We start from the raw sequence: 72,089 nt of genomic DNA on the forward strand, positions 1-72,089 counted from the left end.
TATTATTTCACTATAATTCCAATTAAGAGAATCTTCAACCCTTAATTTTTTTTTATCAAATTATAATTTGATAAAAATTTAAAAAGATGAAGCGTTGGAAATTATTGTTTTTTCATCAAAAATGATGAGAAGAAAAAAATTGGGATTAAAATGAAAGTTCTTTTAAAAATTGATAAAAATTTAATGAAAAAATTAAAGCAATTCATATCAAATCAAATTTTTTATTCAAATTTAAAATCAAATTAGATAAAAAAAGAAAATAAAAATAAAATGATGAAAGGTTGTAAATATTCTAAAACTTCCATATTCTTAAAGACTAAAAATCTGTGTGTGTATTATATTCATATTGCATTTTTAGTTATGAAATTAAAACTAAAAAAAATGTAACTTAAATTATTGGATTAATAACAGAAATATCGTATCCATTATTGTTAAATATCACTTTACTTGACATTTAATAATAAAATTATATAGTTGTTTCAATTATAACTTTTAAATTTGTATATTTTCATAACAAGAAAAGGTATATGTAACCTCATTTAATTAGGTTTAACTTTTTTTATTATAAATTATCAAAATTGCACTAAATAGATATATATATATATATATATATATATATTTTTAATTTCTTCAAACTAATAATTTTAAAAGTTATAAACATGAAAATTAACTTATAAATTTCATGTTTACTACAAGATAAAATATTAAATTATTTTAATATATTTATAATGATTTTTTAAAATTTGTGAAATTTCATGCATAGTACGAGTTACCAATAATATACATACTAAGGAAAAGAAGAAGTTTGAAACTGAAATGGGAGGGAAAATAACGGATTTGAATCCTTTGTGGAGATTTGCGTGGGGAGATCGCGTGGAAGTTTTCACTAGGAAGGGACATGGCTAATCTTGTGGCTACTAGGGGTGGGCAACGGTTTATCCCAACCGCTCAAACCACCCAACCGCATATAAATGGGCGGTTTTGCAAACATAATGCGGGCGGATGCGGTTTGAAATATGACAAATTTGCGGGTTGCGGGCGGGTCGCGGTTTAAACCAGTAACCCGCAAAAACCGTCCGCACTTTAATTATTATTATTATTATTTATATATCAACTTTGTAACTTTTACAGGAACACTATTATATTCTCTATGACACTAGGATCTTTATTTTTAAGTATTTCTCAACTTTCTTAATGTCGTTGAATTATCAAGTCCTAAACTTGGTTTCTTATATGATTTTCTTTGGTGATTCATCCATTTTTTCCTAATAAAATTTTCCGTCGGGTGGTTGATGGAGCTTCTAGTTTGATTATTGATTACTGAACTGAGAATTCTAATTGAGTACCACTTTTAATGCATTGATATACATTTTTTTCATGACAAAAATGCTAGTGTATGATCTCTTTGTTTTGGGTACTTTCATTTAATGCATTGGTATTCAATTTTTATTTGTAAACTCATTAGAAAATTGTTATCACAAATATATAAAATGAATCTGATGCCTAAATTCGATGGGAAAAAAAATTCAAAAATTAATTTTTAAAGAAAAAAGTGTAAACCGCAAACCGCCCGCAATCGCCCGCACATTTGAAAACCCTATCTGCACAAACTGCAAACCGCACTACGGGCGGTTGCGGGTTGACTTTTTCCCAAACTGCATAGATGCGGGCAGGTCAAAACCGAACCGCAAACCGCACAAAACCAATCCGCGAACACTCCTAGTGGCTACCATGGAGCCCCATTGACAAAGGAGGAATCAAGTGGAACGACGCGGTTTTGACTCAAATTTTGTATTTATTTTTTAAGAAAAAATTCCATATATATATATATATATATATTTTAAACTTGAACCTTATAACAAAACGAATATTAAATTTTTAATTTTATCATTTTAAACCCTGAACTTTAGATTTGTATTCAATTTAAACTAATTTTCTATTTTCATTAAGTATAATTGATAAAAAAAATAATATTTTAGTTATTAAATTTAATAAAAAATGGTATTTTATACATTTTATATACAACTATATTGATTTTAATGATTGAAATATTTTTTTTTAATTGATTTTACTTAATGAAATTTGGTTGATAATTTAGATTGAAATAAATCAAAAAAATTAATGTTTAAATTGATAGAAATAAAAAATTAATATTTATTTTGTTACCATAGTCAAAGTCTAAATAAAAAAAAAAAACTATCTTTTATTTTTTAATGATCAAATCAAACTCGGTGTTCTTTCACATTCTTTATGAATATTTAAACTTAGGGTTTGGTTTGTTTACTGTAATGGGTTGTATAGAATTATTAGTATATAAAATTGAATAAGAGATTACTTATTAATGTTGTAGTATTAACTTGGAAATATAAGGTAAAATATGTTTACTTGTGTAGTAGCATAATGGTATTAATTAGTTAGAATAAAATATATAAAAGTATATAAAATCCTCATTATGCAAAAAATAATTTTGTTATTTTTGTGAAATGATTCTTAAAAGATAAATAATGTTAATTTAATCAATAAGATAAAAAAGTCATATTTAAACTATAAGCATTTTATTTTTTTCTCACAATCATTAAATAAACTATAAAAAAAAGTTAAAAATTTCCCCTAAATAGATTTTTTTTGGCTAGCTGAAAGTATGAGATTATTAATCCGCTCACTATACTCATAATCCCATGGCCATTTGTTTGACATTTTTTTTTTTCATTTTGGCTTTTAAAGTTTTTATTTTAATTTTTTTTTAAAACTTTGATCTTTTTTGTTTCAAGTTTTATCTAATTCACTCCAAAAGGTAATTTATGTTTAAAATTAGACAAAAAATGATACATTGACAACCACATGATATAAAAATATTTTATTAAACATAATTAATATCTTTGATACAAACTCAAATATCAACATAATATATGTTTTTTATGTTATACTACTAGAGAGGTAAAAAAAATCAAAAAAATCGACTAAACTGATTGAATTGGAACGAACAAATCATATTTGGTCTGTTTTTTAACAAGAATCGGTCTATGAGATTTTCAATGTAATTTTTTTTTTGATTTGGTGTTGGTTCAAGCACTTTGTGCACCAAACTAAACCAAAACCAACCGCTTCAACATATTTATAATATATATAATTTAATAATATAATGATATTAATAAATATAGTAAATTATTAATCTCAATTAATTAATCTTATCATCTCTACAAACTAAAGTTAGTAAATCCTTATTATATATAATCCTAATTCTAACTCATTATTCTTAAACCTTAATATTTATTAATTTTTTTTTTATGTTTGTATTTTTATTAATTAAGAATTGGAAAGTATTTATTAATTAAATGGATTGGATATGTTTGAAATGGTGGATAAATAACTAATTCAATATTTTTACATAAATTAGTGACTATACTAAAAAGTGGCTCAAGTTTAAAAAGATCAAGACCGATTAAATCGTATTGAACCGAACTGAACCGTTTCAATTGGTATAATTTGATGGGAGAAGCAATCTCCATTACGACTTGAAATAATAAAATTGGCGTTATTGGTTGGGTGAAAAATTTTACCTATATACCGATCATTCCGAACTGATTATGTCCCTATATATTATAGTTAACATGATATTTTTTTTATCTAATTTTAAAAAGAAATTAATTTTGATAGTAAGCTGAAAAATTTTTACAATATGAATGATTGAAATGGGAAGGAAAAAATTTCAAAGACCAAAATAAAAAATAAAAAAAGAATAAAGTGTATTTTTTTTTTTTTTTAAAGTGAAGCATAGGTTTTGGTAAGAGGTGTGTTATGAGAGTAGAAAGAGAAGAGAAAAGAGAACTCTTATATTGAAGTGATAATCAATCTCAATATGCTTGGTGCAATCATAGAAGATATCATTATGTACAATCTGAATAGCACACTGATTGTCATAATAGAGGTTAATGGCAGCAAGATGGGGAATTCCCATATCAGTAAGAAGGCAACGAAGCCACACAAGCTCTTGAGTAGTATCCACAAGAGCACGATACTCAGCCTCAATACTAGAACGAGCAACAAGAGCTTGTTTCTTGCTACGCCAGGCAATGAAAGAATCACCCAAGAAGAAGCAAAATCCCGTAGTGGAGTGGCGGTCAATAGGATCCCTGCCCAATCTGCATCAAAAAATGCATGTAACTATAGAGAAGAATGTGCTGAGTAGTGAAGACCATGGAACATAGTGCCTTTTAGATAGCTCAAAATGTGAACTAGAGCATGATAGTACAAAAAGCGAGGAGTAGCCATGAACTGATTGACAATGTGAACAACATAGGCAATGTTTGGACGAGTAACTGTGAGATAGACAAGACTGCCAACTAGCTGACGATATACAGTAGCATCAGATAATAGGTGACCATCAAGAGGTGTGAGACGAGTCTGAGGATCAACTAGAGTAGTAGCAGTCTTGCATTCGGTGAGACCAGCACGAGTTAATAGATCAGAGATATACTTGGCCTGGGTTAAAAAGCAATCAGAATGATCATGAGAAATTTCTAAGCCAGGAAAAGTAGCCAAGCAAACTCAAATCTTTCATCTCAAATTGGTGACTGAGGACCTGTTTGAGACTAGAGATACCCACTCTGTCATCGCCAATGATGATCATATCATCCACATAGAAAAGAAGAAGAAGAAGAATACCATGCTCTGTCTGATGTATTAACAAGACAGAATCATAGGCACTGGAGGAGAAACCAAAGTCATGAATGATAGAACTGAACTTCGCAAATTAGGCACGAGGAGCTTGTTTCAAACCATATAAAGCACGACGAAGTTTGTAAACTTTAATGGATGAAACAGAGAAACCAGACAGAGGTTGCATATAAACTTCCTCAGTGAGATCACCATTGAGAAAGGCATTTTTGACATCCATCTAATAAAGACTCTAGTGGCGAGCAGCAACAACTGCTAATAAACTGCGAACTGAACTAAGACGAGCAACATGAGCAAATGTTTCCTCATAGTTAATCCCATACTCTTGAGTGAATCCCTGGGCAACAAGACGGGCTTTGTAACGTTTAATGGAACCATCATAATGGGTTTTGATCTTATTAACCCATTTACAACTAACAGCAGTCTTGCTAGGAGGAAGATCAACCACATCCCAAGTATGAGTTTTATCTAAAGCCTGCAGTTCATCAGTCATAGCTTGCTGCCAAAGAGGGTTAGAACAAGTCTTACAATAGGAAGTAGGTTCATGAGAGGAAAAAACAGTGGAACCAACAATATAATCACAAAGAAGAACAAAAGATTGTTTTACTCGAGTCGAATGATGATTTGTTGGAGGAGATGGTGGTAGGGATAAAGAAAGCTCCACAGGAGATGATAGAGGAGGCTACACAGGAGGTAATAGAGGAGGCATAGGACCATCGTCAGATACAGAAACCTCATGATTGACGGTAGGCATAGGCAGCTATGAAGGCGTTGGACCAGAATCTGCATCAAATTCAGGAGACAACTAGTCTATAGAAAGATCAATAAAAAATAGGAAATGGGTGGACTATGGTAGTGAAACTTAGACAAAGTAGTGAACATTTTGTGTTTCCAAAAAACCACATGACGAGAAACACGAAGACGCTTGGAGATTGGATCTTAACAGCGATACCCTTTATGTTTTATACCATATCCCAGAAAACAACAAAGACGAGAACGAGGTTCTAGTTTAGTGTGTTCATGAGGTTGAAGTAGAATAAAACAAGTAGAGCCAAAAACTTTAAGAGTGGGTATATAGGAGGAGAACCATACAGACATTCATAAGGAGAGAGATTGGTTATGAGAGGAGTAGGCACATGATTTATAGTGTAGATAGCAGTGAGAGCAGCTTTTTCCAAAACTTTTCAAGACATGAAGAGGAGATGAGAAAGGTTTGAGTAGTGTCTAGAATATGACGATGTTTTCTTTTAGCGCAACCATTTTGTTGGGATGTGCTTGCACAAGAATGATGAGATTGGGTACCATGTGCCCAGAGAAAGGAAAGAAAATCAGAATCCAAGTATTCCATAGCGTTATCAGAACAAAAGATTTTAATAATTTGAGAAAATTAAGTGTGGACCATGGCAGAGAATCATAATAAATCTGTTTAAGTTCAGACTGATTTTTGAAAAGAAATATCTAAGTATAACGAGAAAAATTATCAACAAAAATCACAAAATATCTAGACCCCCTCATGGTCGGGGTGGGGGAGGGTCCCTGAATATCTGAATGCATAAGAGCAAATAAGGCAATAGAAATAGAATTACTTTTATTAAAAGGTAATGCAGACTGTTTAGCAATTTGACGAGGTAAACAATCAACATTTTTAGAATTAACACAACCTAATTGACCACTATAAATCAAAGTTTTTAAACGACTAAAAGAGACATATCCTAAACGATAATGCCAAAGGTGAAAAAAAGACGTAGAAGTAGAAGCAGCGGAAAAGGCAACGAAGCTGTAGTGGATGATGTAGATGGAATGCGAAGATGAAGAAGCTCGAACAGACGTCCATGCCTATGGCCTATCCCAAGGATCTGTTTTGTCTGAGGGTTCTGCACCAAATAACCATTAGTAGAAAAGGTGGCGGTGAGACTAAGTTCACACAATTAACTAATAGAGATAAGGTTTAATTTAAGACCAGAAATGTAATAAACATTAAAAAGAGATACAGTGGAAGTAGAAATTTGACTGATGTGACTAATAGACATATGAGAACCATCAGCAGTATGTATAGGGGGAATAGAAGAGGAGGATAAGATAGAAGAAAATATTGTAGAATCAGAGGTCATATGATTACAGTAGATGGAATCAAAATACCATGAGGAATTGCATGATGTGACGGAAAGAGCAGGAGAAGGAAGATTATCGGATTTGGCAAGCACCTGCTGGATAATGGACTCAACATCATCCATAGAAAATGATGGAGCAATAGGATCAGTAGAGTGGCGAGTACAAGAACTGATACCCAAAACGTGAAGACCTTTTCTTGGATGAAGAAGCAAGAGGAGCGCGAGGACAATTGCTTTGGAGATGACCAGAAGCAGTCTTGTGGCAAGTCAAGCATTCACGAACTTGGCATTGAGGTAATGAATGATTAGCAAGTAGGCCACGGTTGCGACAATAAATGCATGAGCTAGGAGGCAGTGAATATGAAGAAACTCGTGATAATAGCGTAGCATGAACAGAATCCAAGGTTTGAGTTTCGAGCATCCCAAAAGGAGTTTCTTCTGACAAGAGTTCGGTAATGGCTTGCTCCAAAGTAGGTAAGGGAAGACGATGGAGCAAGGAGGCACACACAGGTTCAAAGGTGCTATAAAGAGCCATAAGAAACTGCAAAAGCCGCTGATGATTCCTATGAACAAGAAATAACTGTGCATCCTCCGAATTTGATGAAGTAGGTTCAGAAAGAGCCAACTAGTCCTAGACAGATGACATCTGGGATAAAAAATCATTGATGGACTGACCAGGCTCGTGGCGCATGTAATGAAGAATTTGTAGGAGTTGATATTGGTGAGCATGTCCAGTAGTCTGATAGCATTCCTTCAAGAAATCTCAAATTACCTTAGCAGGAGAGACAATAGAATCATCATCATGAAATTAAATATTAATGGAAGGAACAGAAGTAGCTCGGAACCATGTGATAATCTGGTAGTTCTTTCGTTCCCATTCATCAAGATTCTCATGGAAAGCAGATGCAATCTCTTTGTCTTCCTGAATGGGTTTAGAAAGAGCTCCAATGATAATACGCCAAAGCCGTTTCTCTTTGATGAATCCAGAGAGAGCCTGGGCCCAGAGAACATAGTTAGACCCATCAAGTGTAACAGAGACGGAATGGATGTTGTCAGAACAATCCATGATGCTCAAATAGGGCATAAAAAAAGAAGAAGGTGCTTTGTAGAGGCTAATGCTGCCAAAACAGAACACACTAGCAGATTTAAGAGGCCAAAAACAGTTAGCATATGGTCTGAATGGACTAAAAACACGACCAGAAAGGCCATGAATCGACTGGTCAAAGCAGTTTGACCGATATGGTCAACTAAGAAGTAAAACTGATGTCACAGAAAGGAGGATGATGATAGCATGCGCGGCGTACATTAGCAGAGACGCGCGCAGCAGACGATAGCAAGTAGAGTAGTAGCGGCACACAGAAGCAACTAGGGCTGACGTTAGCAAGTGCAACACATGTTAGCAGAGACACATGTAGTGCACGATAGCAAGTGGAGCAACAGCGGCGCATGGAAGCAACCAGGACTGCCGTCAGAAACATGTGGCTCACATTAGTAGATAAGGTCGTGGTGCACGCAGGAGGTGCGTAGGAAAGCGGTACAACGCGTGGCCAATATTCTAGTGGCACATGGCAGTGCGTGGAGAGTCGGATGAAGATGAATTTGGTGGCATTGGCTTCGTCTTGAAGATACCAAGGAGCTGGTGTAGTCCAATCATCGAAACAAGAAAGGACTAGATATGCAGAATCAACATGAGAAGGAAGCAGTTTGCCAGACCAAAAAAAAAAAAAAGTGATGAAGAAGAAGAGGAGGCTAGGAGAAAACCCTCTACTTTAATACTATGTTATGAGAATAGAAAGAGAAGAGAAAAGGGAACTCTTAAATTCAATTAATTAATGAATAGGTACATGCTCCTTTATATAGGAGAGAAGATAAGCATATACAGAGAATATACTATATAACAGATATATACAAAATATGCTATATTAACAAGGTGGATGGGTGACAGAGAGAGAGAGGAGTCTAGTAGTTTCTTGGCCAGCCATTGAAAATCCAGATGTCTCTCTTTGCTTAACAAATTGGTCTCTCACTCTCTCCTCCCCTTTCACCCACGTAACTCCACTTCACACAGTACTCTTTATACTTTGCGTTAACAAAAACACCACTACCAACAACAGAGTTCACAATCAAAAGAAATTGCCAAAGCAAATATACAGATCACTCACTCAGCAATCCATCAAGTTCCTAATCACGAAAAGGTTAGTATCAAAGAACTCTCTCTATTTGAATTTGAATCCTTTTGTTTTTGTGTTTTTTAATGGCTTGAGAACTGACATGGGTGAGAGTAATTTGCTATTTTTGATAGGTTTATTATTAATTTTGTTGGGTTTATGATTAAAAATACTTTTGAACTCTTGCTTTTTTTTAGTGGTTTTGATGATCTTTTAATTGATTCGAGTTTATGATTTTTGGTGCTGGTTTTGAATGCTGAGTTCAATCTTTTGTGTAGGCCATTTTTGTATTCTTGTTTTCTATAAAATGGTCTTTGTTCAAACTATTAGTAATTTGTGTGATGATTTTTCCAGATTTTTTTTGAATTAACAATCTCATAACCGGAAACTGAGTACATGATTTGTGGTAATGTAAAAATGATTGAAGTGAATAATTAAACTCACTGTTAGATTTAACTGTGCATGCAATAAAAGAAAAACTATTTTATAATTTTTTTCCTCTGATTTTTATCTCTTAAACAGAATGAATTTTTTTTTATTTCTTTTTTCTATGGGGGTTATACATATATTTTGGAATTTTCAGAATTAATTTCGGGAATATTGGTGAAAATTCAGTTTGGGCCTTGTTTTTTTTTATGTATGATTTTCTTGTTTGGTTCTCTGTTTTGTACATCTTTTCCCATTAACTGTTATATTGGAACTGAACTCGTTTGTCTATATTCTATGCTTTATACATGGATTGATAGTCATGTGAGCTTATAACTGAATTGGCAATGCCATGTGTGGTTACTAAATTCTGTTTTTATAACAATTGTTTTTGTTTTAGGTATAAATATCAGCCATGAATACTAACAAGTTCACCCACAAGACAAATGAGGTCATTGCTGCGGCTCACGAGCTGGCTAAGAATGGTGGACATTTGCAGTTCATGCCTTTTTATTTAGCTGTGGCTTTGATCTCAGATCATAATGGTATCTTTCGGCAAGCAATTGTGAATGCCATTGGCAGTGAAGAAGCTACAAACTCAGTTGAGAGGGTCTTAAATAAGTCATTGAAGAAACTCCCCTCCCCCAGATGAAATTCTAGCAAGCACTACACTAATTAAGGTCATTCAACATGCTAGAGTCTTGCAGAAGTCCTGAGGCGACAGCCATTTTGTAACGCCCTCAAAAAAAAAAAAAAAAAAAACATAAAACCCATCATTTTTGGCATGCAAGGATAAAAGAAAATAACCATCTTTCCATTAATCAGAGTAGTTCTTACAAAAGTATTACATGTTAACAACAAAAGCAAATGCCCTACGGGCTTATAGCTTTCCAAGTTAACACTTGGTTACAAAAAAGAAGAGTTCTAACTCAATACATATTAAGCCCTTGGCTTGAATTTACATGTAATACATCAAAAGAAAGCAAATAACAAAAGCAGTTTGTCTGCCTCTAGCCTGCCAAGCTATGTCCTTGGAGGTGGCATGCTACCTGTACCTGAAAATGATGTCCCATAAAGGGTGAGCCACAGCCCAGCAGAAATACACTAAACCAGCTATGAACAATGACTAAAAGACTAGCAATTGATAGATGGTCAACACCGGTACACTCACTCATATTACATTCCAGTTTCATGACATTTAAGCCCATGTTACATTTCATTTCTCATTTCTTTTTCAACCTTGAGTTTGAAAACAAGGCTCAAAACTTAGCCAAATAACTTAATGAGAATAAGACTCATCTTAAAAACACTTTCGAAATTCATGGTGGATACACATTTTGATACTGTATCAATAACACATAAACCACTCCCATACTATACGAACGATATACATTGTGGTGCTGTATCAACATAACATAGAAACACTTCTATACTTCACAATTGATAACGATATACATTTTAGTGCTATATCAAATCAATTTAAACACTTCCATAATCAATACTTGATACACATGGTAGTGCTGTATCAATGTCATACACAATCCGGCTTAGAGGTCCATCCCCTATCTTCCCCTAAACCGTGGAGTACATCCCCTATCTCCTCCCACACACACAATATATATAAGCATAGATCATATACATAAACAATCAATATATAAAGTCGATGTATTATTCCAACCGCTATATTCGATAGCATACTCAATCGATTAGTTTTAGTTTGCCTAATCATCATGCATTGTCTACAACAATCAAGACTATCCTCTAGCGATAGCCCAAAGCAGTTATTTCTAAACAGAAAATAAATGCCCAAATGGATATATATTATCAACATTCAACCTGGGTGAGTGATTAAATGAATCCAACTACACCCGTTAATCCCAAAATCTTTTCAATTTGAATACTCTCAATTCAATTCCTCATTTCTCAAAAATAATTATACAAATCAATTTATCCAACTAATTAGGACATTTTCCCATAATTAACATAACAACCCCAAGGTTCCACTTTCATCCATAGTTCATCATCTATATCATTTTTCTATGCCAAGCATACATATAGGTTTAGTTATAAATAAAACCCCATCTTTTGTAAAATTACATAAAGACCCAAACTTTCTGAAAATTACCCAACAATCCCCAACATATCAAAATGCTAAAATTCAAAGACAAAGCTCATAAAGAGGAGTAGGATATCCCTACCTCGAAGTTAGAGCTCAAACGGGGAAGGAGAAGATAACGAAAATGCTCCAAACACCAAGATTCTCGGATCAAAATGAAGCCCTCGACGATCAACACACTTTTTACAAAGGTCGAAGGATAGGGAGACACTCTAACTAGATCAAATCCTAGAGAGAAGGGAGATCCTAGAGAGAGAAGCTCTCAAAAAGTGTTTTTAGAAAGTAAGAGAGAGAGAGAGAGAGAATGTAAGAAATGATTTTAAAACGCCCAACTGCCAACTGACATACGACATTCCCGCTTGAGCGGATAACAGGACACTCGAGCGTCAAGAACAGAAAACTGGGTCCGCTCGAGCGCAAGAATGCCTGCTCGAGCGCCAAGACACAAAGACAAAGCACACCCGCTCAAGCGTGAAAGACCAGTCCGCTCGAGCGTAGATTTTCATCTCCCAGAACTTACACCAACGAGGTACTACTCGCTTGAGCACCAGAAAGCCCGCTCGAGCGTAACCCGCTCGAGCGCAAGAAACCCGCTCGAGCGTAGAAAACACACCTGCAGAAGTTTTGCAGGGACACGAAATGCTGGAAGGGTGTAAACCCCGCTCGAGCGCAAGATGACCCGCTCGAGCGGACCACTCAAAAACTGGACAACAACAATGGAAGCCAAAGCTCTACCAACCTGTATCAACCAAGCCCAACACATCCTAAAACTCAAACAAAAGGATTTAAAGGACGACAACAAGATAGATACAACTACCAATTCCACGGAACCGAGTTCGGAATACAACTGAACAGTAAAGGGACAACCGGGATCGCTATAACCTCCCCCCCTTAAAGAATTTCGTCCCCGAAATTAAATACAAATTTTCAAAACAAGTTTTCCTCAATTCCCAACAATGTTATAACACAACATTAAATAACCCGACTCATCACCGGTCGATCTCATCTCCTTTCAAGAGGCAAAACACACATACATATATATATATATATATATATATATCAACCTGCATTATCAACATGCATTCCCTTGAAATTTACCAATTTCAACACATTTTCCACAATTCTACCTCATCTGCAACATTAATGTCATGTTTGCATTTCCACAATATATTTAACACACACGATGTTAAAACAAACTTCCATTTTTAAGGCAAGTTCTACAACATTTCCATAAACTAAAACATCACTATGTTTTACAACTTAAGACATATACAATGCTCTTAAGGCTCAATAATATTACAAAATCTCAATACATAATTATACATCAACAAACAAGTCCGGATAATTCTCACGGACATCCGCCTCACGTTCCCAAGTGGCTTCCTCCACTCCGTGATGTTTCCACAAAACCTTTACCAAGGAGATGGTCTTGCCTCGCAAGACTTGATCCCTCCTATCCAAGACCCGAACTGGTCTCTCCTCATATGAGGCATCCTCATCAACCTCTAAGTCGGTCCAATCCAATACATGGAACGAATCCGACTCGTACTTCCGAAGCATACTCACATGAAACACGTCATGAACTCTGGACAACTGCGGCGGCAAAGTTAAACGATAGGCAACCTCGCCAATCCTCTCAAGGATCTCAAAAGGGCCAATAAACCGAGGGGACAACTTCCCACTCTTCCCAAACCTCATCAATCCCTGCCTTGGTGATATCTTTAGAAAGACGTGATCACCCACCTCAAATACCAAAGGTCGCCTCCTACGGTCGGCATCAGATTTCTGACAACTCTGGGCTGTAACAAGCCTCCTACGGATAAGTTCAACTTTTTCTGTCGTTTCCCTCACCAACTCCGAACCCAACAAAGGTGCATCACCCACCTCGGCCCAACAAACTGGAGACCTACACGGTCGGCCATACAAGGCCTCAAACGGTGCCATACCGATACTCGACTGAAAGCTGTTATTGTAGGCAAACTCCACCAAGGGCAAGTGCCTCTCTCACGTCCCACTAAAGTCAAGGACACAACCTCGAAGCATATCCTCAAGGATCTGAATAGTATGCTCGGACTGCCCGTTAGTCTGAGGATGATAAGCCGTATTAAAGGTCAACTTAGTGCCCAAGGCACTCTGCAAACTCTGCCATAACCTAGCAGTAAAACGAGGGTCTCTATCTGAGACGATCGTCACTGGGACCCCGTGCAACCTCACTATGTCCCGAATATATAAGTTGGCAAGATGATCTACCGAATCTCTCACGCGCATAGGAATGAAGTGCGCTGACTTAGTCAACCGGTCTACAACCACCCAAATGACATCACTACCCCGCTGAGTCCTCGGAAGACCTACAACGAAATCCATAGTGACATGCTCCCACTTCCACTCAGCAATAGGCAAGGGTTGTAACAAACCCGCGGGCCTCTGATGCTCGGCCTTCACTTGTTGACAAGTAAGGCACTTAGACACGAAAACCGCCACATCCTTCTTCATACCCCACCACCAAAACTGGCGACCCAAATCCCGATACATCTTAGTGCCTCCCGGATGCACCGCAAGGCGTGAATGGTGGAACTCTCGGAGTACCTCCTCTCGGCAAGACTCCGGTACAAACAGACGGTCTCGGTATCTCACACTCTGGTCGGGATACATCGTCAAACCCTTCTCACCCTTCCCACTGGAGATCTTCTCTCGGAGGGATTCTACCTCAAGATCACCTCCCTGTGCCTCTAACACTCGACTCATCAGTGTAGGCTGCGCGACAACAAAAAATAAGGTCGCAGCCTCAACAGATTCGCCCAGAAGCAAATCAAACTCGGCAAGTGCACCCAACATCTTCCACTCCCGAATGGTTATACAAGCTACATCACTAACGGGTTTCTTGCTAAGGGCATCGGCCACTACATTGGCCTTTCCCGGGTGATAATGCAACTCGAAGTCATAATCCTTAATGAACTCCATCCACCTCCTCTGCCTCAAGTTCAAGTCTTTCTGTGTAAACAGATATTTCAAACTCTTATGATCCGAGAACACCTCGAATCTCTCACCAAAAAGGTAGTGCCTCCAGATTTTCAAGGCAAAGATCACTGCTGCTATCTCTAGATCATGTGTAGGGTAATTCTTCTCGTGTATTTTCAACTGATGTGAGCCATAGGCAACTACTTTCCCCTCTTGCATCAACACACAACCCAAACCCTCTCGTGAGGCATCACAATAAACTGCATAACCCAACCCTTTCTCCGGAATAATCAAGACCGGAGTGGTGTTCAATCTAACTTTCAACTCTTGAAACGACTTTTCATAAGTCTCACTCCATACAAATTTGACTCCCTTCCGAGTCAGTCTAGTCAATGGCGAAGCTAACCTGGAGAAATCCTTCACAAACCGGCGGTAATACCCAACTAATCCCAGAAAACTGCGGATCTCAAAAATGCTTTTAGGCTGTGCCCAATCCTGCACTGCCTCAATCTTAGATGTATCAACAGACATCCCTTCCCCGGATACCACATGGCCTAAGAACTTGACTTCCTCTAGCCAGAACTCACATTTCCCAAACTTGGCATACAACCTATGGGCTCTAAGCAATTCAAGCACCACTCTCAAGTGTTCCTCATGCTCCTCCTCTGAAGGCGAATAAATCAGAATGTCGTCCACAAAAACGACTACAAAACGGTCTAAGAATTCTAGGAAGTTCCGGTTCATCAAATCCATAAAGACTGCCGGTGCATTGGTGAGCCCAAACGGCATCACCAGAAACTCATAGTGGCCATACCACGTACGAAATGCCGTCTTCGGAATATCCTCCTCCTGACCCTCAACTGGTGGTAACCCGATCTCAAGTCTATCTTAGAGAAACAATGGGAACCCTTCAACTGGTCAAACAGATCATCTATACGGGGCATAGGGTACTTATTCTTGACAGTAGCCCGATTCAACTTTCGGTAGTCTATACACAGTCTCAAGGCACCATCTTTCTTTTTAGCAAAGAGGGTCAGTGCTCCCCACGGCGAAACACTAGGGTGAATAAAGCCCTTATCCAGCAACTCTTGGAGTTGAACCTTCAACTCAACTAACTCGGCTGGGGCAAAATGATAAAGTGTCATAGAAATCGACGCCGTGCCGGGCACTAGATCAATAGAGAACTCAATCTCTTGATGAGGTGGCAAACTAACGAGATCCTCGGGAAAGACGTCTGAGTACTCACAAACCACTCTCGGCAACACAGTCTGGGTCTCATCGCACTTACTACTTAAAAAGCTAGCAAGTAGATCACTAAGCTCACTCCGCCTTCGTGGATCATACACCGGTGGTAATACACTACCAACCCGATCCCCCAAGAAATGGAAACACTCCCCGCTCAAGGTACAGACTGTGACCCTCTGGCGGTAGCAATCAATAACAGCCCGGTATGACGATAGCCAGTCCATACCCAAAATAACATCAAATCCCGACATGGGCATCATTACAAAAGGAAACGGAAGCCGGCGATCGGCAGCCTCTATATCACAACCTCTAACACCTTGTTTCAAGATTAACTCACCACCAACAGGCGATACTACACATATAGGAGAGGCTAACTGTGCCAACTCCAATTCCAAAATAGATGCAAATGCAGCAGATACAAAAGAATGAGATGCACCCGTATCAATCAATACACTAGCAACCGAGTTGCAAAACAAGAAGGTACCTCTCACAACAGACGGAGCAGGTAAAAGATCCTGCGCGGTAACAACATACACGCGCCCTGTAGGCCCCTGATCCAACTGCTCACCCCTCGGAGCAAACGACTGCTGCACTGATTGGGACGACGAAGCTCTCGGATTGGCCCTTGAGGCCTGCACAGACTGAGCTAGCTGAAAACCCTGCGTCTGTCTAGAACCAGACGCGCCCGAAGTGGCACTCAACTGTAGGCAAAACCTCTTCAGGTGCCCAGGCTGCCCACACTGATAACAAGATAAGGGCTGGCCCCTGCCCTGACTCTGGCTTTGCGGTCTAGCTGTAGATGAAGCAGCTCTCTGATCTTCTCCCCTCTGTGGGCAAACTGAAGCCTTGTGGCCCAACTGACCACACTTGTAACAGGTGAAATCTCCCTGATTACCTCTCCCCGAGCCTGCACTCGGCACCAGAAAGGTCGATCTAGCAACACCCCCCTGAGACTGCTGAGGGTTATCACTCCTCTGTCTCCTGCCATCACCCTGACCATCCTGGCTCCTCTTGGAGCCTCTCTGCCCCTTCTCTTCCTGCATTATGATCTCCATATGGGCTGCAGCATCAACCAAGCGCCCATAGTCTCGGATCATCGAACCTCCAACCCTTATCTTGAGGCCGCGCCTCAACCTCTTCTCGAACTCGATACAGCGGCGTTCCTCGGACGCCACAAGTTTAGGTGCAAACCTGGACAAGCTAGTAAAAGCAACCTCATACTCGGCTACTGAAGAACTCAACTGCAAAAGCTGACAAAACTGGTCTCTCAGCTTCTCCCTGACTACTGGAGATAAATACTTCTCCTCAAAAGTCTCCACAAATGCCTCCCACGTCCCAGCAATACGGCCCCTCATGTATTTCCACCACTGACCCGCACTCCCTTTTAGCTGGAAGGATGCCAAGGTCACTTTCAACGCTCCGTCCTCGATGCCAAGCATCTTGAACGTCTTACTCATTTGCTCTAACCACTCATCAGCCTTCAGTGGCTCCTTCGGATCCCCAATAAACTCGTTCGGGTTAGACCGGAAGAACTCCCTTTTCAAGAAAGAAGGCCCTGCCTCAACAATCTAGGCCTGCACTGGAGCCTGAACTGGATTCTCAGCTCTGAGAATTCCCATAGACTCCCTCAAAGCATCGGCTATCCCTCGGGCTAAAGCGCCCATAGCCTCCTGACCTGCTGGCTCGGCCACATTGGCCTGGCCAACCCCCTCCTGCTGTGCCGGAACATCATCCGGTAAGGGCATCTCCTGCCTACCACGTCTGCCACACCTACCACCTCTTCCTCATCCTGACATCCTAATAAAGGTAACGAAGGACGTTAGCACATTCATAAATATGCCAAAACTAAACACTCGCGTCCTAATACATGGACAACTGTAATTCATTCCACGTAAGCACATAAACACATAAGCACTTACGAATCTCATTTCTGGATAATGATAGTCCCGAGGCGTTACTAGAGTTCCAGTTAGAAACAACATTGATCAAGTGCTTTTCCAACAAGACTCACAGAAACCCAAGGATCCAATCAACATCCTAGAAACTAAATCCCATACCCAAGTAGTCACATAAACATGTTATCAAATAAACACATAATGTCACACATAAGTCTCTAACAAGCGAGACAAACCCATTGTGATACTAATCACTTTCCACGTACCCAAAGTATTCGAACCCGGTAAGCTCTGATACCAAGTTGTAACACCCTAAAAAAAAATACATAAAACCCATCATTTTTGACATGCAAGGATAAAAGAAAATAACCATCTTTCCATTAATCAGAGTAGATCTTACAGAAGTATTACATGTTAACAACAAAAGCAAATGCCCTACGGGCTTACAGCTTTCCAAGTTAACACTTGGTTACAAAAAAGAAGAGTTCTAACTCAATACATATTAAGCCATTGGCTTGAATTTACATGTAATACATCAAAAGAAAGCAAATAACAAAAGCAGTTTGTCTGCCTCTAGCCTGCCAAGCTATGTCCTTGGAGGTGGCATGCTACCTGTACCTGAAAATGATGTCCCATAAAGGGTAAGCCACAACCCAGCAGAAATACACTAAACCAGCTATGAACAATGACTAAAAGATTAGCAGTTGATAGATGGTCAACACCAGTACACTCACTCATATTACATTCCAATTTCATGACATTTAAGCCCATGTTACATTTCATTTCTCATTTCTTTTGTAACCTTGAGTTTGAAAACAAGGCTTAAAACTTAGCCAAATAACTTAATGAGAATAAGACTCATCTTAAAAACACTTTCGAAATTCATGGTAGATACACATTTTGGTGCTGTATGAATAACACATAAACCACTCCCATACTATACGAATGATACACATTGTGGTGCTGTATCAACATAACATAGAAACACTTCCATATTTCACAATTGATAACGATATACATTTTAGTGCTATATCAAATCAATTTAAACACTTCCATAATCAACACTTGATACACATGGTAGTGCTGTATCAATGTCATACACAATCCGGCTTAGAGGTCCATCCCCTATCTTCCCCTAAACCGTGGAGTACATCCCCTATCTCCTCTCACACACACAATATATATAAGCATAGATCATATACATAAACAATCAATACATAAAGTCGATGTATTATTCCAACCGCTATATTTGATAGCATACTCAATCGATTAGTTTTAGTTTACCTAATCATCATGCATTGTCTACAACAATTAAGACTATCCTCCAGCAATAGCCCAAAGCAGTTATTTCTAAATAGAAAATAAATGCCCAAATGGATATATATTATCAACATTCAACCTGGGTGAGTGATTAAATGAATCCAACTACACCCGTTAATCCCAAAATCTTTTCAATTTGAATACTCTCAATTCAATTCCTCATTTCTCAAAATTAATTATACAAATCAATTTATCCAACTAATTAGGACATTTTCCCATAATTAACATAACAACCCCAAGGTTCCACTTTCATCCATAGTTCATCATCTATATCATTTCTCTATGCCAAGCATGCATATAGGTTTAGTTATAAATAAAATCCCATCTTTTGTAAAATTACATAAAGACCCAAACTTTTTCAAAATTACCCAACAACCCCCAACATATCAAAATGCTAAAATTCAAAGACAAAGCTCATAAAGAGGAGTACGATATCCCTACCTCGAAGTTAGAGCTCAAACGGGGAAGGAGAAGAAAACCAAAATGCTGCAAACACCAAGATTCTCGAATCAAAACAAAGCCCTCGACGATCAACACACTTTTTACAAAGGCCGAAGGATAGGGAGACACTCTAACTAGATCAAACCCTAGAGAGAAGGGAGATCCTAGAGAGAGAAGCTCTCAAAAAGTGTTTTTAGAAAGTAAGAGAGAGAGAGAGAGAGAATGTAAGAAATGATTTTAAAACGCCCAGCTCCCAACTGATATACGACATTCCCGCTCAAGCGTCAAGAACAGAAAACTGGGTCCGCTCGAGCGCAAGAATGCCCGCTCGAGCGCCAAGACACAAAGACAAAGCACACCCGTTCGAGCGCGAAAGACCAGTCCGCTCGAGCGTAGATTTTCATCTCCCAGAACTTACAGCAACGAGGTACTACTCGCTCGAGCGCCAGAAAGCCTGCTCGAGCGCAACCCGCTCAAGCGCAAGAAACCCGCTCGAGCGTAGAAAACACACTTGCAGAAATTTTGCAGGGACACGAAATGCTGGAAGGGTGTAAACCCCGCTCGAGCGCAAGATGACCCGCTCGAGCGGACCACTCAAAAACTGGACAACAACAATGGGAGCCAAAGCTTTACCAACCTGTAACAACCAAGCCTAACACTTCCTCAAAATCAAACAAAAGGATTTAAAGGATGACAACCAGATAGATACAACTACCAATTCCACGGAATCGAGTTCGGAATACAACTGAACAGTAAAGGGACAACCGGGATCGCTATACATTTGGCGGTTGATCACTTGATCCTTGGTCTCTTTGAAGATTCCCAAATAGGAGACCTTCTTAAAGAAGCCGGGGTTAGTGTCTCGAGAGTGAAAACAAAGGTTGAGAAGCTTTGTGGTAAGGAAGGAAGAAAGGTGGAAAGTGCTTTTGGAGACACTACATTTCAAGCTCTAAAGACTTATGGGTGTGACCTAGTAGAATAGGCGGGAAAGCTTGATCCTATCATTGGTAGGGACGAAGAGATTCGGAGGGTTATTAGGATTCTATCGAGCAGAACCAAGAACAATCCCATTCTTATTGGAGAGCCTGGTGTTGGCAAAACAGCAATGGTTGAAGGTTTAGCTCAGAGAATTTTAGAGGGGATGTTCCTAGTAATCTTGTTGATGTTAGGCTTATTGCATTGGATATAGGGGCTTTGGTTGCTAGACCGAAGTATAGGGGAGAGGTTGACGAATGGTTTAAAGCGGTTCTTGTCACGAAGCAAACCCGTCCCTATGGGTTTAGCATCGTAACCGGCCAGTAATCCGTGGATTACCAAAGGCCTCTGAACAGATTAACAAATAATAAGGGGCTGCAGAAGCAATAATACAAAATAAACAAGGTCCAATGAGCTGTGATAACGTACATGAGACAGAACATTTCAAAACTTATTTATATATATAAGTATGCCAGTCCAGGTACATAATATTTACAGAGTATTACATCCCAAGACCTGTCTTTACAAAACACATACAGAGACTAGCATGAATACAAAAAAAACAGCCATGGCTTTAGGCTTCGTTCGGAACCTCGTCAAGAAGCACAATAGTTAACTGACAAAACAAAACAAAAAGCCGTCAACTCTGGCCCTAGTCATGTGCCGACTCACCTACATACATAATATAAACTGTGCGTGAAAGCCCAGTAAATAATAATAGAGTAAAGGGTTTCAATGAATGAGTTCGTATAGATTCAGAAATCATAATTCAGTTCATATCAAAATCATAGTTTATCTAGATCATATATAGATAGAAATCATAAATCATGATTAAGTTTACGTGATACATCCATTAGCATTAACAGAACAGAACAGAACAGAACGTATACACGTGGGGTTACGAATAACCAGTTCCATAAAGGAACCTCTGGATCCGGGTAACAGAACAGAACAGAAGCTGAGCCCCCATGACAGGGCCTCCGGTACGGGTAACAGAGTGCAGACAGAAATAAGTTCCATAAAGGAACCTCTGATACCGGGTAACAGCTAACAGATATCACATGATGCTAAGGATGTCACGAATACATATAAGGAATTGAACAATCATTCATTGTATAGAACATATCATTTCGGAAAACAGATCTTGTTTTATCACACAGAAAATAGATACAGTTGAACATAATTTTACTAAATTATTACTCACAGTTGGCCTTGAAACAGACAGACGAAGCGGATTGATCACACGACACGCGGCACGTGACCTACATAACACATAACGGACACACATTTGAAACACACATTCTAAAAGCACAAACTTACGTCGTTGGTTCTTAGTGTGTTTCTAACCTTAAATCCTCACTATAGAGTCTTAAACATGGCCTAGGAATGCCTAGGATGGAATGAGGATGCAAAGATGCCTTGGAAAACATTTTTCAAAACTTGCTAAAAACAGGGGTCTTGCTCGAGCGTAGCTTCCTTCGCTCAAGCGAGCTTGTCAAAACAGAGGGGTCGCTCGAGCATAGACTCCTTCGCTCGAGCAGTCTGTAAAAATGCAAAAGTACTGGTTGTTGAAATTTTACACTCGATACCCGCTCGATGCTCGCTCGAGCGTGAGACACAACCCTTCGCTCGAGCGTAGGTCTCGTCGCTCGAGCATGCGTCTGCGTCCACCAAAAACCTGAGAGCTTACAATTTACGCTCAAGCCACCATTCCTTCGTTCGAGCGGAGCTCTAAACAAACGATGGTCGCTCGAGCGTGGAATCTTTCGCTCGAGCGAGGAAGCCAAATTCTGGAATTCCAGATTTGCCTCCCAAGCTCAAACCAAGCATTCAACACCTCAAAACTCGACCTCCTGGGCCCATTTTCTGGAAAACACTTGCAAACTCATAGTATAAGATGTTTCAAAGATCAATTTGTAAAATGAAAGCCCAAGGGTGAGTCAATTGAACACAATTTCAAATAAAACTTCAAGAATAAAACAAGAGCTTAACATGCAAGTGTTCATTTTAAATCCAAAGCTCTAAAACATGACCAAATGTAAGATTGAGCTCAAAATCATGATGAATTCATGGACTAAGGCTAGAATATGGGCTTGCATGCAAGAACTACCATGAAAACATTTCAAAATGCTAAGATATGAACATGCATGCATAATTTAAGCCTCAATTCAACATTTTCAACCAATTCATGACTTTAATCTCTAATCTTCCATGAACCATGCAAGAATTAAACTTAAATGCACAACTGAAAGGGAAATCTCCTACCTTAAACCTTGAATTCCAAGTCTAGGAGCTCAAATATGCAAAGCCTCTTCAATTCTCCTAAGTTCCAAGTTAAAACTCTAGATGAATTCAACCTTCTACCTCTCCCTCTCTCTCTAGTCGGTTATAGCTTAGGAAGATAAATGAAAATGAGGCAACAAATGTATGAATCAAGTCTCTAAAGGTTTCATGAGGTGGCCCACTAGTGGCGATTTCGTAATAAACTTAACTAATGTAATTTCACATTATTTAATCTAATTTAATCATACCAAATCAAATTTCAGCTAAATTTACCATAAAATCACATTAATTCTAATTAGTCTAAAACACCAGTCAATTTCGGATTCAGCCGCCGATAAGGCCTTCAATTTGCAGTTTAAAACATAAAACATGAACAGATCGTTTTATGGCAAACAGATAAAAACACAAAGATGATGCAATACATATGCAATTTAATTTTGGATTCCTTCAAAATTACTGTTAGGCATAATTAATCATGGTTTAGCTTTAATTGAAGGTCGGGGTTATTACAGTCTTCCTCCCTTAAAAGAGTTTGGTCCTCTAAACTTGAATTACCTTCATTCGAAGTCAACATTGGGTCAAATGGGAACAAATCCGGATATCTCTTCATCATGTCTTCCTCAGTTTCCCAAGTTGCATAGGTTCCTCCGTGGTTTTGCCAATCAACTTTTACCAACGGTATTTCTTTATTTCACAATTTTTTGATCCGGCGATTCACGGTCTGGATAGGTCTGTCCTCATAGGTGTAGTCATCTTTCAAAAGCACATGTGTCGGTTCAATGACGTGGAGTGGATCTCTCAAATATTCCCGAAGCATCGATACATGAAAGACGCTGTGCATATGTTTCATTACTGTAGGTAAGGCTACCCGATATGATACCGGATTGATCTTTTCGAGGACTTCATAAGGTCTAACATACCTTGGCACCAACTTGCTCTTAACACCAAACCGAGTTTGACCCTTCATTGGGGTCACCTTTATGAACACATGGTCCCCAACTTCATATTCTCTATCTCTTCTTCGGACATCAGCATAGCTTTTCTGCCGACTCTGTACAGTTTTCAGGCGCTGCTGTATCAGTTTCACTTTCTCGGTTGTTTCTTGCACAAGTTCCGGTCCCAACAAAGGTCTATCACCTACTTTAGCTCAACATATCGGAGAACGACATTTTCTTCCATACAAAGCTTCGTAAGGAGCCATTCCAATGCTTGAATGGTAACTGTTGTTATACACAAATTTAGCTAATGGCAAGTAGGTCTCCCAATTCCCTTGGAAGTCTAACACACACATTCTGAGCATATCCTCCAGAGTTTGGTTCGTTCGTTCAGTTTGGCCATCTGTCTGTGGGTGATAGGCACTGCTCAGTCTTAATTCAGTCCCCAAAGCCTGTTGCAAACTCTGCCAAAATCTCGATACAAACTTTGAGTCCCTGTCAAACACAATAGACACTGGCACTCCATGCAATCTCATAATTTCAGTCATATAGATATTGGCCAATTTATCAGCGTTATAAATAGTTTTGACAGGCAGGAAATGGGCAGACTTAGTTAAACGGTCAACTATAACCCAGATAGAATCCATACCTCGAGAAGAACGAGGCAATCCCACAATGAAGTCCATAGTAATGTGCTCCCATTTCTATTCCGGTATTGGGAGTGGTTGTAGCAAACCAGCGGGTCGCTGATGTTTAGCTTTAACCTGTTGGCAATGTAGACATCTAGCCACGAAATCAGCAATACTCTTTTTCATTCCAAGCCACCAAAAATTATGTTTCAAATTATGATACATCTTCGTGTTCCCCGAATGCATAGCAAATTTACTACTGTGAGCTTCGGTCATAACACGTTTCCTCAAATCATAACAATCGGGCACACAAAGACTGTTATGAAATTTCAGTACATCATTCTCAAACACAAATGCTGGCCTTGGATTTGAATCAAATTCCTCTCTAATCTTTTCCAAGTATTTATCTTCACATTGTTTTTGTTTGATCTCATCAAGAATTGTAGGTTGAGCGACAATAGCAGTTAATAGCCCATCTTGTTCTAGGTCAGTCAACAATTCTTTTCGGTTGGATAGCAAACATGACAAATTCGCACTGGATTTTCGGCTCAAGGCATCTGCTACGGTATTAGCCTTTCATGGAGGATACAAGATTTGCAAGTCATAATCCTTGATTAACTCTAACCATCGCCTCTATCTCATGTTCAATCCCTTTTGGGTGAAGAAATATTTCAGGCTTTTATGATCGGTATATACCTCACAAGTTACCCCATACAAATAGTGACGCCATATTTTCAAAGCAAACACCACAGCTACTAATTCAAGATCGTGTGTTGGATAATTCTTTTCATGAGGTCGAAGTTGTCTAGAAGCATAAGCAATCACTCTTCCGTTTTGCATTAGTACACACCCCAAGCATTTATAGGAAGCATTACTGTACACTTGAAACCCATCAGTACCATTAGGCAAGGTTAAGATTGGTGCAGTCACTAACCAGGTTTTCAACTCTTGGAAAGTTGCCTCTCTTTGTTCATTCCAGTCAAATGACACATTTTTCTGAGTTAACTGAGTCAATGGCATGGCAAGCTTGGAAAAGTCTTTCACAAACCTCCTGTAGTAACCTGCAAGTCCCAGAAAACTTCGGACTTTTGTCACATTCGTCGGTCTAGGCCAATCCACAACAGCTTCAATTTTCTGAGGGTCAACAGAAACTCCATCCTTGTTGATTACATGTCCCAAAAATGTCACACTGTCAAGCCAGAATTCACACTTGGACAATTTAGCATATAATTTATTTTCTCTCAAAATCTGCAAGGTGGTTCTCAGCTGGTTCTCATGTTCTTCCCTGTCTTTAGAATAAATCAAAATGTCATCAATAAATACAACAATGAAGTCATCCAGATATGATTTAAACACCCCATTCATAAGATCCATGAAAGCTGCAGGTGCATTGGTCATCCCAAATGGCATTACTAAAAATTCATAATGTCCATATCTAGTTCAGAATGCGGTTTTCTCTATGTCCTCAGCTCTAACCTTTAATTGATGATACCCGAACCTAAGGTCAATTTTGGAAAACACTTGGGCACCCCAAAGTTGATCAAACAAGTCATTTATTCGGGGCAGAGGGTATTTATTCTTTATAGTCACTTTGTTCAGTTCTCGGTAGTCTATACACAATCTCAAAGATCCATCCTTCTTTTTGACAAACAAAACTGAAGCACCCTAAGGTGAAGTATTCGGACGGATAAATTTCTTATCTAACAGTTCTTAAAGTTGGGTTTTCAATTCTTTCAATTCAGAGGTAGACATTCTATAGGGAGTCTTGGAAATAGGTTGTGTCTCCGGAAACACCTCAACAGCGAATTCAATTTCTCTATCTACTAAGTCCCCAGGTAAGTCAGTCGGAAACACATCGGAAAATTCACAAGCAACAGGGATTGTTTCTACAGTAATACTGTCAGATGGTGCAGTCAGTAGACAACACAGATAACCCCTACATCCCTTCCTAAGGAGTTTTACAGCTTTCATAGCCGAAATCAAATATGGGGGAGGAACTACCCCATTCCCAATGAAAGTAAATTCAGGCATACCCGGTGGTCTAAACACAACAGTTTTGTTTGCACAGTCAATGGTAACACAGTATTTAGTCAACTAGTCCATCCCCAAAATACAATCAAAATGATTAATGTCCAAGGGTAATAAGTCCACATATAACATCATATCGCCAATCATAACATCACATGCTGGATAAATATGAGCACACATCATAGAATCCCCAGACGGCGTAGATACAGATAACAAATATGTCATAAGTTCTAATGGCCTAGTCAATTTTCGAGAGAAAGCATGCGATACAAAGGAATGTGTAGAACCAGAATCTATCAGTACACATGCATTTTGAGAACATATAGAGAGTGTACCTGACACCACAATATAGGTGTTCGGTACGTCACCGGGCACTAAGGCAAACACTCGGCCTTGTCTTAGAGGTTCTTTCCCAGTATTGGCTTTGGCATTGGTTTTGGCCACAGAAGCGGATCCCGCTGAACTTGTTGCAGGACGGCTAGTAGTCTCAGACCTGAGCGGACAATCTTTCACTACGTGACCTGGCTGGCCACACTGAAAACAAGCATCGGACACTCGGTAGCACACACCCCTGTGTCTTTTTCCACAATCAGAACAGACCGGAATAAACCCACTACTTTGACTTGAGCTGTTCGAAGTCCCTGTGTTTTGCTTCTTACTAACAAAGGACCGGCCTCTTTTAAAAACCAAACCCGGATCTTTTTCCTCTCCACTCAGTTGTTGTAGTTATAGTTGCTGGGGCTTTACCTTGTTTCATGGCGGCTATGATAGCTTCCGCCATTAAGGATCTATCCAAGACTTCCACATAAATAGGCAATTTCAACACGCCCACCCAATCGAACACCTCTAAATCCAATCCACCTTCAAATTTCCGTGCTTTCTTGTAATCAGTGTCCACCATATGTGGAACAAACCGTGCTAATTCGATGAATTTAGCTTCATATTCTGCCACAGACATTCTTTCCTGTTTGAGTTCCTGAAATTCAGACACTTTCCAATCCCTAAAACATTGGGGAAAGTACTTGTCGTAGAAGATAGCATTAAACTGTGCCCATGTCATATTTCCATTGCCACTTCGGATTAGTAACCACCACCTGCGGGCTTCATCTTTCAGAGTGTAGGTGGCTAGGAGGAATTTCTGAGTTTCAGAACAAGGAAATACTTCATACAACTTTTCCATCTTAAGCAACCACGTCTCAGCTTTCAAAGGTTCAATTCCACCATAGAACGTTGGCGATTTCATTTTCATAAATTTCTGTGTCAGATTGATGATGTCAGTATTATCTACCTCGGCTTGTGCTGGTGGAGGCGGAGGGGGCAAAGGTTATTGTCTCTGTTGTTGTGTCCAGGCTTCAGTCAACCCTGCTAAATCTGTTCCATTCGGCCCATGCGAGCCTCTGAGGATTCACTTTCATCACTTCCCCTTGCATTGTCCATCTTACTATACAGACATCAAATGATAATAAACACAGGCATACTCTTATTCGTTTCCTTCAATTCATTTGATTCAGTGTACATTCAGTTGAATTACCACACACTCACACATGCAGATGGAATGCCCCTAACTCTTACTAGGACATCCTAAGCTCATACGGACCTGTGTGTGCGGTAGAACACATGCTCTGATACCACTCTATCACGACCCAAACCCACCCCTATGGGTTTAGCACCGTAACCGGCCAGTAATCCGTGGATTACCAAAGGCCTTTGAACAGATTAACAAATAATAAGGGGCTACGAAAGCAATAATACAAAATAGAAAAGGTCCAATAAGCTGTGATAACGTACATGGGACAGAACATTTCAAAACTTATTTATATATATAAACATGCCAGTCCAGGTACACAATATTTACAGAGTATTACATCCAAAGACCTGTCTTTACAAAACACATACAGAGACTAGCATGAATACAAAAAAAAAAACAGCCATGGCTTTAGGCTTCGTTCGGAACCTTGTCGGGAGGCACACCAGTTGGCTGACAAAACAAAACAAAAGGCCATCAACTCTAGCCCTGGTCATGTGTCGGCTCACTTACATACATAATATAAACTGTGAGCGAAAGCCTAGTGAATAATAATAGAGTAAAGGGTTTCGATGAATAAGTTCGTATAGATTCAGAAATCATAATTCAGTTCATATCAAAATCATAGTTTATCTAGATCACATACAGACATAAATCATAAATCATGATTAAGTTTACGTGATACATCCATTAGCATTAGCATTAACAGAACAGAACAGAACAGAACGTATACACGTGGGGTTACGAATAACCAGTTCCATAAAGGAACCTCCAGATCTGGGTAATAGAACAGAACAGAAGCTGAGCCCTCGTGATAGGGCCTCTGGTACGGGTAACAGAGTGCAGACAGAAATAAGTTCCATAAAGGAACCTCCGATACCGGGTAACAGCTAACAGATATCACATGATGCTAAGGATGTCACGAATACATATCAGAAATTGAACAATCATTCATTGTATAGAACATATCATTTCGGAAAACAGATCTTGTTTTATCACACAGAAAATAGATACAGTTGAACATAACTTTACTAAATTGTTACTCACAGTTGGCCTTAAAACAGACAGACGGAGTGGATTGATCACATGACACGCGGCACGTGACCTACATAACACATAACGGATACACACTTGAAACACACATTCTAAAAGCACAAACTTACGTCGTTGGTTCTTAGTGTGTTTCTAACCTTAAATCCTCACTATAGAGTCTTAAACATGGCCTAGGAATGCCTACGATGGAATGAGGATGCAAAGATGTCTTGGAAAACATTTTTCAAAACTTGTTGAAAACAGGGGTCTCGCTCGAGCGTAGCTTCCTTCGCTCGAGCGAGCTTGTCAAAACAAAGGGGTCGCTCGAGCATAGACTCCTTCGCTCGAGCGGTCTATAAAAATGCAAAAGTACTGGTTGTTGAAATTTTACGCTCGATACCCGCTTGATGCTCGCTCGAGCGTGAGACACAGCCCTTCGCTCGAGCGTAGGTCTCGTGGCTCGAGCGTGCGTCTGCGTCTGCTAAAAACCTAAGAGCTTGCAATTTACGCTCGAGCCACCTTCGCTCGAGCGGAGCTCTGAACAAACGATGGTCGCTCGAGCGTGGAATCCTTCGCTCGAGCGAGGAAGCCAAATTCTGGAATTTCCAGATTTGCCTCCCAAGCTCAAACCAAGCATTCAACACCTCAAAACTCGACCTCTTGGGCCCATTCTCTGGAAAACACTTGTAAACTCATAGTATAAGATGTTTCAAAGATCAATTTGTAAAATGAAAGCCCAAGGGTGAGTCAATTGAACACAATTTCAAATAAAACTTCAAGAACAAAACAAGAGCTTAACATGCAAGTGTTCATTTTAAATCCAAAGCTCTAAAACATGACCAAATGTAAGATTGAGCTCAAAATCATGATGAATTCATGGACTAAGGCTAGAATATGGGCTTGCATGAAAGGACTACCATGAAAACACTTCAAAATTCTAAGATATGAACATGCATGCATAATTTAAGCCTCAATTCAACATTTTCAACCAATTCTTGACTTTAATCTCTAATCTTCCATGAACCATGCAAGAATTAAACTTAAATGCACAACTGAAAGGGAAATCTCCTACCTTAAACCTTGAATTTCAAGTCTAGGAGCTCAAATATGCAAAGCCTCTTCAATTCTCCTAAGTTCCAAGCCAAAACTCTAGATGAATTCAACCTCCTACCTCTCTCTCTCTCTCTAGTCGGTTATAGCTTAGGAAGATGAATGAAAATGATGCAATAAATATATGAATCAAGTCTCTAAAGGTTTCATGAAGTGGCCCACTAGTGGCGATTTCGTAATAAACTTAACTAATGTAATTTCACGTTATTTAATCTAATTTAATCATACCAAATCAAATTTAAGTTAAATTTACCATAAAATCACATTAATTCTAATTAGTCTAAAACACCAGTCAATTTCGGATTCGGTCGTCGATAAGGCCTTCAATTTGCAGTTTAAAACATAAAACATGAACAGATTGTTTTATGGTAAACAGATAAAAACACAAAGATGATGCAATACATATGCAATTTAATTCCAGATTCCTTCTAAATTACTGTTAGGCATAATTAATCATGGTTTAGCATTAATCGGAGGTCGGGGTTATTACAGTTCTCAAGGAAGTAGAAGATGCCGAAGGAAAAGTAATTCTTTTCATTGATGAAATATACCTTGTACTTGGTGCTGGTCGAAACTGAAGGTTCTATGGATGCTGCCAATCTTTTCAAACCAATGCTTGCTAGGGGCCAACTTAGATGCATTGGCGCGACAACCCTTGATGAGTATGGGAAATATGTTGAGAAGGATGTTACTTTCGAGAGGCAATTCCAGCAAGTTTACGTGGCTGAGCCAAGTAGTGCAGACACGATTAGTATTCTTCGAAGGCTCAAAGAAATGTATGAAGGACATCATGGTGTTCAAATTCAGGATCGGGCTCTTGTGGTTGTTGCATAACTATATGATCGATATATCACTAGTATGTAGAAATTATTGTTTTCAGATTAATATGTTTATGTTCTCATTTATTTTGGGTCATGAATTTATTGTTATAATGCGAGATATTGACCATGCATTTTTTTTCCCTCTTCTATTCAGGGCATCATCTGCCAGACAAGGCAATTGACCTAGTTGATGAAGTTTGTGCAAATGTAAGGGTCCAACTTGATAGTCAACCCAAAGAGATTGATAAACTAGAAAGGAAAAGAATTCAGGTAGAAGTTTTACTTCATGCTCTTGAGAAGGAGAAAGACACAGCTAGTAAGGCTTGACTTGTTGAAGTGAATATCTTGTCATTTTAGTTTGTTTACGACTTGATGATTATGATGATTTCTATTTGACAGTAATTTTTGCATTTTTATTTTTGACTGAAACTTAAACCATTATTTTAGGTTAAAAAAGAGCTTGATGATTTGAGGGACAAGCTTTAATCTTTGATGATGAAGTACAAAAAGGAGAAAGAAAGGATTGATGAGCTTTGTTGGCTCAAACGGAAGCGAGAGGAGCTTCTATTTGCCTTACAGGAAGCTGAAAGGAGAGATGATATAGCTAGAGTTACAGACTTAAAATATGGTGCAATTTAAGAAATCGAGGCTGCTATAACAAAGCTTGAAGCAAGCGCAGAAGAAGGTGCAATGTTGACAGAAACTATTAGACCAGAATAAATAGCAGAAGTTGGCATACCCATGACAAGGCTTGGCCAGAATGAGAAAGAGAGGTTGATTGGGCTTGCTGACAGGTTGCATCAAAGAGTGGTGGGACAAGATCAAGCAGTCAGTGTCGTTGCTGAAGCTGTTTTAAGGTCAAGGGCTGGGCTAGGAAGGCCACAACAAGCAACTAGTTCATTCCTCTTTTTGGGTCCAACAGGTGTTGGAAAGATTGAACTTGCTAAGGCTCTTATTGAACAACTGTTTGACAACGCAAATTTGTTGATTTAGATTGACGTGTTTGAGCATATGGAGCAAAACTCAATTGCACGTTTAATTGGTGCTCCACCTGGGTAAGTAAATTGTGTTGAATTTTCTATTTTTATTCTTCATCAAATATGAGATTAAGAAATGATTACTTACTGCTAAATGTTGATGATTTTAGCTAGGTTGGGCACGAGGACATCGGGCAACTCACAGAATCGGTGAGAAGGCGACCATATTTTGTTGTATTATTTGATGAAGTCGAAAAAGTGTTAGCTCCAACCACACATGTATGCATGCAAAGTGTCATGCAAAGATAACATGAGAGGACTTCCACCTCAAGAGAAGGAGGTCCGAGTTGGGCGTCTCTCCCTTCTCTTCATGTTGTTGCCTTTGTTGATTCTCACCATTCACCATTAAGATGGTAGAAAATTTTGGTGGCTTTGTCACATCTCTCTCTCTCTCACACATCTTTGTGTATAAATAGAGACGAGAGGGAGAGGGTGAATGTATCATCAGAAAAAGAGAGAGTTGTGAGAAGTGTATGAGTGCTCTGAGTTGAGTAGAGAGAGTAAGATACTCATTCTCCTCCGTTTTGTATTATTGCTCTATTTTAGTGAAATTCTCATTTCTGCTCCGTAGACGTAGGCATTAGGCCGAACCATGTAAAATTTGTGTTCTTTGTGTGTGTGTAATTTATATTCTAGGTGTTCATGATCCTAACAAAGTGGTATCAGAGCTGGTTGTACGTCTTTCGTAAAAATAAAGTGTGTTTTTCAAAATTTGCCTAGAATTCAAAGTGGTCGAAACCCACTTCTGATCACACCACCTGAAAGACCTCGACGAGACGAGCACAGAGGTAAAAACCACATCGAAAAAGGACCCTGGAGGAGGCGTCACGCGCCGTCATGTGCTATTTGATGCCGTGACCACGCGTCGTCACATTTTACACAAGCAGCACCCATCATCCCCAGTTCGCTAGGCGCTGACGTCATCTAATTGCCGTTAGCTGACGTCACATCGACGGCCGCTGACGTTGTCTGAGCCGCCAAGCCGAGCCGGAGCCGTTGACTAAGCTGTTATTGACCGAGCCGTTGACCAAGCAACTGACGTCATCCTGACGCCAGCCGAACTGGAGAAATTATTCGATGCTTCTTAACCGCATCAGATTTCACCAATCTGAACCATTCAACCTATTTTGGCTTGGTCTGAGCCATTTTGAGTCTGTTTTTGACGATCCAATAGTTCTTTTTAACTATTTGGAATATTGCGAACACATCCGTATGGTCATATTTTACAAATCAGATTTCAAAATTTTGCAGTCTTTATTTTGGTAATTTGAAGTGCTTTTCCAGCTAATTTGACCAATCCAGACTCAACAGCGAAGCCTGATTTTTAGACAAAGATCATTTTCTGTGGAGACAAGTGTTGATGGAGGAATCAACGTCGACTTTGGAATCTATGATAAAATTGACTGCTTCTAACTATGCAATTTGGAAGCCCAGAATGGAAAATATTCTATATTGCTGAGATTTGTTTGACCCCATTGAGCTTAATGGAGTTAAACCATCAACGGAAACTGACGAAGACTGGAAGTGGAAGAATCGAAAAACCATTGGCCAGATCGGACAATGGATCGATCATAATGTCTTCCACCATGTCGCCCAGGAGACTGATGCCTATACTCTCTGGACGAAGTTAGAAGGCATGTATCAGTCAAAGAGTACTCGGAACAAAGCCCTCCTAATGAGAAGACTAGTAAATTTAAAGATGAAAGGCGGTATCTCTGGTGCTGAACATACCAGTGAGTTTCAAAATCTAGTGAACCAACTGGCAACTGTCAAAATGGAGTTAGATGATGAGATGCAGGCCCTTTTGTTGCTTAGTTTTTTGCCAGATAGTTGGGAGACGTTGGTGGTGTCCCTTAGCAACTCTACACTTGAAGGAAGACTAACCATGGGCATGGTTACAGATGGTTTATTCAGCGAAGAGGCAAGGAAGAAAGACATGGGTGGAGATCAGTCCCATTCCCTCGTCACAGAAAATAAAGGTAGAGGTAGAGGCAGAGGCAGGGGAAAAAGAAAAAGTAGAGGACGCAGCAGAGGAAGATCTCAAGACAAAGGGAAATCTAGAGAAGGTACGAGCCAGCAAAGGTTCAAGTGTTACCATTATGGCCAGGGGGGTCACATAAAGAAATATTGTTGTGCCTTGAAGAGAGAACAAAAACAATGCAATAGATAGCCAAAGACCGAAGATGGAAACACTGTAGTTATTGTCTCAGAGGAAATTGCATTATTCTCTGTTAAAGAAGAAGAATGCCTCTATATGTCAGACAACGATACTGAGTAGGTGGTAGATAAAGCAGCTTCTTACTATGTTACATCCCGGAAGGAGTTTTTCAGTACGTACCAAGCTGGAGATTTGGGTACAGTGATGATGGGTAACTCCAGTTTTTCGAAGATTATGGGAATCGGTGATGTTCAGATCCAAACCAAAGTTGGGTGCACGATGGTGTTGAAAGATGTTAGGCATGTTCCCGATTTACGCCTGAATCTTATCTCAGGGATAGCCTTAGATCGACAAGGCTATGAGAACTACTTCGACAAAGGCATATGGAAGTTGAAAAAGGGATCTCTGGTGGTAGCCAAAGGATAGGCAATTGGCACACTGTACAAGACTCATGTGGAGGTGAATTCAGATAGCCTCAACGCAGAAGAAGATAAGGCATCACCAAATTTGTGGCACAAAAGGCTGGGTCATATGAGTGAAAAAGGATTGCAGATTTTGGCAAAGAAGTCTCATATTTCCTTTGCCAAAGATGAGAAATTGAATCCTTGTGACAACTGCGTATTTGGGAAGCATCATAGAGTCCCTTTCCACTCATCATCCAGAAAACAATCAGAGTTATTGAGTAGAGTATACTCTGATGTATGCGGTCCTATAGAAGTGGAATCTTTGGGTGGCAGACAATACTTCATGACGTTTATTGATGATGCATCACAGAAGGTATGGGTTTATGTCCTAAAGATCAAAGCTGAGGTGTTCTAGCATTTTCAGACATTCCATGCTATGGTGGAAAGGGAGACCGGAAAGAGGCTGAAGTGTCTTCGAACAGATAATGGAGATGAGTACACGTTAAAGGAGTTTAAAGCCTACTGTGCTACTCGTGGCATCCAGCATGAGAAGACTGTTCCTAGAACCCCACAACACAATGGTGTAGCCGAGAGAATGAACTGGACCATTATGGAGAAGGTCAGATGTATGCTCAAAATGGCAAAGCTGCCAAAGCCATTTTGGGGAGAAGCTGTTTGTGGTGCCTGCTATTTGATCAATAGATCGCCATCTGTTTCACTAAATTTTCGGATTCCAGAAGAAGTATGGTCTAGCAAGGAGATATCTTACTCTCATTTGAGAGTGTTTAGGTGCAAAACATTTGCACATGTATCCAAGGAGCGCAGACAGAAGTTGGATGATAAAGTTACTCCATGCATCTTTATTGGCTATGAAAATGAAGAATTTGGATACAGATTATGGGATTCGAAAAACAAGGTCATTCGAAGCCGAGATGTGCTATTTCACGAAAGCCAGACCTTAAAAGACTTTGGGCAACCAGCCAAACCCGAAGTTGATGTTGTTTCAGAAATTATTCCCAAATCCTGCACCATCACAACATGCCACTGATGAAGAAGAGCTATTGTAGCAGACAGCCAATGATGTAGAGTTATAGGATGGATTTCTAGAAGAAGAAAATCCAGAAGCAGAGGGTGTTGAGCAGGAAGAGCCACAACCCCCTCCACCAGAGACTGTTGGTCCACAATTACGAAGAGCAACAAGAGAGTCTAAGCCGTCGTCAAAATATCCTGCTTCTGAGTATATTTTGCTTATTGATGAGGAGGAGCCAGGAAGTTTTCGAGAAGGTCAGAATCATAAGGAGAAGAGTAGTTGGCAGCAAGCTATGCAAGAAGAGATGCAGTCCTTTGTAGACGCGCCCGTGGGCCTCATTACAGTTCGGACTCAATTCGTGCCACGGTTCTTAATCTGAACCAAAGAGTCTAAATCTGGCAAATCATTTTGAGAAAACAGATTTTTTGAAAGAAGTGCCAAACATGGACTGCTTTGCCAGATATAGAGTTGCCACCTAAATATTTTATTTTGGGGGAATTTAGGAAACCCTAACTCGGTGCCAAAGGCCACGTATACGTCATCACCAAAGTTGCCTCGGCTCGGGAACTTGGGTACGATTGGGGAAGGTCAGCTATGAGCACCCCCTCTCGCCCGATCCGAAGATCGGCCTCTACTAACCGTGATATCTTGTTTTGAAAGCATTATGTGTTCTTATTCCGGTTATTAGCCTAGAATTACTATGTTGTGCGTACAGCAAACAAGTATAGACCAAGTCACCTAAATTGGAACAAAACATTGCATGTTTGTTTTGAAAATGGTTTGCTACTCGCAAGTAGGCTTCAAATGCAAGTTTTGCCACCCTCAAGTGGGCTTTAGAAAAGATGGTTTTGCCACTATCTAGTGGGCTTAAAACTCACAGTTTTAATGCATTATTCCAATTTAGGTACTTCAACCTCCATCCACAGGCATTCAAGCAGTTATATCACATAAGCAGCTAGCCTCATGGTAATCATGCAATTATGGCAACACTCACACACATGCGGTATGCTAAAGCATAAATGCTTACCGAGTACTCCGAGCCAAAACAAAAACTAGTTAGTAATCATATGCATGATCCTAGTTCATGTTAAAATGGCTAATGCAACACATGAAAAATGCAACTAAAATTGGCTCGGATAATCTACAATGGCATGTGAATGCTACAACTAACACGTATTCAATTTGGAATTGAAATACAAATGCAGTTAGAATGATGCGCCGAGCCCGGTACATGCAAGACAAATGTATGAATGCACGCATGCATAGCATAAGGTATGCTAATTTAAATATGCCCTAGTCTACCATCATAAGCGGGTAAATAAAAGGGAAGAAAGACGTGGGGTTGGAAGACATACACACACTGACCCACACTTATTACAAATTCGCCCTCGCTCGGAGGGACCGAAAGAATAATACAAATTAACTAACTCGCAAGCTAATTAATTATTACAAATCACCTAATTAATTAACAAATTAACTAAGCTAAGGAAAGCAGTAAAGGCCTCGGGAAGAGGATCCAATGCGCGCGTGCTCGGGTTTGCTCGGAAATCCAACGCCATGCACAAGTTTGCCTCTGTTTTCCCTGCTCTGCTCCTCTGAGGACTGCTAAAGTCCAAGGGTATGCTCTTTGGATGCTGGGGGGTACCACCGACCAAGTATAAACGCCACCGGCCGGAGGGGAGGATCACCGGCCACTGAATAAGCTATCAGCCAAACATATTTTGCCGGTCGGCAGTATATATGGCCGGCCGGCCAAAACTTCCTGCAGAAACCTCTTTAGAGGGCAGACAAGGCATGTCAATGCATTTTCAAAGCAATGTGTGCACTACCACATCCCTTATCATGTTTGTGACTCAAAGGGGTATGGTGCTCGATTCTCGGACCACCAATCGCGCATTTCAATGCGCGATGGCCCAAAAGCCAAGTGTGCAACTTCAATATGGAATGAAATGCACAAAACAAACAATGGGCCCCAACCTCCATCATAATCAATTCAAGAGGCAAGAGATGCATGCTAATGTAATGCAACCTAGGCATGTGAGCTAAGTGTGCAACATGATCATGCAAACAACAAAACCATGTGCAATAGGCACATGAACTAAACAAGTAAGCGTGCAAGGCATATAACATCAATGTTAATGACACACATGCAACAACATGAAAGGCATAACACATGTAAATATGCAAAGCGACTTAACACAAGAAGCATGCCAAATGCAATGACACTTAAACATGCAACATGTTAATAGGCTAAGTACCTAAAAATACAAACATGTATAGCATGCAACAACATGCCAAAGGGATGGTCTTAAACTAATTTGGACAGCTCTCTACTAGGTCCAAAACAGTGGCCATGAAAATGAGACAATCGAAATGCGTGCATACATGCACGCAAACCGAGGACCGATCCTAAGGCACAAATGCCACTCTAACACGGCATGGAAAGGCATGAAATATGGCATACAAACATGCAAGTTTCAGCACTTAAATGTGATGCAAAATGATCCCGAAACATAGAAACATGGCACCCGATGCATGAGATGAGCCCCGAAACTCAAAACTAGGCACATATGATGGCTTACAGCTATACAAAGCATGCATTATTTGATCATGAAGCATGAAGACAGAGTCAAGGCAGTCCCAAAACATGCATATTTCCAGTTCAAAGCATGGCCAAAGGATGTTAGCAAGATGGACTAAAATAGCATGCAACTTTGACTAGCAAACATGGGTTGTATGGCAAGTATATGATGCACATGGAATCTCACCAAACCATCAAAAATCAGTGAATAAAACATATGAAAATAGGCCCAAACAACCACTGATATGCAACCATGGCATGCAAAAATGACGAGTTACTTTAGAGGGCCATGCAAGGAGTTATTAAGCACATGCAAGATAGACATTTAGCAATACCAAATCAACTCTAAAAATGAGTTTTGAGGGTCCTAAAACCCACTGAAAAATGCCTGAACCGAGCTCAAGATGTGTGCAAACATAGGCCCCTTTGTAAGGCCAAAAATACAAGTAATGATGACAATAAGGAGAGGGGATGGCCCTCTCCTTCTTAGGACCTTAAGACACCCTCCCCACCACTGAAATCCCTTAAGATTTCAGTGGTGAGGAGGCCTAAACAAGGTGGTCCCGGAGCTCACAAACAATGCATAAAAATGAGGCCAAATAAGGCCTAAGAGGGGGTAGACAACCCCAAACACAAAAGTGTTCTCAAACAAACTTGAAAAGGAGGTAAAAACAAGACTTTTTTCAGTTATACACTAAGCTCAAAACAGAAAGAAAGATAGGCTAAAAGTGTGTGCAAAAATGGGGGATAAAAGAGGGTTAAAGGCTCACCCTTGTAGACCAACGAAACCGGCAGCTTCTTGGACAAAACGCCAGTCCCTTAGCCTCTGAAAATGGCCTCCAAGCTCCTTAGGTTGATGATGGAGGTGTTAGGCTAGGGGTTGGTGTGCAAAGGAGCCAAGAACCAAGCAATTTGGAGCCAAAATGAAGGAGATATGGAGAGAGATATATGTATGGAGCCTTAGACCAATTCTTGGAACCCCTTGAATGGAAGGATAGGCTCTATATTTATAGAGCAAGACAAGGTGCCAAGGTTCTTAGAGAAGCTAACAAAAAAGGGGTTAAGGGGGTCAAGCTTCTCTTAGAAGCTTGGAGCAAAAGGGCCAAGAAGGCCAAGCTTTTTGGAGAAGCTAGACAAAGGGGCCAAGCTTCTTGGAGAAGCTAGGCAAATGGGTCAAACTTCTTGGAGAAGCTAGACAAGGGTTCAAGCTTCTCTTAGAAGCTTGGAGCAAAGAGTTCAAGCTTCTTGGAGAAGCTAGAATAAGGGTGCAAAAGGTTCAAGCTTCTTCAAGAAGCTAAAAAAAGGATCAAGCTTCTTGGAGAAGCTAAAAAAGGGTAAAGCTTCTTGGAGAAGCTAAAAAGGGTCAAAAGGTTCAAGCTTCTTGGAGAAGTTAAAAAGGGTCAAGCTCCCTCAAGAAAAGGTCTCGGCTAGGAAAAGTAGCCGATTGATAAAAAACAGGGGCCGGCCGACCAAACACAATGCCGAACGACCATCAATAGTCCAACCGGCCATCACCAATGGCCGGTGGCAAGGAAACAAGGCCGGTGGCCTCAAGCCATGGCCGGTGAGGTGTGGGGATAGCCAACAAGCTATTTCCCACCCTCAGAAGCAAAACAATAAGTGTTTGGTGCAAAACCAGACACAAAACAGTCGAGTCGAGAGATCCTGAGGCAGGGCGCGTAGCCGAGACCTCCAGGAACTCAAGATGAACACGAACAGGGATAATCATCGAGTATTCAAACGATGACGTCCAAGTCTTGAGGACGGTAAAAAATGGGGTGTCTACAGTTGCCCCTCTTTGACAGAACTCGAGAGTCATAAAAATGACGGGAGTGAGTGTCAAAGCCTAGAGACGACCCATTTTTGACAAGGCCGAAGACTTAGACAAAAGCATACAAGCTACAAATAAAGGTATGCACCCGAGGGCAGGGGGAAAATGCAAGACTATGCACAAAGCCGAGCATAACATATGATCATGCAAGAAACATAGGGATGTATCCCGGTGTTGCGGAAATGTATAAACATTGGAACGTATTCCAAATGCTCTTAACCAAAGAGGGAGAAACATAGGGACATATCCCGGTGTTTCGAAGAGAAGGAGAAACATAGGGACGTATCCCGGTGTTTCGGAAGGAAGGAGAAACATAGGGACGTATTCCGGAGTTTTGTAAGGAACGAGAAACATAGGGACGTATCCCGGTGTTTCAGAAGGAGAGAGAAACATAGGGACGTATCCCGGTGTTTCGGAAAAAGAGAAAGAAACATAGGGACGTATCCCGGAGTTTCAGAAGGAGAGAGAAACATAGGGACGTATCCCGGTGTTTCGAAAAAAGAGAAAGAAACATAGGGACGTATCCCAGAGTTTCGGAAGGAGAGAGAAACATAGGGACGTATCCCGGTGTTTCGAAAAAAGAGAAAGAAAAATAGGGACATATCCCGGAGTTTCAGAAGGAGAGAGAAACATAGGGACGTATCCCGGTGTTTCGGAAAAAGAGAAAGAAACATAGGGACGTATCCCTGTGTTTCGAAATGGTGTGAGCATTGGAACGTATTCCGAACGCTTTTAACTGAAGAGGGAGAAACAAAGGGACGTATCCCAAAGGTTAAGGACGTATCCCAAAGGTTAGGGACCTATCCCAAGGGTTAGGGACGTATCCCAAGGATTAGGGACGTATCCCAAAGATTAGGGACGTATCCCAAGGATTAGGGACGTATCCCAAAGATTAGGGACGTATCCCAGTGTTACGAACAAGGAGGAGAAACATAGGGACGTATCCCGGTGTTTCGACAAAGGAGAAGAAACATAGGGATGTATCCCGGTGTTTCGGAGAGGAGGAGAAACATAGGGACATATCCCATTGTTTCGGAATGGAAAGAGAAACATAAGGACGTATCCCGTTGTTTCGGAAATGTATAAGAAACATAGGGACGTATTCCGGTGTTTCGGAAAAGAAGGAGAAAGGGAAACGTAGGGACGTATCCCGGTGTTTCGAAAGAAGAGAGAAACATAGGGACGTATCCCGGTGTTTCGGAAAGAGAGAGAAATGGAAACATAGGGACGTATCCCGGTGTTTCAGAAAGGCATAAGAAACAAAAGGACGTATCCCAGTGTTTCCAAACAAAGGAGCGTGCAAAACAATGCAATGCAGGTGCACAAGACGGTGCGATAAAATGCATTTTCTATGCAAGTATGGGGGCATTTTCTATGCAACACTGAAAGCATATTCTATGTAGAAACATAACGATGCACGGCACGCATTCAACCGAAGTGTATATGAAAGTTCACATTCTATGCAATGGAAGGGCATCAAACACGTACTCTGGTGCCTCCGATTTACCTTTCGGAGGACTTGGCAACACAACTCTGCTCGAAAAAGGGACACCCTGTTTACATTGGCGAGAGATAACATTTGCTGCTGCTTTAATTGCCATTCTGACTTGAAGCAGGCTTAAGCTTGGAGTAGAGGCACACTCATTCTTCGGAGCACTGACAAGGCCTGAAGAGGTACATCCGGAGTACAATCACGGAATTTGCTGAAGGTGAAACACACTCAGATGCTTCGATCTTCCCTCTTTGCTTTTGCTTTGTAGTCTGGAACCCATATAACTTCAAATAGGTCATTGTTTTACTGTTCTTGCATGACCTGGGTTGAACCCTGCGGTTTTAAGAAAGAACAAATTCTTGTTTTGCACAAATGTGGAGAATGACACAGCACTCCGAGCACAAAACGATTTGATTGAAATTGAGAAATGAGTTCTCGATCGGCTATTGAGCCTAAGACTGAACACAGCGCACTATGACTCAACAATGGAAAACAAAAGGTAAACAACCAAAACACATCGAGTCATGCTCGGGACGACTCAAAGCAAGAATCGAGACAAACAAAACAAAAGACACGACATACAGACGTGCACAGGGAGCCTCTTTCTTCGGGTATTGTTTCCCACCCTTTCTCATTTGTGATTCTCACATCACTCGGCCCTCAAGCTCTGTTTTTCTGAAAAAGCCCTTTTCCTCACTTTTTCTCTCAGCACACATCTCTCTATTCTTTAATCTCTCATTTTTCATCCCTCCCCAGGGTGGTTGATGAATAAACAGGAAGTTACGGGTTGTTGCCCCTAGCATTATGCTAGATTCTCTTCTTCTTCTCACAACAGTGAACTTTCTCCCATAAAGGGGTTGTGCTACAATCAGGTATGTAGCGAATCTGCAGCTGACATCGGTTGATGATGCTCTGCTGGGGAGTTTGGATGTGATCAGATCTGTCCAGATAAGGGAGTGGAATATCTTGTCCCATTCCGGTTCGTGCTTCGCACCTGGCTTGATACCTCGTTGCTTGGAGGATGTGAGAGCTTTCTGCCCTTTTGCGGTCAGCTTCAGTGGTGCCCTTTTCTAGCGAATACGGTGCCCTTTCGGCAAGTAGAGTGCCCTTTCTGGCAAGTATGTTGACAACGGGAGAAAGACAGAACACCTGACTCAACTGTGCCCCTATTTCATCATTTTGACCATTTTTTGTTATTGTTTTCTACTAAAACAATCTTGACCAATATGAGAGTTAGATTAACATACTTGTTCGATTTTTGATTTGAAAATCATGCAAGTTAGGTTATGAGCACTGAAAATTTTCCCTTTTTGGGTCCAAGAAATGGTCCAGTTTTGGAAAAGATGGAATAATTTTTGAGAGATCAGTCAACCTCAGTAAAAATTCTCAAAAATTGTTTTTGCAAACGGCTAATGCTTAACAAGCACGTAACCTACTCTTGAGACGCACAACCTCGAATTTGGAGGAAAATTGCCCCCTTTGCTCGAAGAGAGCTGCATGGCAACGGAAAGTTGCCTCTTGTTTGAACGGCACCGCATCGCATTGAATGGTAACGGAAAGTTGCCCCTTGTTTGAATGACACCGCGGTGCATTGAATGGCAACTGAAAGTTGCCCCTTGTCTGAATGGCACCGTAGTGTATTGTAATCAGTCCTCAGAGTGATGATTGCAACCGAACTCCCGGATACAGAAAAGACAAAGATGACTAGAACCATCACATGGACACAGTTGAATTTGAAGTATTTTACGGCTGGACTTCAGGATGAAGTTGCCTACGTATCCCAAAGATGGGAATCAAGCCTCACGTAGTTTGGGGTAAGGTACACTCAGGTATTATCCTCTCCTTTTTAGGCTCTAACTTTTGCCAAGGCGCCCGTTGCGGGTTTTCGACCTTGCGAGCTTTGTTTTCCTTTTCTTTTCAATTTTTTTTCATTTCTTTTTCTCTTCTTTTTTTGCATTTTTTTTTTCTTTCTTTTTTTTTTCTTTTCTTTTGCATTTTTTTTTTTTGTATTTTTCTCTTGCTCTAACTTTTGCCTGGGTCGCCCTTCCGGGTTTTCGGCCCAGCGAGCCTCTCAAAGGGTAAAAGTGTAACAAGTCCATGCCAAATGGTTTTAGGGTTTTGAAGCCATCCGTATCCAGGAGAGTGGCTGTTGTATTGATTTACTGAAGGATCCATCTTCGGCTCTTCGAGCATATCTGACATTTTTGCCCCTAGTTTGAGGGGGGGCTTTTGATCTAGCTTTACAAGCTTCCTTTGATCTGATCTTCTTGATCTGACTTTGGTGCCTCTTGTTCGAGGGCTGCTTCAAAATGGCCACACAAGCCTCACGTTGTGGTTGACCGTTGAACGTTCTGAACTCAGGTTCAAGGTTTGAAAGTGAGGGGTCGAATCTCGAGGCTGAGAGCGATCCTAAGCTGCACAATCTCAAGAGCGATTCCACACAAGTCTTCGTAGGACCGCGCAAAAAAATATTTTTTGAAATTTTTTAAGAAAGCGACAAATCGCTCGCGCCAAAGACAGTGTAGAACCAATCTGAATCAAGCTAGGGTCCTTCTCAGTACTCACATTAACAAGCATGATCTCAATCATTAAGGGCTTAGCATGCCTCTCTTTCTCTCAATTGATCAAGTTTTGCAAAACCTGAGGAATTCCTTCCTCTTCGTTTTTATCACAATGTTTCGAAAAAAGTTTTGAAAAACTTAGGTCATTACAATGACTTCAAAGGCACAGAAAAGGCAGGCGAAGAGCACTGTCATTTCATTCAAACTTCTGGCACAACTGGCACACGGCAGAAGCAAACACAAGAGTGTGAAAATCACTGCTGTTCCATTCAAATTTGTTGGCATAACTGGCTCCAAGGCAGAAACAGACTCAAAGGAAAGCAAAAGGACAAATGCAAAACAAGCAAGTGATATCCAAGGTAACACCCCCGAAATCACCTAACTCTAACAAAACAAGACTGACTCGATACAATAAGACAGACCTGACTGACTCAGTATGAAAGGACTGACTCAAAATAAAGAGACAGACTCAAAACAACACAACAAGACTGACCCAATACCCAAGTCAGAATATACAAAACTAGCATTCACAAATGCTCAAAACAGTGCGTGCCATACGCCACATCTGGAGTAAACTGAGTGCCGCCCGCAGGTGGTTCATCCCCCGATCACAAATTCACATTATCCCCCACAAGTTCACTAATCAAGTGCCGATAGAGTTTGCAGGACCCGATGCGGGGATGACCCTGTTGTCAATCAAATTTTGTATCTCGTGACAAAGACGTACGCAACTGTCGGTGTCATGACCGGTTTGTTGATGAAAAGCACAGTACTTAGTCGGGTCATGCTTTGCAGGGAGAGGATCAGGTAGAGGCCGTTGTTCTAACGGTTTCAGATGCCCTTTCCTGAATAGGACCCCTAGAGCTTTAGACAAAGGCATAAAGAGCGGGGTGAAAACCCTCTTGCCTTAGGGTAGATAGTCCGAAGTTCGGGTGTTTGAAGTGGATGCACCAACAAAGGGGGTGGCTGCTCTCGGTGTGGTGGTGGCGACCATGCCCACGTCTGAAGTCCTAGCAGCTGCATCACCGCTGGTGGTCGCATTCGAACTGCGGGTGAACGCCCTCCTGGGCTGCTCCTTCTCCTGGTCAATGAGGCCCTGCTTCATGGCATCCTCGATCTGTACTCCCATCTCATGCAAATCTAAAAAGGTAGGGAAGGGGAGCATGATCATTTTTTGCATTAGCTTAGGCTGGAGATTGCGCACAATCATCCGGATTTGATCCTTATCAGTAGGCCTTAGAGTCATCATCGAGGCCTTCGCCCTCTACCGGGCCACGAATTCTGAGAAGCTCTCCGTAGGCTCCTGCCTTGTCGTCTCAAGATCACGGGTCGTAATCTCGATTTGAGTGTTATAGGAGTACTGTGCAATGAATGCCTCAGCCATCTCATCCCAGTTTCTCTTGACATCATCTTCCAGTTTTGCATACCAGATGGCCGCTACACCTGACAGGGTTCGGCCAAACAGTGAAAGCTTCTGTAGTCTGGTGAGGCCCATCGGCCTTAGAATATCTGAAAACAGTCGCAGGTGCACCATGGGATCCCCGGATCCGTCAAAACGATCAATTTGTGGCATCTTAAAGCGATCTGGCAGCGTCACGGCTGCGTCGGTATACCCGTCCTCAATGTCTGGAATGGACTTCACACCTTGAGATTTCTTGAATAGCTTTTCAAGCTTGCTTACTTTCAATGCTGTGGGGTCTGTCTCAATATCAAAGGGGGGGGTCTGGTAGGTCGGTGGGTGTTTTAGATAGCTGGGGTAGAACCGGGGGCGGAGCTGGCCCTGTCGGAATGTCCGTATCTTCCTGGACATTAGCTGTCTCCCTGAGTGTTGGAACTCTTGGTGGGGGAGGAGCCTGGTGTGAAGTAGATACTCCAGTTTGCTGCTCTAACCTGGCAATTGTCTCTGCTTGTTGGGCTATGACCACAGCCTGTTGCTTGGCGAATTCTGCTTGACGGACAGTGTCTTGCTGCATGGCTTTCATACTATCCTGGAGTTGGCGCACCATCTCTTCCAGACTCGACATATTGTGCTGGTCTAACCGAGCGACCGGTATATCTCCCTGAGGTAAAAACAAATATCTCAACCCAACTGTGCACAGGTGAGATGGATAATGACTGCTGATCCGAAGACTGGTGATCTGTGCCTGACTAGCCTTTTTACCCTGTCTCTGGCAAAGGAGCACTGATTGCCCTTGAACTGAATCTCTGACCTGACAAAGTCTATCAGCACAAGTCCGATGAACCTCGGGAGATATCGGAGCCTTCTGAAGCTATGGTTCCAGGACTACCCTAGCAAAAGGGAAAACAGAGAGCATCTCAGCCTGATTTCACTATAACCCATATGAGCACTAGGATAACTGTGCCCTCTACTGAATTCTACCCCAAAATTTTGCCTGTAAACTGATACCCTCAGGTAAAACTGATTCCGCAAATACTGATTGTGATGCCCACAGGCCTGATACTCAAACTTGCAAACTGATACATGTAATCCTGTAGAGGCCAACTCTAAAGCACATAGCAGATAAGTGAGAGCCAAAACACCCCTATGTTGGGGTAGGGTTTCCTTGTCCTATTTTGTCAGGAGCTAGGGTTTCACTACGGACGCAGCGGTTTTCAAACAACCTAACATCGGGTAAGCAACCTGTCCTAGTTTGGAATAGTCACTATGGATTTCGATATGCACTAGGTCGAATGGTCGAAAAGGGTGCCCCAGTAAAACCGGGGTTTGTGTTCCCATACTGTCAGAGCCCACAACCGGTCAGCCTTATGGCATGCTTTGACAAAGTCAAGCCTCCGGCAAACCGTTCAGGAATGGCAGATGGCAAACACGGTGCCCTAGGCGCACCAATGCACATGCAATGCAAAGAGACACATAAATGAAATCAAAACAGGATATCATGAGTTCGAGTCAAGCTCTCTAAAGTCCCCAGCAGAGTCGCCAGAAACTGTAGACGCGCCCGTGGGCCTCACTACAGTTCGGACTCAATTCGTGTCACGGTTCTTAATCTGAACCAAAGAGTCCAAATTTGGCAAATCATTTTGAGAAAACAGATTTTTTGAAAGAAGTGTCAAACATGGACTGCTTTGCCAGATACAAAGTCGCCACCTAAATATTTTATTTTGGGGGAATTTAGGAAACCCTGACTCGGTGCCAAAGGCCACGTGTCTGTCATCACCAAAGTTGCCTCGGCTCGGGAACTTGGGTACGATTGGAGAAGGTCAACTATGAGCACCCCCTCTCGCCCGATCCGAAGATCGGCCTCTACTAACCGTGATATCTTGTTTTGAAAGCATTATGTATTCTTATTCCGGTTATTAGCCTAGAATTACTATGTTGTGCGTACAGCAAACAAGTATAGACCAAGTCGCCTAAATTGGAACAAAACATTGCATGTTTGTTTTGAAAATGGTTTGCTACTCGCAAGTAGGCTTAAAATGCAGGTTTTGCCACCCTCAAGTGGGCTTTAGAAAAGATGATTTTGCCACTATCTAGTGGGCCTAAAACTCACAAATTTAATGCATTATTCCAATTTAGGTAATTCAACCTCCATCCACAGGCATTCAAGCAGTTATATTACATAAGCAGCTAGCCTCATGGTAATCATGCAATTATGGCAACACTCACACACATGCGGTATGCTAAAGCATAAATGCTTACCGAGTACTCCGAGCCAAAACAAAAACTAGTTAGTAATCATATGCATGATCCTAGTTCATGTTAAAATGGCTAATGCAACACATGAAAAATGCAACTAAAATTGGCTCGGATAATCTACAATGGCATGTGAATGCTACAACTAACACGTATTCAATTTGGAATTGAAATACAAATGCAGTTAGAATGATGCGCCGAGCCTGGTACATGCAAGACAAATGTATGAATGCACGCATGCATAGCATAAGGTATGCTAATTTAAATATGCCCTAGTCTACCATCATAAGCGGGTAAATAAAAGGGAAGAAAGACGTGGGGTTGGAAGACATACACACACTGACCCACACTTATTACAAATTCGCCCTCGCTCGGAGGGACCGAAAGAATAATACAAATTAACTAACTCGCAAGCTAATTAATTATTACAAATCACCTAATTAATTAACAAATTAACTAAGCTAAGGAAAGCAGTAAAGGCCTCGGGAAGAGGATCCAATGCGCGCGTGCTCGGGTTTGCTCGGAAATCCAACGCCATGCACAAGTTTGCCTCTGTTTTCCCTGCTCTGCTCCTCTAAGGACTGCCAAAGTCCAAGGGTATGCTCTTTGGATGCTGGGGGGTACCACCGACCAAGTATAAACGCCACCGGCCAGAGGGGATGATCACCGGCCACTGAATAAGCTATCGGCCAAACATATTTTGCCGGTCGGCAGTATATATGGCCGGCCGGCCAAAACTTCCTGCAGAAACCTGTTTAGAGGGCAGACAAGGCATGGCAATGCATTTTCAAAGCAATGTGTGCACCACCACATCCCTTATCATGTTTGTGACTCAAAGGGGTATGGTGCTCGATTCTCGGACCACCAATCGCTCATTTCAATGCGCGATGGCCCAAAAGCCAAGTGTGCAACTTCAATATGGAATAAAATGCACAAAACAAACAATGGGCCCCAACCTCCATCATAATCAATTCAAGAGGCAAGAGATGCATGCTAATGTAATGCAACCTAGGCATGTGAGCTAAGTGTGCAACATGATCATGCAAACAACAAAACCATGTGCAATAGGCACATGAACTAAACAAGTAAGCGTGCAAGGCATATAACATCAATGTTAATGACACACATGCAACAACATGAAAGGCATAACACATGTAAATATGCAAAGCGACTTAACACAAGAAGCATGCCAAATGCAATGACACTTAAACATGCAACATGTTAATAGGCTAAGTACCTAAAAATACAAACATGTATAGCATGCAACAACATGCCAAAGGGATGGTCTTAAACTAATTTGGACAGCTCTCTACTAGGTCCAAAACAGTGGCCATGAAAATGAGACAATCGAAATGCGTGCATACATGCACGCAAACCGAGGACCGATCCTAAGGCACAAATGCCACTCTAACAAGGCATGGAAACGCATGAAATATGGCATACAAACATGCAAGTTTCAGCACTGAAATGTGATGCAAAATGATCCCGAAACATGGAAACATGGCACCCGATGCATGAGATGAGCCCCGAAACTCAAAACTAGGCATATATGATGGCTTACAGCTATACAAAGCATGCATTATTTGATCATGAAGCATGAAGACAGAGTCAAGGCAGTCCCAAAACATGCATATTTCCAGTTCAAAGCATGGCCAAAGGATGTTAGCAAGATGGACTAAAATAGCATGCAACTTTGACTAGCAAACATGGGTTGTATGGCAAGTATATGACGCACATGGAATCTCATGAAACCATCAAAAATCAGTGAATAAAACATATGAAAATAGGCCCAAATAACCACTGATATGCAACCATGGCATGCAAAAATGATGAGTTACTTTAGAGGGCCATGCAAGGAGTTATTAAGCACATGCAAGATAGACATTTAGCAAGACCAAATCAACTCTGAAAATGAGTTTTGAGGGTCCTAAAACCCACTGAAAAATGCCTGAACTGAGCTCAAGATGTGTGCAAACATAGGCCCCTTTGTAAGTCCAAAAATGCAAGTAATGATGACAATAAGGAGACGGGATGGCCCTCTCTTTCTTAGGACCTTAAGACACCCTCCTCACCACTGAAATCCCTTAAGATTTCAGTGGTGAGGAGGCCTAAACAAGGTGGTCCCGGAGCTCACAAAAAATGCATAAAAATGAGGCCAAACATGGCCTAAGAGGGGGTAGACAACCCCAAACACAAAAGTGTTCTTAAACAAACTTGAAAAGGAGCTAAAAACAAGACTTTTTTCAGTTATACACTAACCTCAAAACAGAAAGCAAGATAGGCTAAAAGTGTGTGCAAAAATGGGGGATAAAAGAGGGTTAAAGACTCACCCTTGTAGACCAACGAAACCAGCAGCTTCTTGGACAAAAAACCAGTCCCTTAGCCTCTGAAAATGGCCTCCAAGCTCCTTAGGTTGATGATGGAGGTGTTAGGCTAGGGGTTGGTGTGCAAAGGAGCCAAGAACCAAGCAATTTGGAGCCAAAATGGAGGAGATATGGAGAGAGATATATGTATGGAGCCTTAGACCAATTCTTGGAACCCCTTGAATGGAAGGATAGGCTCTATATTTATAGAGCAAGACAAGGTGCCAAGCTTCTTAGAGAAGCTAACAAAAAAGGGGTCAAGGGGGTCAAGCTTCTCTTAGAAGCTTGGAGCAAAAGGGCCAAGAAGGCCAAGCTTCTTGGAGAAGCTAGACAAAAGGGCCAAGCTTCTTGGAGAAGCTAGGCAAATGGGTCAAGCTTCTTGGAGAAGCTAGACAAGGGTTCAAGCATCTCTTAGAAGCTTGGAGCAAAGAGTTCAAGTTTCTTGGAGAAGCTAGAACAAGGGTGCAAAAGGTTCAAGCTTCTTCAAGAAGCTAAAAAAAGGATCAAGCTTCTTGGAGAAGCTAAAAAAGGGTCAAAAGGTTCAAGCTTCTTGGAGAAGCTAAAAAAGGGTCAAGCTTCTTGGAGAAGCTAGAAAAAAGGTTCAAAAGGGTCAAGCTCCCTCAAGAAAAGGTCTCGGCTAGGAAAAGTGGCCGATTGATCAAAAACAGGGGCCGGCCGACCAAACACAATGCCGACCGACCATCAATAGTGCCGATCGGCCATCACCAATGGCCGGTGGCAAGGAAACAAGGCCAGTGGCTTCAAGCCATGGCCGGTGAGGTGTGGGGATGGCCTACAAGCTATTTCCCACTCATCTGCCGTAGGGAGCTTGATGGATGCAATGGTGTCCACCCAACTAGATATTGCTCATGCTGTTGGAATAGTAAACAGATTCCTTTCCAATCCAGGAAAAGAGCATTGGGAAGCAGTCAAGTGGATTCTGAGGTACCTCAAGGGTACGACAAAAATGTGTTTGTGCTTTAAAGATGCTAAACCAGTCTTGGAAGGCTATACGGATTTAGATATGACGGGAGATCTTGATGGTAGAAGATCTACATCAGGATTTCTATTCACTTTTGCAGGGGGAGCTGTGTCATGGTAGTCCAAGCTGCAGAAGTGTGTTGCTTTATCCACAATCGAGGCATAGTATATTGTCGTAGCGGAAGCTGGGAAAGAGATGTTGTGGTTGAAGCGGTTTCTCCAAGAGTTGGGATTAAAGCAAGAAAAGTTCACGGTTCATTGTGATAGCTAGAGTGCCATAGACCTGAGTAAGAATTCAATGTATCATTCTCACAAGAACACATTGATGTTCGGTATCATTGGATAAGCAAAGTGATGGAAAAGCAATTATTGGAACTGATCAAAATCCATACAGATAAGAATCCAACTGACATGTTTGCAAAGGTGGTCTCGAGAGACAAACTCAAAATTTTTAGAGACATTGCCGGGATGAACTTCAAGTGAAAAGTCAGTCATGCATGTGGGTATGGAGGGGGAGAATTATTAGCTCCAACCACACATGCATGCATGCAGAGAGTCATGCAAAGATAGCGTGAGAGGACTTCCATCTCAAGAGAAGGAGGTCTGAGCTGGACATCTCTCCATTCTCTTCACGTTGTTGTCTTTGTTGATTCTCACCATTCACCATTAAGATGGTAGAAAATTTTGGTGGGTTTGTCACCTCTCTCTCTTTCTCTCTCTCATCTTTGTGTACAAATAAAGACTAAAGGGAGAGAGTGAATGTATCATCAGAAAAAGAGAGAGTTGTGAGAAGTGTATGAGAGCTCTGAGTTGAGTAGAGAGAGTGAGATACTCCTCCTCCTCCGTTTTGTATTATTACTCTGTTTTAGTGAAATTCTCATTTCTGCTCCGTGGACATAGGCATTGTGCCGAACCACGTAAAATTTGTGTTCTCTGTGTGTGTGTAATTTATATTCTGGGTGTTCATGATCCTAACAAAAAGCACACCCATTTGTTTTCAATACATTGCTTCAAGTTTTGGATAATGGAACGTTGACTGATGGCCAAGTCCGCATGGTTGATTTCACCAACATAGCGATCATTATCACTTCGAACCTTGGAGCCGAGTATCTCTTGAAAGGATTAATGGGCAAGTGTGCAATGGACAGTGCTCGAGAATTAGTAATGCAAGAGGTAAACTAGTAACTCCATAAAATTTTCAATTGATGTGTTGTTTAACATGCTTGTTTCATTATTCTAAGTTTCGAATTTGACTTAAGATTGAGTTTTGATACACAACAAGTGAGGAAACACTTCATGTCTGAGTTGCTTAATCGGCTAGATGAGATTGTGGTATTTGATCCTCTTTCTCATGAGCAATTGAGGAAGGTTGCTAGGCTTCAGTTAGACGATGTTGCGGTTGGCCTTGCGGAGAGACGTATTGCCTTAGGTGTGACCGAAGAAGCATTGGATGTTATATTAGCAGAGAGTTACGACCCGGCAAGTACTAAGACTTCTTTAAGATTTGCATGTTTCATTAATTTCATTTGCAATGGTATTTGTTTGGAAATGGTTTTTTTAGTAGTGGTTTTTTTTTTTTTGGTGAACTTTGTTTTGTATTTAAGGGTTGTTTGGGATAAACCAAATAAGTATACTTTTTGATTTTTTATGAAATATGGGTTGGGTATGGGTTGAGTTTCAAGTGATGTGGTAGAGAGATGATATGACTTAAATAAGATAATGACTTTTTTTGATTAGTGAACATCTTGTTAAAGTTCTGAGAAAGATATACTTCCATGTTTTTTTGATTAGGCAGACCAAAAAATTAAAGAAAAATAAAATTAACTTGAAAATTTGGGGAAAAAAAATCCACCAAAAGTGAGTTTGGTCAGGGAATTTAGGAAGGAATTTGAAAAAAAAAAGTATGAAATTAAATAAAATGTAGGCATATTTTATTTACATTTTACTTACTTTTTTTATTTCCCTTTTTAAATCTCTTTTCAAATTTTCTAACCAAACACAACATAAAACTAAAAAAACAATAAACTTGAATGATTAAAATTTTGTTTGAAAAGTAGAAAAGCCGTTCAACGGACTTTAAAAGTAAACAATTTTATTAAAAACTGTTGGAAAATGGTTTAATATAGGCATATTGTTGAGCCCAAAATTGAGTGGGCCCCGAACGTCTTTTGGGGTGGATCCGAAGAGGTGAAGTGTTTCTTGCCGTGTGGCAAGTCACACGGTGAAGACGGTTCGTCAAAACCATTTATGAGTTAATGGAAAGTTGACGTCGTTTTTGGGTCTAACATTAATTTTTAGATAAAATTCATTTGAATTTTTTAATAAAAATTATTGTGAGAATTTAATTTAATTCTAAATTCAAATTTTGGGTTCCTAAGTAGTTTCCTAAAGTTTGTAATTGTAGGAATTTAATTTAATTCTAAATTCAATTTTTAGGTTCCTGAATAGTTTCCTAAAATTAGTACCTCTTCCTTTATTTTATTAAACTAGTTTAATATATATATATTAAATGGTTTAAACAATAAAGGTGAAACAGTTACTTTAACTGTTCTAACGGATCCCTTTTCAATTTGTTTGGAAATTTGTTCTTACTACGGTCGAAACCTCTTTTCAAATTTGAATAGTTGAGGGTGCACCTATTCATAGGCTTTATGCACCTTTTCACTATTTATTTGGACCTGTTCGGGGCAGTGTTTGGTTACCTATATATATTGCCATAAATCCAGTATTTAATACATCCGAAAAATTCAGTCAAGTGGTCTCATTGCTGTCCAGTTTTTCTCTAAGTGCATTTATTCTTCATATTTAGTTTTAGAAAAAATTAAAGAGAGTATAGATCACAGTTTGGTTCGCCGAACAAATTTATTTGAAGTGCTTCTATAAATTTGTGAAGATTATTGTATCCTGGGAGATAGACGCCATTCAACCGTAAGCACCGTAGCGGGGCGAATCTGTCTTAAGGACTGAGTGTCACACACTCGACTTGGTCTTAATTTTATTTTGGTTTGATAAATAAATCCGGTATGTTATTTATTTATTTTGTTTGAATTTATTTCAAGTTATTTTATATACATAGAAGATTGTTCATTCAATCTTCAGACAGATTTAAATTATTCTGTTTACAGAATTTTTCGTTTGTTTCCTTTTCTCATTCTTCGTAAATAATTTCGGAAGAAAATTATTTTCTGTGAATTTACAAAATAATATTTTGGTTGAAAAAATAAATAGTGATTATATGCTATTTGACAGATAGTAGTAATATACTGTCTCTTTTCTTTGACAACTAGTAGTACGATACTGGTGTCATTAACAATTCAGAATATATTTTTGTGAAATTTTGTCAGGAAATTAATTTTGATTTTTTAGAAATTATTTTCTGAGTTTTCATTAATTAAAATTCTATTTTAGTATTTTAATTATTGAAGTGCTACCGAAATTAATTTTCTGTGTGGAATTAATTTGGTTGAATAAAATTTTATTTTATTTTCAAATTAATTGAAAAATAAAAGTTATTTTCTTATTTCTTTTATTTTACAGAATTTAATTTCTTGTGTGGAATTAATTTGGTTAAATAAAATTTTATTTTATTTCCAAATTAATTGAAAAATAAAAGTTATAGTTTTTATTTCTTTTATTTTACAGAATTTAATTTTTTGTGTGAAATTAATTTGTTTAAATAAAATTTTATTTTATTTTCAAATTAATTGAAAAATAAAAGTTACATTCTTATTTCTTTTATTTTTACAAAATTTAATTCTGTGAATTTGGTTTAATTTTCTGTGTAGTGTAAATTCTAATTCTAATTTTGTTTTATATATTAGAATTGATGGTTACTGAAACTAATGCCCAAACAAGTACTACTGTGGTGGCTGCGATTGCACTAACCCCTTCTCCTATGATGACAGTACCGGTAAATCACGGTGAAAAGCCAGAGAAGTTCTCAGGAACTGACTTTAAAAGATGGCAACAGAAAATGTTGTTCTATCTTACAACTCTAAACCTGGCTCATTTCCTTCGTGAAGATGCTCCTATCCTGAAAGAGGATGAAACCGACTGGCAAGTGGTTGCTGCGGTTGATGCCTAGAAACATGCCAATTTCCTTTGTCGGAATTACGTCTTGAACGGACTTGACAACACATTATACAACGTCTACAGTCCAATCAAGACAGCAAAAGAACTTTGGGAAATGTTGGAGAAAACGTACAAAACGGAAGATGCCGGTTCAAAGAAATTTGTGGTTGGCAGATTCCTGGATTTTGTAATGGTTGATTCAAAAACTGTGATCAGCCAAGCTCAAGATTTCCAACTCATTCTGCATGACATTCACACAGAAGGTATGTCTCTTAGTGAATCCTTCCAAGTTGCAGCCTTAATTGAAAAATTACCAAAAGGCTGGAAGGAATTCAAGAACTACCTCAAACACAAGCGCAAAGAAATTTCTATGGATGAGTTAATTGTGCGTTTGAGGATTGAGGAGGACAACCGCAATTCTGAAAAGCGGGCTGGTAAGCTTCCTATGGAGTCTAAGGCAAATGTGGTGGAACATGCTTCAAAAACCAAGAAACGAAAGTCTTCTGGAGAAAGTTCATTACAAGGCTCTAAAGGGGGAGGAAATAAAAAGTACAAATTTAATGACAAATGTTACATCTGTGACAAAGAGGGACATCGGGCCAAAGATTGTTGTAGCAAAGGCAAAAGCAAAAGAAGAACAAGCAAGAAGCCTGCTCAAGCCCATATGGCCGAAGTGGACAATATTTCCAATGGTGTCGATGACATCAATCTTTCTGCAGTTGTTTCCGAGGCAAATCTTGTCGGAAATCCTAAATAATGGTGGGTGGACATTGGTGCTACTCGTCATATTTGTGCCGACAAAAATATGTTCACATCTTATTCTTCAGTGGATAATGGCGAACAACTTTTTATGGGCAACTCCTCAACTTCCAAAGTTGAAGGTCAAGGAAAGATTGTACTCAAGATGACATCTAGAAAGGAACTCACTCTCAACAGTGTGCTGCATGTACCGGACATTCGCAAGAATCTTGTTTCCAGATCTTTGTTGAGTAAAAATGGGCTTAGGCAAGTATTTGAGAGTGATAAATTTGTACTTACTAAGAATGGGATGTATGTAGGAAAATGTTACATGTCGGATGACCTTTTTAAGTTAAATGTAATGACCGTTGTACCCTCAGTTATTAATAATACTACATCTTCTTCTTACTTGCTTGATTCTTCAAATTTATGGCACGGTAGATTAGGACATGTTAATTATGGATCTTTGCGTAGATTAATTAATATGGAATGTTTACCTAAATTTAACATTGATTTAAATTATAAATGTGAAATTTGCGTTGAGGCAAAATTATCTAAAACTCCTTTTTATTCAATTGAAAGAAGTACGAAACCACTTGAATTAATTCATAGTGACATTTGTGATTTTAAATCAATTCAAACTAGAGGTGGGAAAAAGTATTTTATCACTTTTATAGATGACTATACTAGATATAGTTATGTTTATTTAATTCGAACCAATGATGAAACTTTGGAAACTTTCATTCAATATAAGAATGAAGTTGAAAATCAACTTGGTAAGAAAATCAAGAAACTTAGAAGTGATAGAAATGGTGAATATGAATCACCTTTTGGTGAGTTTTGTAAAGAACATGGAATAATTCATCAAACCACCGCTCCTTACTCACCTCAGCAAAATGGAATTGCTGAAAGGAAAAATAGGACTTTAAAAGAAATGATGAATGCCATGTTAATCAGTTCTGGATTACCTCAGAACTTGTGGGGGAAGCAATACTTTCTACTAATTATATATTAAATAAAGTACCCCGAAAGAAAATAAATCAAACACCTTATGAATTGTGGCATGGAAGAGTACCATCCTACAAATACTTAAAAGTGTGGGGGTGTTTGGCTAAAGTGGCTATTCCTAGTCCTAAAAAGACTAAGATAGGTCCTAAGACCGTTGATTGCATTTTCATTGGTTATGCTAAGAATAGTAGTGCATATCGGTTTTTGATTCATAAATCAGAACATACCGAAATGCATGTAAATACTATTATTGAGTCTCGGAATGCATCATTTTTTGAACATGTATTTCCAAAGAAGACTGGACAGGAGACTAGTAACAATAAAAGATCTTTTGATGCTATTACTAGTAATGATCAAGAACATGATCAAGAGCAAGAGTTAGATCAAAATGAGGAAGAGGAACCTAGGCGTAGTAAACGTGCTCGAACCTCAAAATCTTTTGGTCCGGATTTCTTAAAATTTTTGTTAGAAAATGAGCCTTTAACTTTTAAAGAGGCTATGTCCAATCCTGAAGCTCCTTTATGGAAAGAAGCTGTCAACAGTGAAGTTGAATCCATCTTGCAAAATCACACTTGGGAATTAGTGGACTTGCCACCAGGTTGTAAACCTCTTGGGTACAAGTGGATTTTCAAAAGAAAATTGAAAGCGGATGGATCAATAGATAAATACAAGGCAAGACTTGTAGTCAAAGGGTTTAGATAGAAAGAAGGTCTAGATTACTTTGACACATACTCACCGGTTACTAGAATAACATCCATTAGAATGCTAATTGCCATTGCATCTCTATACAATCTAGAAATTCATCAAATGGATGTTAAAACCGCTTTCTTAAATGGTGAGTTAAATGAAGAAATTTACATGGAACAACCAGAAGGGTTTTCTGTTCCAGGAAAAGAAAAGAAAGTGTGTAAATTGGTTAAATCATTATATGGTTTAAAACAAGCGCCAAAGCAATGGCATGAGAAATTTGACATGGCAATGATGTCAAATGGATTCAAAATTAATGAGTGTGACAAATGTGTTTACATTAAAAACACAGACAAAGGTTATGTCATTGTATGTCTTTATGTAGGTGATATGCTCATCATAGGTAGTAATAATGACATGATTAAAACTACCAAGCAAATGTTGAATAAACATTTTGACATGAAGGACATGGGCATTGCTGATGTAATTCTTGGTATGAAAATTACCAAAACATCAGAAGGATATGCTTTGTCACAATCTCATTACATTGAGAAAATACTTGACAAATTTAGCAAAGATGGTGATCATCTTGCTAGAACACCTTTAGATGTTAATTTGTATTTTTCTAAGAATGTACAGGAAAGTATTTATCAATTAGAGTATGTCCAAATTATTGGAATCTTAATGTACTTGATGAACTACACTCGCCCAGATATAGCTTATGCAGTAAGTAAATTAAGTAGATATACGAGTAATCCGGGAGTAGAACACTGGAAAGCAATTATAAGGGTTCTAAGATATCTCCAATTTACTCGTAACATTGGGCTTCATTATACTAGATATCCAGCAGTACTTGAAGGATACTGTGATGCAAATTGGATATTGGATACTAGAGACTCGAAGTCCACCAGTGGGTATGTCTTTACTCTTGGTGGGGCGGCTGTATCTTGAAAATCTTCCAAACAGACTTGTATTGCTAGGTCTACTATGGAATCTAAATTCATAGCTTTAGACAAAGCAGGGGAAGAGGCAGAATGGCTTCACCACTTCCTTGAAGATATTCCAATTTGGCCAAAACCGGTGCCTGTTATATGCATACATTGCGATAGTCAATCAGCTATAGGTAAAGCACAGAGTCATATGTATAACGGTAAGTCACAACACATTCGTCGTCGACATAACACCGTGAGACAACTACTTTCTAATGGAATTATTTCCATAGAATATGTTAAGTCTAAAGATAACATAGCGGATCCACTAACCAAAGGGTTAGTAAGAGAGTTAGTTGAGAATTCATCGAGGGGAATGGGACTTAAGCCTATTAAATAAGAGTTACCACAACGGCAACCCAACCTAGTTGACTGGAGATCCCAAGATCTAGGTTCAAAGGGACAGCCGAGTTGTGAATGACTCAGAAGGATCACTGGGGAGTCTAACTCCTACCCAATTCTTTGATAAAATAATGATGTCTGCAGCGTTTGAGGTTAAGTAAAATTTTAATGATTCTTATATCTAGGTAAACCTAGTGGAGTATGGCAGGATACTCTTCATAAGAATCACCTATGTGAGTGTGAACTGGGCCGGTTCTATGAGATTTGTGAAGGGCTACAATTCTCTATAGCACTCATGATAGACCAGGTTGTTTAGGACCAAAATGAACACAATAGTGAGAACTAAACTGTGTCTGGGAATATACTGTGTGAGTTCTATTGTCTTGGTTTACACAAACGGCTGAATAGTTCAAGACATCATGTTCACTGATTAGCTAGTAAATTCGATAGTGTCTCACAAAGGAAGGTTCAAAGCCAAAAGTTACTTATCCTTTGCAGAATATTTCCAATTTCTGTACTCTCTGTAATTAGATCATGTTGTTGCATTTTCTCTCCATCAAATTCCATTCATGTGGGGGATTGTTGGAAAAATGGTTTAATATAGGCATATTGTTGAGCCCAAAATTGAGTGGGCCCCGAACGTCTTTGGGGGTGGGTCCGAAGAGGTGAAGTGTTTCTTGCCGTGTGACAAGTCACACGGTGAAGACGGTTCGTCAAAACCATTTATGAGTGAATGAGAAGTTGACGTCGTTTTCGGGTCTAACATTAATTTTTAGATAAAATTCATTTGAATTTTTTCAATAAAAGTTATTGTGAGAATTTAATTTAATTCTAAATTCAAATTTTGGGTTCCTAAGTAGTTTCCTAAAGTTTGTAATTGTAGGAATTTAATTTAATTCTAAATTTAATTTTTAGGTTCCTTAATAGTTTCCTAAAATTAGTACCTCTTCCTTTATTTTATTAAACTAGTATATATTTTAAATGGTTTAAACAATAAAGGTGAAACAGTTACTTTAACTGTTCCAACGGATCCCTTTTCAATTTATTTGGAAATTTGTTCTTACTACGGTCGAAACCTCTTTTCAAATTTGAATAGTTGAGGGTGCACCTGTTCATAGGCTTTATGCACCTTTTCACTATTTATTTGGACCTGTTCGGGGCAGTGTTTGGTTGCCTATATATACTGCCATAAATCCAGTATTTAATACATTCGAAAAATTCAGTCAAGTGGTCTCATTGCTATCCAATTTTTCTCTAAGTGCATTTATTCTTCATATTTAGTTTTAGAATAAATTAAAGAGAGTATAGATCACAGGTTTGGTTCGCCGAACAAATTTATTTGCAGTGCTTCTATAAGTTTGTGAAGATCATTGTATTCTGGGAGATAGACGTCATTCAACCGTAAGCACCGTAGCGGGGCGAATCTGTCTTAAAGACAGAGTGTCACACACTCGACTTGGTTTTAATTTTATTTCGGTTCGATAAATAAATCCAGTATGTTATTTATTTATTTTGTTTGAATTTATTTCAAGTTATTTTATATACACAGAAGATTGTTCCAACAAAAACTAAACCCCCCCCCCCCAAAAAAAATGCGAGTTTTTTAGGTAGATCCAAAGCTCAGACAAATTGTTACAATCCTTGCTTCTAGGTTCATGGTGCGAGACCTATTCGAAGATGGTTGGAAAAGAAGGTGGTCACCGAGTTATCCAAAATGCTCATAACGGGGAAGATTGATGAAAAGTCAACTGTTTGTATAGATGCTGCCTAAAACGGAATGGTGTTAACCTATCGTGTTGAAGAGAATGGTGCAGTAGTGAATGCCGCGACTGGGCAAAAATCAGATATACTTATTCAACTCCCTAATGGGGCGAGGAGCGATGCTGCCCAGACGGTGAAGAAGGGGTAATTATTTAGTAAATTTGGAGTATGGATACGTGATATTTCATAGTATTATGATTGGTGGAGAAGTGGGTAGGTGGGTATTTGTCACGACCCTAAACCGCCCCCAGTAGTTTGGTGCTGTGATGGCCAGTAATCCGTAATTACCGAAGGCCAACTTTCAAAAGTTTAACACAATCAGAGTATGGATATAAGGGCTCACAAATGCGGAAGCAATAAATCAAAATACAAGTAGTCCATAAGAGCTGTGCATAAGTCCAATGATGTGGCATACATCTTTACAACTTGAATACAATAAAGTAAAATACGAATTACATCTTGATCAAAAGGCTTCTCGAGCCGTCATATACAAAATACAGTGAATACAAGCCAAGAAGCATGATTTTCAAGATTCGCCGACGTAAAAGAAATAGCATTGCCAACGTGAATACAAAACAAAACCGGCATAATCATAGATCCAAAACAAGCTTTCAAAAACACATCTAGGCGTCGCCCACGTCCTGCTCATCACCTACATATATATAGAGAGAGTGAGCTTGGATACTCAGTGAATGGTACTAGTAATAAAGGTTTTGCATGAATATAGCCGAGATCTTTTCAAAGCAAAAACACATCAAAACTTTATCAAAACAAGGGACGAACCGTATTCATCTATCAAGGTCTCACAAGTCTCAAGGGATGCTTACTGACATTGGCAAAACACATCAAAACTTTATCAAACAAGAGATGAACCGTATTTATCTACCAAATCTTACAAGTCTCAGGGGATGTTTACTGACATCGGCAAAACACAAATCAAGCTTTCGATGAACCGTATTCATCTATCAAGGTCTCACAAGTCTCAAGGGATGCTTACTGACATCGGCAAAACACATCAAAACTTTCCGAACAAGGAAGTCCACACGGTAAACCGTCAGTGGCAAAACAAGGACTGCACGATCCGTAATCGATTAGTCAAGGTACTGCGAAAGTTTATAGTCCTCCAGCACAAGGGACTTGTGTTACTTAAGCCCGTAGCTCCATTTAACACGATGGTCTTGTGTTACTTAGGCCCGTAGCCCGTTTTAACACGATAGTCTTTCCAAGAGAGGACCGTATCCTCTTATACTTAGTACTGCGAAATCTTTCCAAGAAAGGACCGTATCCTTTTATGCTTAGTGCTGCGAAAGTTTAGAGTCCTCCAGTACAAGGGACTTTTATACTTGGTACTGCGAAGGTTTATAGTCCTCCAGTACAAGGGACTTTTCAAGAATGACATCAAAACAAAGCTTATACTTGATACATCAAACAGGCTATTCATTCATGCTTAACAAATACTTTTGTCAAAACAAATCAAAGCAAGATTTATCAAAACCGTATAACATAGCTTTATTAAAAGCACCACTCACATAGATTTCCTCGGGTGTAGGCTCGAAGCAAAGATCAAGGACCTACAATCACATGGCAATCATATTCTTAAAACAAGCTTTATATGCATGCAAATGATCCCGGCATTCTCACCAGATCCAAGTCAACAACAAAGCAAAACATGCTGGGATTTTAAACACTGCTCCCGTCTCATGGAAACACACTGGGTACCAACCAGGTCCTTGCCGAGGTCCTACACCACCTTGCCGAGGTGTGGTCCCGATGGCCTTATTCAAAAGCAAAGTCGGGAAAGCCTGGGTTTCCCTTTGAAGGACATGATGAACATGATCATGAAGAAGATGAATGCAAGATCATAACTTGTTACAAAATCAGAGATTTCATGCCAAGACTCCAAAACAGGGACCTGGGTACCCATACAAGAAGGTCATGCAAGAACAAACACAAAAACATGGTTTTGGTTTCAAAACTCTCGGATCAAAACGAGACTTTTCTTCAAGAACACATGAATACCTTTTTCTCTTCCAAAACCGACTTCCAATCGATGCATAACATGCAAAACAGATTTGGTCATGCAATGCAGCTAGATGATCAATAACAACAACCAATGTAGATCAAGATTCTAACCTCAAAACTCGAATCCAACGGTTCAAACCTCGAAGATCAAGCTTGGAAGATCTCTCCTCCCTCAAGAACTTCTCCTCCTTCTCTCTAGAGCTTCTCTCTCTAAAGGCAAAGATTTGAGACAAAATGATTTGTTTCTAGGTCTGCCGGCTGTCTTAACAATCAGCTCGGACACGTGGCGCTATTGGGTTGGTTCAACTCAAAAGGTGATTGATTGATAAGACAAGTCTATGACAAAGTGTACACAGCAAGCTAGGGCAAGACACATCGGCAAGTAATGACATCGGCTAAAGTCAAAGCTTCGGCAACAGGGTAACAAAGACATCGGCTAGGGAGGACGACACTTGACTAAGCTGTGCCACACCTTGGCCGGGGTGTGCCACACCTCGGTCTAGGCCATGCCTGCCCAAGGACAAGGAATACAAAGTGCAGAACACCTCGGCAACAAGCCCGAGGTGAAGGTGGGATCAACCAAATGGTTCCAAAACAGCTCTAAGTACAAAGGTTCAAAGGTGGACTAAGCTCAAGATGACCTCGGCTACACACCGAGCAAAGGACAAAATCATTCAAGTGACACTTAAACAAAACAAGGCAAGGCAAGGCTTGCAGAACAATATAACAAGACAAGTTCATGCATGAATGCATGCAAGTATGACAAGAGTAAGGTGAGGGTTGCTACATCCTATCCCCCTTAAAGAAGTTTGGTCCCCAAACTTAAGTTACCTTGCTCTATAAACAATTCCGGATAACGGATTCTCACATCTCCTTCCTTTTCCCACGTGGCCTCTGTGCCATAATGCTCCTTCCATTCGACCTTTATCATTGGTATCGATTTGTTTCTCAACTGCCTCACTTGCCTGTCAATAATCCTCATTGGTTTCTCCTCGTAGCCCAAATCCTCATTAACCGTAATCCCAGAATGATCAATTATATGTAGTGGATCTCGGATGTACTTCCTCAATATTGAAACATGAAACACATTATGGACTTGGCTTAATTCGAGTGGCAAAGCAAGTCGGTAGGCAACGGAGTTAACCTTGTCAAGAATTTCAAATGGCCCAATATAACGAGGTGGTAACTTACCTTTCTTCCCAAATCTGGAAACTCCTTTCATTGGTGAAACTTTCAGGAATACATGATCCCCAACTTCAAATTCTAACTCATTCCTTCTCTGGTCGGCGTAGCTCTTTTGTCGGCTCTGGGCAGTCTTAATCCTCTGTTGGATAAGTTTAATCTTCTCTGTTGTTACTTGAATCAATTCGGGACCAAGCAGAGCTCTGTCTCCAACTTCGGTCCAACATATCGGCGACCTACACTTCCTTCCGTACAAGGCTTCATACGGCGCCATGTCAATGCTAGCTTGATAACTGTTGTTGTAAGCGAATTCCACTAAGGGCAAATGTGTTCCCCAACTTCCTAGGAAGTCCAATACACAAAGTCTAAGCATATCTTCAAGTGTCTGAATTGTCCTCTCTGTCTGCCCATCCGTCTGGGGATGAAAAGCTGTACTAAATCTCAGCTCGGCTCCGAAAGCCCTCTGTAGACTCTGCCAAAATCTAGAAACAAATTTAGGATCTCGGTCTGACACAATTGACATCGGCACTCCGTGAAGTCTAACAATTTCGTTCACATATAGCAAGGCAAGTTGATCGGCGCTGAAGGTAGTCTTAACAGGTAGAAAGTGTGCTAACTTAGTTAATCTATCGACAACAACCCAAATCGAATCCATACCTTTCGGTGTCTTCGGCAAACCAATCACGAAATCCATGGAGATGTGTTCCCATTTCCACTCAGGAATCGGCAAAGGTTGAAGGAGTCCCGCCGGTCTTTGATGTTCTGCTTTTACTTGTTGACAATGCAAACACTGGGATACGAATTCGGCTATTTCTCTTTTCATATCTGGCCACCAAAACGTCTGTTTCACATCCTGATACATCTTAGTGTTCCCTGGATGAACAGCAAACTTGGAACCGTGAGCTTCCTGCAAAATTCTCCTTTTCAACTCTGGGATGTCGGCCACACACAACCTTCCTTCAAACTTAAGCACTTGATTTTCAATGGTATACCCTGGTCTCGGCTTTGTGACAATTTCCTCGGCCACTTTCTTGAAGAATTTATCCTCCATCTGTCTTGTCTTTACCTCATCAACAATAGTTGGCTCCACTGCTATCATGGTCAAACACGCCAAATTCCCATCTGACTTCCTGCTCAAAGCGTCGGCCACGCTGTTAGCTTTGCCTGGGTGATACTGAATTTGCACATCATAGTCTTTCAACAACTCGAGCCACCTTCTCTGCCTCAGATTCAATTCTTTCTGCGTGAACAGGTACTTTAAACTCTTATGATCTGTAAAAACCTGACAAGAAGCTCCATACAAATAGTGACGCCAAATCTTCAGAGCAAATACCACGGCCGCCAATTCTAAATCATGGGTAGGATAGTTCTTCTCATGGGGCTTCAACTGACGAGATGCATAAGCTATAACCTTACCCCCTTGCATTAACACACAACCCAAGCCCTTATGTGTTGCATCGCTATAGATATGAAACTCTTCATTACCTGATGGAAGTATGAGTACTGGTGCCGTAACTAACCTCGTCTTCAGTTCCTGGAAAGCTGACTCCCGATCTTTAGTCCATTCATACAGTGTTCCCTTCTTAGTCAATTGTGTCAATGGAATTGCAATCCTTGAGAAATCCTTCACAAACTTCCTGTAATAACCTGCCAAACCCAGAAAACTACGAATCTCGGACACATTAGTCGGCCTCGACCAATTTACTACGGCTTCAATTTTGCTAGGATCAACCGAGATACCCTCTTCACTAATCACATGACCCAAGAATGAGATTGTAGAAAGCCAAAATTCACAGTTGTTAAACTTAGCATACAATCTCCGGTCTCTCAGAATCTGTAAGGCAAGTCTCAAATGATTTTCATGTTCAGTTTTACTCTTGGAATAGATCAATATATCATCAATGAAGACAACTAAAAACTCATCTAAATGTGGCTTGAAGACTCTGTTCATTAGATCCATAAATGCAGCAGGGGCGTTGGTCACCCCAAAAGGCATTACTAAAAACTCGTAGTGGCCATATCTTGTTCGAAAAGCGGTCTTCTCAACATCTTCGGCTTTAACTTTAAGCTGGTGGTAACCAGACCTAAGGTCAATCTTAGAAAAGACTCGTGCTCCTTGTAATTGATCAAGCAGATCATCAATCCTAGGTAATGGGTACTTATTCTTGATAGTGACTTTATTAAGTTCTCTATAATCAATGCAAAGGCGGAGTGTGCCATCCTTTTTTTTAACAAATAAAACAGGCGCTCCCCATGGTGATGTGCTCGGCCTAATAAATCCCTTATCCAACAATTCTTGTAATTGCAGTTTCAATTCTCTAAGTTCAGCAGGGGCCATCCTATAGGGCGTTTTGGAGATCGGCTGTGTTCCCGACATGATATCAACAGTAAGCTCTATCTCTCTATCGACTAAGTGGCCAGGCAATTCGTTTGGGAAGACGTCGGGGAATTCATTAACAACTGGGATGTCGGCTAAATTAACGTCTCCATTCTGATCGTTCAGTATACTACACAAGTAGCCTCGACACCCTTTCTGAATTAATTTGTAGGCCTTAATGGACGAAATCAAGTAAGGTGGGGACACTATCCCTTTACCCTGGAAAACAACCTCAGCTAGGTTTGGGGGTTTCAGTGTGACACTTTTCGAAACACAATTTATGGTTGCATGATTAGCAGCTAACCAATCCATTCCCAGTATAACATCAAAAGGAGTTATGTCCAGAGGCATTAAATCTACTAGCAATTTAACATTTTCAATCACAACAACACATGCTCTATAAATGGATACAACAACCATGGATCTCCCAGATGGAGTAGACACAGATAACACATAATCGAGGGGCTCTAGTTCTCTATTAATCTTCTCGGCAAACTTAGCAGATACAAACGAATGCGTAGAACCCGAATCAATCAACACATAAGCATCTTGGGAGCAGATTAGGAGCATACCTGACACCACTGTTTCAGCATTCTGAGTGTCTCCTGGTACTAGCGCAAATGCTCTGCCCTGTCTCATCTGTCCCCTTCCAACATTACCCCTCTGGACGGAACCCGAGGTATTCTCGCCCTTCTTGTTGTTATCAGCCTTTGTCTTAGGGCAGTCTCTCACATAATGACCTATTTCACCACATTCATAACAGGCTCCAGATGTCCGACGACAGACCCCAAAATATTGCTTCCCACAATCCGAACACGTCGGTTTAGCATTACCTTCCTGTCGTAGGTTACTAGAACTGCCCATGTTCATCATCTTCTTGGTACCCAGCTGTGCTCGGCGATTGTCATAGTTCTGTCTCTTCCGTTGGTTCTCCCCCGAGCTCTGGTATCGGTTTAAGTTAGCTTCGGCCAGAATGGCTTTGTCCAACACCTCGGCGTAAGTCGGTATATTGAGCAAGCTAACCCTGTCCTGAATCGGTCCGCGAAGCCCACTCTCGAACTTTCTAGCCTTCATGTATTCATCGTTGGCTATGTGAGGTGCAAACCTCACCAATTCAGTAAAAGTGCGGTCGTATTCCGCCACTGTTCGGTTGCCTTGCGCCAAGGTTTGAAAATCAGTAGCCTTGCGGTTTCGAACACTTAGGGGGAAATGTTTGTTGTAGAACAACTCCAAGAATCGGGTCCAGGTCAAATCTGGATTACTTTCTCGAACCATCACCCACCATCTGCGAGCATCATCATCTAACGTGAATGCTGCTAACGTCACCTTCTGAGTGTCGGTGCTAGGAAAGCTCTCGAACAACTTTTCCATTTTCAAAACCCACGCCTCAGCCTTCGTCGGCTCTATGCCCCCAGAGAATCTTGGTGGTTTCATTTTCTTGAACTCCCTGATCAAAGCTATCGTGCCATCCCCATATAAGGCTGGCTGTGGAGGGACTTGCAGCACTGGAGGAGGTGGGGGTGGAACTACATTTCGGCTGTTGGTCTGCTCGGCCTGAGTCGACGCAGCACTAGCGAACTGTTGCCTGGTTTGCCTCAACTCGCGGGTCAAACCTTCAACTAATCTCTCCAGTCTGTCCATTCTGTCTTCGGGCCTATCTCGGCCAATTGGAGGTCTGCCTCTCCTCATAATGCTATGAGCATGCAAAGTGTGACTTTAAAGCAAATAAACAAACAACCACGTAGACAAGTAACAGATAGGCATGTCAAGACAATGCACACCTTGTTCAAATAGCAAGCACCATGATGCAATCCTATGCTCTTTAGGACTCACAGTGTATGAATAACGTATACTGAGGAACTTGTGCTCTGATACCATTCTGTCACGACCCCAAACCGACCCTAGTAGTTTGGTGCCGTGATGGCCAGTAATCCGTAATTACCGAAGGCCAACTTTCAAAAGTTTAACACAATCAGAGTATGGATATAGGGGCTCACAAATGCGGAAGCAATAAATCAAAATACAAGTAGTCCATAAGAGCTGTGCATAAGTCCAATGATGTGGCATACATCTTTACAACTTGAATACAATAATAAATCAAAATACAAGTAGTCCATAAGAGCTGTGCATAAGTCCAATGATGTGGCATACATCTTTACAACTTGAATACAATAAAGTAAAATACGAATTACATCTTGATCAAAAGGCTTCTCGAGCCGTCATATACAAAATACAGTGAATACAAGCCAAGAAGCATGATTTTCAAGATTCGCCGACGTAAAAGAAATAGCATTGCCGACGTGAATACAAAACAAAACCGGCATAATCATAGATCCAAAACAAGCTTTCAAAAACACATCTAGGCATCGCCCACGTCCTGCTCATCACCTACATATATATAGAGAGGGTGAGCTTGGATACTCAGTGAATGGTATTAGTAATAAAGGTTTTGCATGAATATAGCCGAGATCTTTTCAAAGCAAAAACACATCAAAACTTTATCAAAACAAGGGACGAACCGTATTCATCTATCAAGGTCTCACAAGTCTCAAGGGATGCTTACTGACATCGGCAAAACACATCAAAACTTTATCAAACAAGAGATGAACCGTATTCATCTACCAAATCTTACAAGTCTCAGGGGATGCTTACTGACATCGGCAAAACACAAATCAAGCTTTCGATGAACCATATTCATCTATCAAGGTCTCACAAGTCTCAAGGGGTGCTTACTGACATCGGCAAAACACATCAAAACTTTCCGAACAAGGAAGTCCACGCGGTAAACCGTCAGTGGCAAAACAAGGACTGCACGATCCGTAATCGATTAGTCAAGGTACTGCGAAAGTTTATAGTCCTCCAGCACAAGGGACTTGTGTTACTTAAGCCCGTAGCTCCATTTAACACGATGGTCTTGTGTTACTTAGGCCCGTAGCCCGTTTTAACACGATAGTCTTTCCAAGAGAGGACCGTATCCTCTTATACTTAGTACTGCGAAATCTTTCCAAGAAAGGACCGTATCCTTTTATGCTTAGTGCTGCGAAAGTTTAGAGTCCTCCAGCACAAGGGACTTTTATACTTGGTACTGCGAAGGTTTATAGTCCTCCAGTACAAGGGACTTTTCAAGAATGACATCAAAACAAAGCTTATACTTGATACATCAAACAGGCTATTCATTCATGCTTAACAAATACTTTTGTCAAAACAAATCAAAGCAAGATTTATCAAAACCGTATAACATAGCTTTATTAAAAGCACCACTCACATAGATTTCCTCGGGTGTAGGCTCGAAGCAAAGATCAAGGACCTACAATCACATGGCAATCATATTCTCAAAACAAGCTTTATATGCATGCAAATGATCCCGGCATTCTCACCAGATCCAAGTCAACAACAAAGCAAAACATGCTGGGATTTTAAACACTGCTCCCGTCTCATGGAAACACACTGGGTACCAACCAGGTCCTTGCCGAGGTCTTACACCACCTTGCCGAGGTGTGGTCCCGATGGCCTTATTCAAAAGCAAAGTCGGGAAAGCCTGGGTTTCCCTTTGAAGGACATGAAAGACATGATGAACATGATCATGAAGAAGATGAATGCAAGATCATAACTTGTTACAAAATCAGAGATTTCATGCCAAGACTCCAAAACAGGGACCTGGGTACCCATACAAGAAGGTCATGTAAGAACAAACACAAAAACATGGTTTTGGTTTCAAAACTTTCGGATCAAAACGAGACTTTTCTTCAAGAACACATGAATACCATTTTCTTTTCCAAAACCAACTTCCAATCGATGCATATCATGCAAAACAGATTTGATCATGCAATGCAGCTAGATGATCAATAACAACAACCAATGTAGATCAAGATTCTAACCTCAAAACTCGAATCCAACGGTTCAAACCTCGAAGATCAAGCTTGGAAGATCTATTCTCCCTCAAGAACTTCTCCTCCTTCTCTCTAGAGCTTCTCTCTCTAAAGGCAAAGATTTGAGACAAAATGATTTGTTTCTAGGTCTGCCGGCTGTCTTAACAATTAGCTCGGACACGTGGCGCTATTGGGTTGGTTCAACTCAAAAGGTGATTGATTGATAAGACAAGTCTATGACAAAGTGTACACAGCAAGCTAGGGCAAGACACATCGGCAAGTAATGACATCGGCTAAAGTCAAAGCTTCGGCAACAGGGTAACAAAGACATCGGCTAGGGAGGACGACACTTGACTAAGCTGTGCCACACCTTGGCCGGGGTGTGCCACACCTCGGTCTAGGCCATGCCTGCCCAAGGACAAGGATTACTAAGTGCAGAACACCTCGGCAACAAGCCCGAGGTGAAGGTGGGATCAACCAAATGGTTCCAAAACAGCTCTAAGTACCAAGGTTCAAAGGTGGACTAAGCTCAAGATGACCTCGGCTACACACCGAGCAAAGGAAAAAATCATTCAAGTGACACTTAAACAAAACAAGGCAAGGCAAGACTTGCAGAACAATATAACAAGACAAGTTCATGCATGAATGCATGCAAGTATGACAAGAGTAAGGTGAGGGTTGCTACAGTATTACGTTGGGTAATTAGGGAATATGAAAGATATATTGAATGATGATTAGTTAGAGAGTACAAATATATGGTAATTCAAGAATATTGAATAATTTCCCATGAAGAAGAATATTGGAGAAATAATAGGCGGTGATGATGAGACGGATGGATAAATCTTTTTGTTTAGGGAATGTGTGAAATATGTGAAGAAATGTTTGGATAGTTTGTAAAACTGAAGGGGATGGTTTTTTTTTTTTTTTTTTGGCTTTTGTCGTACTAGTATCGTGCTATGTACGAGATAAAATAATATATTATTTATTAAAAATATGATAATTATATTTAATTTTTTGTATTTTGTCTTTCGTAAATAAAATTTTATATATAAATTTAAGAGTTTTGTTTCAAATATTTTTTTATTATAATATATAGTATAGATAGATTAACATTGTTGTATTGACAATTAACAATTTTATTTATGCTTTGTTTTTGAAAAAGTATCATAGTTTTAATACTTCATTATTTTAGAATAAAAATATATGAATTTTAAAAAATTGTTATATTATTTTTGAAAGGGAAATAGTTAAAGAACTTTTAAAAACTTAGTGTGTAAGAAAGGATTATAATAACATGTAATTTAAAATATCAAAAAAAAATTAAAAAAGGAATAAAGATTTTAAAAGGCGTGATTATAATTAAAACTAGAATAATGCCATATTTATTAATAGGTATAATTTTGTTTAGATATCTATTTATATTTTAACATTCTTATTTAAAACAAAAATAAAAATAAATAAAAATATTAATAATTTTAAGTTCTAAAATATGATTTTGTAGACTTGCTATATTAATTTTTGGATGGAATATACTGGAATTTTTTTACAAAAACTGAATATTAGTCATTGAACAAATCTTATGAGATTTAAAATAAAATTAATAATAGGAAGAAATTAATGATTTTGCAACATATGCATTTTAACAATTTTAAATTTTGAAAAAAAATATATTAGGATTTTGAATTTCAATTATCGTACAACATTTTTATTTATATAATAATATAAATAAGGATAGGCAATAGACAGATTAAAATTAGTTATAAATATAGCTATATTTAAAAGGATATGGTTTTATATAACTATATTTTAAATTTCAAAAATAATTTTTTTAACTTTCTATATAAAAAAGATTCAAAATTTTAAATTACATATGATTTTTTTTAAAAAACATATGAACTCATAGTGGAGTAGAGAGAGAATTACTATAAATGAAGAGATGAGTTGTATATATTAAAGATAAATAATTAAATAATTGACTAACACCTTTAATAGTTTTGAAAAAATTGATTAAAATTAATACTTTCTTTTTATAGCTTTGAAAAACTATTATATTTTTTGAAGAAATGTTCTGCATCAACTGTCAATTAACACATATCATGATATCAAAAAAAATATTAAAAGTAAATTTTTTTAAAAAAGTAATGATATATAAATATAAAATCAATACAAAAAACTTATAAATAATGATTTTGTTTGAATTTTGATCTATTACTTTATAATGAGTGACATGTTTTTTATTATACAAATGACCCTATCAC

General features: G+C 39.8%; 1 pseudogene; it reads left to right on the plus strand.

Moving 5' to 3' along the window:
- The first annotated feature begins 9,786 nt into the window (after positions 1–9,786).
- LOC145823481 (chaperone protein ClpB1-like) lies at positions 9,787–52,510 on the plus strand (annotated as a pseudogene).
- The last annotated feature ends 19,579 nt before the right edge of the window (positions 52,511–72,089 follow it).

The sequence above is a fragment of the Camellia sinensis genome, chromosome 4 (genome assembly GCF_055761805.1).
Source record: "Camellia sinensis isolate YWXY chromosome 4, ASM5576180v1, whole genome shotgun sequence".
NCBI classification, from domain to species: Eukaryota; Viridiplantae; Streptophyta; class Magnoliopsida; order Ericales; family Theaceae; genus Camellia; species Camellia sinensis.